Raw genomic sequence first — 72089 nt, forward strand, 5'->3', positions numbered from 1 at the left:
CTGATTGAGTTGCCCTTCCACGAGTTTAACGTGATTTTGGGAATGGACTGGTTGTCACGTCATCAGGCAATAGTTGATTGCAAATTGAAGAGAATTTCTTTGAAAACTTCTGAGGGTAATGAGATCACAGTTGTGGGGGAAAGGACAGATTTCTTGTCCAATGTCATCTCAGCCACAGTTGTAAGAAGAATGATGAGAAAAGGCTGTGAAGCCTACCTAGCACATGTGGTGGATACTAGGCAGGCTAAGCCAAACCTGAGTGATATACCCACAGTAAGAGACTTCCCAGAGGTATTTCCTGAAGAGTTGCCTGGTTTGCCACCAGAAAGGGAAGTTGAATTTGCTATTGAGACACTGCCGGGTACAGCACCCATTTCCATTGCTCCTTATAGGATGGCACCCATGGAATTGAGGGAGTTGAAAACTCAGTTGCAAGAGTTGCTTGATAAGGGGTTCATACGCCCCAGTGTGTCACCATGGGGAGCTCCAGTGCTGTTTGTGAAGAAGAAGGATGGGACTTTGAGGCTATGCATCGATTACCGGCAGTTGAATAAAGTGACTGTGAAGAACAAATATCCATTGCCTAGAATTGATGATCTGTTTGATCAGTTGAAGGGAGCAGGAGTATTTTCTAAAATTGATCTCAGATCAGGGTATCATCAGTTGAGGGTGAAGGATGTAGATGTGCCAAAGACTGCATTCAGGACCCGATATGGGCATTATGAGTTCCTGGTAATGCCCTTTGGCCTAACAAATGCACCAGCGGCATTCATGGGCCTTATGAACCGTATCATTCATCCATACCTAGATCGATTCGTAGTGGTCTTTATTGATGATATTTTGGTGTATTCCAAGACCAGTGAAGAACATGATGAGCATTTGAGGATTGTTCTGCAAACCCTGAAAGAAAAGAAGCTGTATGCTAAGTTGTCCAAGTGTGACTTCTGGTTGAATGAGATTACATTCCTTGGACACATAGTGTCAGCTGATGGGATTAGATTGGATCCCAAGAAAATAGAAGCAGTGATGGAATGGAAGCCTCTCAGAAATACAACTGAGGTCAGAAGCTTCTTGGGGCTAGCTGGGTATTACAGGAGATTTGTGAAGGGATTTTCCTTAATAGCTGCTCCAATGACCAAGTTGTTACACAAGAATGTCAGATTTGACTGGAATGACAAGTGTCAGACCAGTTTTGAGAAGTTAAAGGCTATGTTGACAGAGGCACCAGTGTTAACACAGCCAGTGTCAGGAAAGGACTTTGTGGTCTACAGTGATGCCTCTCATAATGGGTTAGGGTGTGTATTGATGCAAGAGGGGAAGGTGGTCGCTTATGCTTCCAGGCAGCTAAGGCCACATGAACAGAACTACCCTACCCATGATCTAGAGCTTGCAGCAATTATCTTCGCACTAAAGATATGGAGGCATTACTTGTATGGTGAAAAGTGCTACATTTACACAGACCACAAAAGTCTGAAATATTTGCCAATTCAGAAGGAGCTCAACCTTAGACAGAGGTGATGGATTAAGTTCTTGAAGGACTATGATTGTGTGATTGACTATCATCCTGGGAAGGCAAATGTAGTTGCTGATGCTTTGAGCAGAAAAACCATGACAACTTTGAGATCATTGAATGCCTGTCTAACTTTGATTCGAGATGGAGCTAGTTGCAAGTGAGGCCAACCCTGTTACAACAGATTTTAGATGGGCAGAAGGTAGATGAGAAGCTAATGGCTATTATGAGCAAAATCTCCGAGGGAAAAGCAACTGACTATGAGGTGAAAGCAGATGGGTGTCTCTACTACAAAGGAAGACTGTGTGTACCAGATAATGGGGAATTGAAGGCCAGTATTCTGAAAGAGGCACACACCAGTGTATATGCTATGCACCCAGGAAGCACAAAGATGTATCATGATCTGAAGCTTCAGTATTGGTGGCCTGGTATGAAGAAGGACATAGCTGACTACGTGACTAAATGCTTGACATGTCAGCAAGTCAAGGCAGAACATCAAGTTCCATCAAGTTTGCTACAGCCTATACGCATACCTGAATGGAAATGGGATCGGGTCACCATGGATTTTGTAAGTGGTCTACCTCTCACCCAGAAGAAACATGATGCAGTATGGGTGATAGTTGATAGATTGACAAAGTCAGCACACTTTCTGCCAGTTAGGACTGACTACTCACTGGAGAAGTTAGCAGAATTGTATATCAGTGAGATAGTTAGACTGTATGGAATTCCACTTTCCATCATATCTGATCGAGACCCAAGGTTTACATCGAGATTTTGGAAGAAGTTGCATGAGTCCTTGGGTACACAACTCCACTTTAGCACAGCTTTCCATCCTCAGACGGATGGGCAATCAGAAAGAGTAATCCAGGTAAACAATTGCAACCAATGGAATTGATACCAATATTGAATTAAAAATGATAATAATAACATGAAATATATGTCAGGTCCTTGAGGATATGCTGAGGAGTTGTGTCATTGAGTTTGAGGGAAGTTGGGATAGATACCTCCCACTGGCAGAATTTGCATACAACAATAGCTACCAAGCTAGCATCCAAATGGCCCCATATGAAGCACTGTATGGGAGGAAATGTAGAACTCCAGCGTGCTGGACTGAATTGGGCGAAGACAAACTAGTGGGGCCAGACCTGGTGAAACAGACTGAGGAGAAAGTAAAACTAATCAAAGCCAATCTGAAGGTTGCCTCAGACAGACATAAATCTTATGCCGACCTGAAGAGAAAAGAAATAGAATATGTTGTTGGCGACAAAGTGTTCCTCAAGGTGTCACTGTGGAAGAAAGTACTGAGGTTTGGAAGAAAAGGTAAGTCAAGCCCTAGGTTCATTAGCCCATATGAAGTCATTGAACGTGTGGGTCCAGTGGCCTATAGGCTAGCTTTACCACCAGAGCTGGACAAAATCCACAATGTGTTCCACGTATCCATGCTCAGAAGATACCGCTCAGATCCTTCACATGTCATCTCCAGGGAAGAAATTGAAATACAGCCGGATTTGACATATGAAGAAGAACCTCTACGGATCCTGGCTCGGGAAGTAAAAGAGTTGAGGAACAAGCAGATTCCACTGGTGAAAGTGCTTTGGAGGCACCACAACACCGAAGAGGCAACTTGGGAAAGTGAAGAGACGATGAGGCAACAGTTCCCTCAACTGTTTGCATCAGGTAAATTTCGAGGATGAAATTTAAATTAGAGGGGAAGAGTTGTAACACCCTCCCGGTAGCAACTCTGTACATTCTACTGTTCTGGTGACCGGTGTCGGTCCGGACAGCTAGAACGTCCGGAAAAATATTTAAACTAAAGTGAGGAACCATAATTAACTCAAATATTAATAAGAAAAATTTAGTAAAAATTTTAGAAACAAAATACAACCAAGTTAAACGAGCCGGTGCCCTAGCGATGGGTAACCAGAGGGAAGTTGCGGTTCTCGCAACTAGGAGCCCTAGACCCGAGAGAAAATTCATAAAATAATTTTTGAGACTCCAGAGAAGGGTTATTGAGGTTCCTATGGCATTAGAATGCCATGAAAATATTTAGAAAAATTTTTCAATCGGTACAGACAATTTTGACCCGTTAAGCCAAACAGAGGGCATTTTGGTCATTTCGCCTTCAGAGGTGATTTTTGGCCGACTTGTCCAGTTAAGTAAATAATTATTATGACATAAAATATGAATAAACATTACTAAAAATTAAATTGAAAATAAGTAGAGAAGAAAAGAAAAGAAAATGAGAAAAAAAGGGCTTATTTATGACATAATGTGATGTCATTAAAAGCTATAACCAATCACCTTTAAACAACCAATTAACTAACTAATAAAAGAGACAAATTGAGACCAAAAAAAAAAATCAAAAAGCCAGAAGCCATCTCCTTCCCCAAAACCAGCCGAAACCTAGCTTGCCCAAACCTCCATTGATTTTGCAACAAAAGCTTCATTTCCCTCTTGTTTACACTACTAAACCCTAAACACTCTTCATTAAAACTTGTCCACTCATCTTGGGAAAGTGTTTGGCAGCCTAGAAAAGAAAGGAAAGTGAAGTTAAGTTTGGGAAAAATTCTGCCACTTAAAGGTTAGTGCACATATATACCTTAAACTCTTTATTTCCATGTTAGTAACTTGAATTGAGTAAGAGTTTGCAACTTAAATGAACAAAAATTATGTGTATACATACTATGGATTTCGGCATCCCTATTGAAGGAATAGGAATGAGTATTTTTAATGAACTTGGAGTGAACTAGAAATCATGTTTGAAGTTTATAAACATAAGAATAATGAATTAGTAGCTAACTAAAGTAAATTGTGTAAACCATGAATTTGAACTAGGGTTTTGGGAGTAAAATGTGGACTTGGCTTATGAAATGATTAAAGGACATTCTAATGGTCAATTAGTGACCATTTGAGGCAAGTTAATCATAATTTGAAGTGAGCTAATGCATGGCAAAGTGAAATGTGCAGCTGCCTAGAGACAGCAGTAATGAGGCTGTGATTCCAGCCCACTTAGACAGCCATAACTTTGGCTGTGTAGGTCCAATTGGTGTTTGGCCAATTGGACATGAAACTAGACTTATAATGGCACATTTTTGCTGAAGAAACCATGCCCAAAAGACCAAAGCAAGAGGACCAAAAGTTGGCCCCAATCCGGGTACCCTGCAAGCCAATTCTGTAGAATGACCAAATGAACAGTACTGTTCATTTGGCCATAACTCACTGTAGAAATGGTCAATTGACCTGAAATTTTTACAGCAACAAGTTAAGACATAGAAAAACAACTTTCATGAAGAAACCTACCCCAAATTATGACCAGAACCTAACCCAAATGGCAGTCACAATCACTGGTCATGCTACTGTAGATTTGGTAATTCTGTAGTTTTTCCAATCCGGCCAGCTGTGGTTTTTGAACCATATCTGGAGTTACAAAACTCCAAATGGAGTGATTCAAAAAAAGAAATTCAACTAGACAAAATAAGGAACAACTTTCATGTTTACCATTTCCTCAAATTCCCACTGCAACAGTGCCCAATGGAACAGTAAAATTGGGCTACAAAAACTGAAATTTCTGCTTCCCTTGGTTTAAGCTTAGAAATGGTATTAATGCTTAATGCCAACAAGTTTTAAATGCAAAATGTGGTATGTTGGGAGTGTCAAAACCATTGTACCTATTTTCTATCAAAAAGTCAACATTTTTTGTCATACCCTACCCCTCTGTAAGGCATAACATGATCCCGTAGTATACCTAATGAATTACCAACTCCGTCTACTGATAACCCATTAAATACACTACAAGGGATTTTAAAAACTTTTCTTACTTCTTTTACAGTGGTGAGCACTATTTACAGGTATTAAAAACTTTGGTGAACTGAAGTGAAACCACTAACTCATTTGGTTTATTTGGAATTTCTGTAAAAATTTTGGCAGAGTGCCATCTGTATTTTGGACAAAACAGTTCTTGTAAAACTCAAAAAGCACTTCAATAATTTTCCCAAATCTCAACTCCAATACATTTCTCATCACAACAATTTATCAACACAATTCCATAGGAATTTTTCAAAGTCCGAGATAAGGAAATATAATACAACTTTTACAATCCAAAACACTCATAATTAATTTACAACTTCAAGGTACAATTTAATTTACAACTGCTCAAAACCAAAAAGAAAATATACATACAGTGTCATACATTACAGTACAAAATGCAAAAAGCGGTATACTCGTTATACCCGAAAAATCTCTCGCTGGAGGTATGTGCAGCCTAGTCTGCTGCCCTGTCTGTCTCTCTACCTGCGACAGCAATAAAAAGCTATCGCTGAGATAATGTCTCAGTGGTGCACAACATTAACTAAATACAATTTAAATCACAATTCATAAATCATGTAAATAGTGGATACTTAAAACCATAGTCAAATTTAAGACAATAAAGGTCAATAAGAATTTAAACTCCATTTCTCAATATCACAATAATTTTCCATAAGTCAGATCAGGTTTGAATTCAAAAGACAGTATATGTCAATGAGAGTTTAAAATCCATTTCACAATCTCACAATACACATCAATAAATCACACACAGCTTAATCATGATCCATAATTCAATTCATCCCAAAAGCCGATGGCTAATGAGGTATTCAATTCATCCCAAAAGTCGATGACTAATGAGGAATAACATGGCTAGCTAGCAAAAATATGAGTACTCATTCTATTCGTCCTCAACAGCACACACCTCAACACTTCGAGAGGGAATTCAATTCATCCCACTAGACAAGCTAGAGAGGAATACAATCAATATACATGATAGCTGTGGTTTCAAACCATTTCTAATGCTTTTTAATCAATAAGTATCCATCAATGCCATTCAAACCATTTTTCACAGTTTCAAACTATTCACAATATTTTTCAATCAATAAATATTCCTCAAACACATTTCCACAATTTAAAATAATGATATACAAATAATCAATATTTATTTCCATTGAAAATAATTCAAAAGAAACAGTTGTTGTGCACAAACCTCCGATATTTGTCTCTGGTCTTGACTCAGATTTCTTTCCCTTTTGAGTCCTTGTTAACGAGAAACACAATTTGAAGTGTTTGATACCAAATTAAACTGTCTCTATCGATGGGGTTTGGTAAATAATGCGAACTCAATTATTCGCTTAATCAACAAATATACAGACCCTCGATGAGTTTTAGGTAAATTAGGTATTAGTGTCGTTAATATGTCACACTCGATAGGGTTTTAGGTTTGGTATGTTTTACCAAAGTCATTTCCTCGCTTAGTGCATTTTAATGCAAATTGCTGGATTCCGGAACACTAGTTTGACCTAACCGGACGATCTAGTTTCCTCGGTTTTTGGGTCTCGGTCGAAACTACAAACTTGTAGATCTAGGTCTTATTGCACGCGGTGCAAAATTTCAGGTCAATCCGAGTTAAGTAGACCAAGTTATGGTCATTACACTATTGCTGGTCAAGTGGTACCATTTTAGGTCAATTTTAGGTCAAATTGGTCAATTCTGGTTCGGCCAGTTTTTGGACCCGAACTTGTGCAAGTTGTTTGACTTGCTTATGGTCATTTCTGGGTTTTGGTGTCTTCATAAGACTTGTAGGTATGGGTCTTAACTATTCATGGTTAAAATTTCAGGTCAATTGGACCTGGTTTGAGTGAGTTATGGCCTAAATACTCACTGCTGCCCAATTGGTCATTTTTCAGGTCCTAATTGCACCTAATCCAAATTGGTCAAATTTTTAGGTCACCTTGCAAGCAGAATTTTGGCATGGTTTCTCAATGAAAGTTGGCACATTTTGTGCCTAGTTTCACCCCAAATTGGTCTCATACCAATTGAGGTTACACATTCAAGGTTATAGGCTAAAATATACACTGCCCTCAATATGCATTTCACACCCCAACTTCAAACACATACTCACCTTGCAAGGTTTACTTCCATACCCTACCAAACTGTTTTGGCACATTACCAAAAAAATTTTCTACATTACATTAGCATTATTTTGGGCAGATTCCAATCACCCTCAACACACCAAATATCATTCACAATTACAATTTCTAAATACCATTACAACCACACCTAAACATTACAAACTTTACATACACTTTACAACATTCATTCACATACATATCATCAATCCTTCTAGGTCAATATTCTGCCCACTCTTCCTTCAATATACACCATTTCTCAAGTGTCCACAAGCTGCCACAAATCATTCATCAACATCACATTGCCGTACCATATGCCAATTCCCATCAAAGTGCATAATTCACCATATAAACATGCAATAACTCACTAAGTTACTAAATCACCATTATTAACATTCTTTCCCATCAATTATATGCACAAATACCTCATCATAAACGTGACCCATGGCTGTCCAAAATGAAAATAACAATAACCTTTCAAACTCAAAATTTTCCTTCACCAAACTAATACCCATAACATGCACAAAAACTTTAACAAAGGATTTCTCAAAAATGCAAACTTACCTTTGTTTGTAACTTGCTAAACCTTCACCAAACTTCCCAAAATTGGTATTAATATCTTCCTTGTGGTGTGTAGACCATTTTTCATGAAAGAACCTAAGTGAATGGAATTGAAATGGAGAGAGGAAATCAAGCTCAAAGAAAACGTCAATGGAGGTTTTCAAGGGTTCTTCAATTCGGCCATTTGAGAGGATTTGAGGAAGATGGGATTTCAGATGGTTAGTGGACCACTTCAGCCATATTTCATGTTTAATTAATCCTATAGTGGTCCACTAACTAAAATTAAAACATATTATAAGTTAACTTTCAACTAATCCACATTTAACCCATTATTTCCACTATTTATTTTAGGTACCACCAAATTAATTTTTCATTTCATTTTCTAAGTGTAATACTATTTATTTTTAATGGACATTTAGGTCAAAAGACAATTCGGGATGTCAAATGACCATCATGCCGTGGCTTTCCGATTTTTAACACCGTATTTTGTCTGCTTTTTCGATTTCTCACTTTTCTTTGTACTAATTATTTAATTTTTCTTTAATCTTTCTAATGAGATTTATACTTCAATAAGGGTCTATTTATGTCCAAAAATGTTTTCCAGGTTCATGATCCATGCGGGGAGTTAGTCAACGGTCCACGCCGTGACTTCCCGGTGCGGTCACCCATCGCTAGGTTTCCCGGCTCACTTACTCGGTTACATTTCTTTACTATGATTTTTCCTTTGTTTTTCTTTTCTTTTATTTCATTATTTTATGTCTCCTCACTCATATTGAGGTACGGTTCTAGGCATCCTAGCTGTCCGGACAACACTGGTCACCGGAGCAGCAGAACGCACTACCGAACTTTGGGGTGTTACATTTTTGTTGACCAATGAGGTGAATAGTGACACAAAAACTTGAAATTCAAAAATTGAAGAATTCAAAAGTATCAAATGATCTAGTATACCTAACAAGATTAGTTTGGATAGTTTGGCATGCCAATAGGGTTCAGTTAGCAGTACTGCACATGGCAATATGCCATTCTGTGATTTCATGGCTTTTAGCCATTCTGAACTTGTATTGAGATGTGGCCTCGTGCCTAATATTATTTACAGCTTGTTAGCTGTTCTGCTGCACACCGGGAGATACATATGTGACCGATGGTGTGACGGCCCGAGGTACTTGATACCCAGTGCCAGTTTACCCGTTTATCAAGTTCAGTCGTCTAGCATAGGTTACTTGGGCAACCAAATGAATGAAAATGGATAAAATTAAAGAAATAAATGAATATAACAGATACAAAACAAATAAGACATATACATTAAATACATATTTATATTCTGCTATTTTCTTGTATTTTATTGTTGCACCACTAAGTATCATTGTTTAGCGCGTTGCTTTTGCCACGCGTAGGTACTGGAGATACTGAACATGAGCCCAGTAGACCGCAGACTGGGTGAGTCCATCCTGCAGCTCTGCACAGTGTCCGTGTCACCTCAACTTCTGCAGTGCATTAGTAGGACACTAGGTGTCATTTTGGTATTTTGTAACTAAATTTCTATTTTCTCATATGTAGTTGAACTTATGAAATGTATTTTGATGATCATGTAAATAATGAGAATTGTGTTTATGAATGGAAAAGAGAATGTTTATTTGTGATTTATACTTGATTATTACATGAGATGAATGATTGAGAAATGAAATTGAAAAATGTTGAGATTTTGATATTGGAGTTTGAGCGTGATGAGATATGAATATTAGAAGTGTTTTTAACAGGTTCCGAAGAACTGTTTTCTCCATTTTTAGCCGGTACTCTGCCGGATTTTCTTTAAAATTTTCGAAACCTCAAATAAATTATAATTTCGATAAATAGCTTAAATGAACTATATTTCACAAGTTATATTCAAAATTATGATAAAAATTAATTAAGGTAAAATAGAGTGTGCCGGTACACCGTGTGACATTGCTTACTCGGGTATACTGTACACGGGTAAGGGGTGATTGTGGTTGGAACAAAGAAAAGATAATTAAGATTTATAGAAAACCTCTTGATAAATTCTTTAAAAAAAATAAAAATAAAAACTGTTGATATGTCTGGTAACAATCTTATTTATACTACGTAGGATAAACACTATTCAAATATTGAAAACTAATCCTAATTAATAAAGACTTAATGGACAAGAATCCTAAATATAAGGGGAAAAACTACATAAAATCCACAACTGAATGAAAATTGAGCAAAATCCAAAACTAAATAAGATTTCAGTGTTGGCAATGTTTTCAGTAAACTTAACCGGAAGTCCAAGAACACATAGCAATCAAATTCCAATTGTAAGTAAACACAAGTGCCAATCTATTGAAAAAAAAAAATTGAGAAAGCTTTGTCTAGGCTATCCAAGACCTTAATCCATGTAGTTGATGGAGAATCACAAACTTTCTTGTTAGACCAGAACACTATATCAAAAACAATAGGTATGTCTCTTTATATATCCTCTTTCCAATCAAAAGAGAATAGGTTATAATTCATGGGCAGCAAAAATTGTAACTCATGGGAAATGAAGGTTATAACATAAGTGTTATAACTTATGGGAAAATAATGGGCCACATTTAATTTAAAAATTAAAACGTAACCCACATCCAGATGCTCCTTCATCTATCTCCTAGCATTAAGAGAAAGACTCAGCTCCAATGAGCAAGCTTGGAGATACTTTGCAAAGATGTATGGATCAACTCATTTCAGCACCTCTTCAGCAATCCAAGTGCTTTCAGTCGCTGGTCCATACAATCACTTCACCAAGAATCTTCTATACGAATTGCCACATATGGATCAAACTTCTTTGACATCTAACACATCTTAAATAACATCATCATTCTGTAGACCTTTATTTTGTGATGAGTATGTGCATTGAGCCTATGGGAAACCCGATGATGAAAAATTATATGACTATAAAATGTAATTGGAGGCATGAAGCTAAATTACTAATTCCGTGGCATGATCTTGAAAAAAATAATAATAATAATATGTTTTTTTTTAAGAGAATTTAATTAAATTTAAATAAAATTTTGTTTTGTTTAAATTTAATATAGGTAATTTTTAAATGCACCTAATTAAGTTTAATTGGGCTCCATGGGCCTAAGAAAGTCTAGCTAAGAATTTTAAATATGACCTATTTAATTTATTTTTTAAAAATTAAAATAAGAAAAATATCTTTTTCTCTATCCCTCTCCCATACAAACTCTATCTTCCCCTTTGGCCCTACTCTCTTCCTCACTTTCTATTGATACCACCCCCTTTCCCTCTCTTTCTATTGGTTGAAACACCTCACCCATATCTTAGTCTCACCCAAATTCCTCAATCCCATTTGTTTAAGTTATCTGAACCTTATCACACTAGAACTTCAAACCCTACCACACATCTTCCTCACTCTCTATTGGTGCCTTCCCCAATGAAAAAAAAAAGGGAGGAGAAGACAAAATAAAAAAATAAAAAGAAAAAAATTTAAAGAGAGAAATAGTCAGAATTTCTTTGACTTCTTCTTTCTTTCTTGCGATATTTCTTGAAGGTTAGTTTTTTTATTTTCCTTTTCAAGATCTATGCCATGTAATGTTTAATTCTATGTTCCTTGTTTTAAATTTATTTTATATGTTCATATAGATCATGTAATTATGTTTAATTTGAGGAGATACATAACTCTGCACATATTTAGTTTTCTATCTCTCATATTTTTATTATTTTTCATTATTTTCAGAATCTGTAAAAAATTTGAAAAAGTTATATTCATATTCTACATGAAATTCTATTAATTTTAGGCTCAATAATTACTAAAAAAGCTTTAATATTTTGTAAGTTATGGCTGTTTGAAGTTAGGGTTCCTGTCAAATCTAATTTGCAGGATACCCGACTTATAGAGTCCATATCTCCCTTGTTTCTTAATATTTTTGTGCAAATCTAGTGTCTAAAATTAAGTTTGGAATCTTGTAAATCTTTTCCAATTGGTTTCGCATTCATATCTATTATGGTTGGTGAGTTATGAATTTTACAAAAAAGTAGTGTAATTCTGTCATTAGGAAAATTTACGATTTTTGTAGATCATTTGGCTAGAATTTTGTTTAATCTATGAATTTTATGATGTTGTATGATGTTTTGGCTATATTCTGTAAATTTTTCATATTTTTTTGGTGTGTCTAACTATTTTTCAAAAATCAAATTTCTTCCTACTGTCAATCTGCCTGAATCTGATAATTGTATATTTATGTGTGTTCTTATGTGTTCTTGGGCTTTAATTGATATTTGATCTATTTTTCTGTATTTTTTTTTATTCAAGAGGTGTTATGAACTGTTTGGATAATGTTAGAAGACTTAGACCATTAGTTAATTATAGTTGATTAGGAATTTTAACCCCTTTAGGAGACTAGAGTTAGAATGCAATGTAAATTGTTATTAGTATTTTCTTATTTTCTTTATTTTTTTTTATTACAAATAAAATTGGTAAGTAGCCCTAAGGTAAAAACCAAAGAGGGCATTTGCGTGAAGCTTATGTGGAGCTAAACAAGAGTAAGCCAGGGATATCATTGCCATACTAGAAAAGAAGACCTTTTTTAAGGGTAGCTTACCCCAATGGCAACTGCATTTACTAACAAGTAAGTAGCCATAAACTCCTTGAATAACCATTGGCATGAAATCGTAGTAATAATAGAATTTTTATTTGGTAAATTAAAATTAACTTTGTTTTTAATTTAACTGACCTTTGCATTTAATTAATTTAAATAAATACTTTGTAAATTAAAATTAATCTTGTTTGTAAATTAAACTAACATTTGCATGTAAAATAAATTTAATTTAATACTTAGTAATTGTAAAATAAATTTGCATGTTAGAAATCTTTATTAGGTTGTGATTGTTTGGGCCTTATGTGATATTAGAATAAATTAAGCATATATATAATTAACTTAGTTCAATTATCCTTAAGGTAACTTTGTGAAAATTAATTAATTAGGTTAAATAGAAACGTAGGGTTATTTGAAATTGAATTTGTTTGTAAATTAAATTTTCAACAATAAATTAATTTTAGTCATCTGGTAAATATCATTTAAATAATTAGCAACCCCATAGATAGGAATTACTTGTGCATTAAAATTGTTTGTAAACAACAGCCCTTTTGTGTATTACTTGTGTGTGTAGTATTAGAATTGCATTTTTTAGGATGAAGTTCAATAAAGGAATAATAAACAAGACTTTTAGAAAGATTAGAGAGGACTGACACTCGAATTAACGATGTTAGACCAAGCGTAAGGGATGCCTAACATCTTCCCCTTACGTACCCACTATCCCGAACCTAGACATTGGGCTATGGTAATGACGGTTGTAGAAACTCTGCAATGAGTAAGTTGCCATCCATGACCCTTGAAAGAAACACTGAATATGTCACGGTTATTACCCGAGTGACGACTCCTGTCTATCTATGCCTTCGTGGCATAAATCCTTAGTACCGTGGTAGTGTCATGGAAAGACGGTACTTACCAGTGGTTTGATTCTATTAGGATTGTATGGAGTGCATTTCTAGGAAATGTTGTCTAAAGAGGTGGTACTTAAGTGAGACCATTGTGGCTCCACCATCTTTCCTGGGCATTACCTAGTACTTTTTATATAATTCTAATGGATGATATTTCGCCTCACGCTCCCCCCCCCCCTCCCCCCAACCCCAAACTTCAATTAATCTGTACATGGGTATATATATACAATTGATTCTTATAATTGTGTTCTACTAATTAGGAAGAAATCCAAAATAAGAAATCCTAAATAGGAATACATAATACAGAATATACAGAGAAATAATATAATAATCGACTTTTCATAACATTTAATCATCACATTAGTTTCATATAGGCCAATGTGGTCTACAACAATCCAACTTCCATTAAGACGGTCATAAGCTTAAAATCCCACTTGGTAAGGTCAGAGGGGTATGATGAACTAACTAACTAACTAACTAACTAACTAACTAACTAACTATATATATATATATATATATATAGAGAGAGAGAGAGAGAGAGAGAGAGAGAGAGAGAGAGAGAGAGAGAGAGAGAGGGAGAGGGAACCTTATGGTAGAAGCATTTCCAGCTGTAACCGAACCACCACTCCCCTTAAAACTTGGTCTGAGCTTCCTCAGTTTGGCAGCATCAAACTAGCAGACAAAATGGAAGAACAAAATAAATAGAATTTTCAGCTAGAAAGGAGTTTCAAAGTCATAATCAACATCAAGTTTTGTTTACTTGATCAGCCATAAGCTGGAAACATAAACAACAATTTGATATAAATGGCCCAGACACACTATCTAAATATTTGAACACGAGAGAAGAAAATTACCATGCATGTTATGCAAAGCAAATCTAATAATAAAAAATTGAAACCACATTGGCACAAAGGGAGCTGATTCCTTCACATACTAGATGGCTAGACCAACAAACAATCAATCCAACACTTCAACCTGTACTAAAAAAATTCTACAACACTGACCACATGAAAGTAATTGCTTTGTTTTTAAAATAAGGCAATCTATAATAATATCTTACAACAACTTCATAAATCCCATCTAGAATGACAAATTGAATCCCCTACAACACTGAACACATGAAAGTAATTGCTTTGTTTTTAAAATAAGGCAATCTATAATAATATCTTACAACAACTTCATAAATCCCATCTAGAAAGACAAATTGAATCCCTAACTATTCTGTCTACCTTTCCCAAACTTTCATCCTTGTCAACAACAGTGGATGATTTCCCTCATCCCCCAGAAATTTCAACCTGCATGCACAAAATAATGGATCAATACTGACATTATACCAAAACCTTTTTTTTTTTCCCTCAAATCAGTGCAAGTTAAAAATCATACAGGAACTATTTCCCAGGAAAAAACACCACCATTCTGTGCAGAAATTCCACACTCATAGCTCTGGATGGCATAACATCCTGCAGCATCATTATACCAGCAGCAAAAAATCCACAAACATCAAAATATAAAAGATTTACAAGGTCAGAAATATGTAAAGAATTGGAGAGCAATGTATATCTGATTTAAAAGAAAGAAAAACTTGTAAATCACAACACAAATCAGCAATTCAGTCAGCATTATAAAATTGTGTGAGCACATACAAGGAAAGACCCTAACATCACAAATATAGATATATGGTTATAGTGAACAATTTTACAGTAGACATTCAAGTCATACATATCAATAGGTGGAAAATATACAAAAAAAAAGAGGGAAGAAGGTTGAAGTAAGGGAATGATCAATCACACCTGTTCTTCTCTTGTAATACTATATTGATCAGTACATATTTCTGCGCAAACTCCCATTCCAAAGTCATTATATACATCCCATAGACCATCTTTGATCATGCCATCAATAATGGCATGATGGCCTAGGCCAGAACCCCTTCTGTTTGGAAAACAAGGTAAGAATGGAATCATGGAGATAGGTATCACTATAACATAAATTTGGATAAATAAAAATTTTAGCCATTGGAAAGAATATAGCCAGCAGATCACATTATTAGAAATAAAGCAACACCACAAACATTACCACATTAATATAAAATACAATACATCTCCTATGGGAAAAACAAATCTTCTATCTCATTTATATTCAGATAGCCAACTTTCTTAATGAAGCATAGACAACCTTCTTAACAAAGCGCCTACAGTAACATCATCAAACCATATTTATGTCATATATGGTTAACATGAAACAACTATCAAAAGAATGTTCAAGATTAAAAGAATGGGCAAGTTGGAGCCAAAACTAATAAGTCATTTTTAAAGTGCACTTGAAGCATGGAAGAGAGAACCAAATCACAAGAAGTTTATTTGATCATAAAGAGAGCTTGTAGCATGTGCACAAAGCATATAAAGAGTAGACTTGAAGCACAAAAGGAGTGGACTTGATCACATAAAGTACAAAATGCAAGACACAGAACATGATACCATGTCCAGCACAAAAAGAGTAGAGTTGAGCCCATATGAAACACAAAAAGATTGGACTTAAGGAGGGGGCAAAAAGTAAAAAGCACCCTTGATCTCTATGGACACCATATTTTGGTCGACCATTAAATTCATAACTTGTGTAATTAATATACAATTTTCTCTTTAAAAGCTGTAATGCAGTTTTAATTTCATAAAAATGTTATGGATTTCCGATCTAAACATTACCCAAGTTACTTTAATTGTGGCCCGATCATGGGTCACTTTTACAAACTCGGCAATGGTCCAAGTTGCTTTCCAAATAAATGTTTCAAGATTATTCGATCTCATGCACATTTATGTTCAGTTGTTTTTCGATCTTTTCATCGTGTGTTCATATGTTCAAGTTTCAGGATTATCTGATCCCATGCACTTTTATGTTCGGTTGTTTTCCGATCTCTTCATCTATATTCGTCCTGTTCTGATCGATATCTGATCTCTGGATCATCCGATCCTACGTTTTGTTGTTTTCCGTTTTCAATAACATTGTGTTCAAATATGTCAAAATTCTAAATTGCGATGTTGTGTTCAGTTATCCGATCTTAATTATGCAAACACTTGTTTTAATAAAGGTTAATGTTTTATCCGATCTCTTAAGTAATTATCCGATCTCAGAAAGTACGAGACTAATGATATGTGGATACAGATGGCATCAAAGATTAGAGAATTAGCTAGAAAAGTACTTGGAGAGTCTAAAGGACATGGACCATCCTCAAAAGAGAGATGGTGGTGGAATGAGGAATTACAAAAGGCAGTTAAGAGAAAAAGTGAATGGTATAAGAAATTACCTAAATGTGATAATAATAAGGCATATGAACAGTACAAGATAGCAAAGAAAGAGGCAAAAAAGGCAGTTAGTCAAGCAAGAGCACAGGCCTTTGAAAAGTTATATGAGAAACTTGGAACTAAAGAAGGGGAGAAAGATATTTATAGATTAGCAAGGAGGAGAGAAAGGAAATGTCAAGATCTCAATCAAGTTAGGTGCATTAAGGATAAAGAAGAAAAAGTGTTGGTGAAAGATGAGGACATTAAAGAAAGATGGAGAAATTATTTTAATAATCTCTTTAATAATAGTCAAAATGGTAATAGCGTGAATATAGATTATAGAACAATAGAAAAAAATGTGAATTATACTAGAAGGATTAGATCTTTAGAAGTAAATGAAGCACTTAAGAGAATGAAAGTGGGTGAAGCCTGTGGACCTGATGAAATACCAATTGAAGTATGGAAGTATTTGGGAGATATGAGAGTGGCATGGTTAACTAAATTATTTAATAAGATCCTAAACTCAAAGAAAATGCCTAATGAATGGAGGAAAAGTATTTTAATACCTATTTTTAAAAATAAGAGAGACATACAGAGTTGCTCAAACTATAGGGGAATTAAACTCATAAGCCATACTATGAAGTTGTGGGAGAGAGTTATGGAGCATCGACTACGTCATGATACTTCTATCTCTCTCAATCAATTTGGTTTCATGCCCGGTCGTTCAACTATGGAAGCGATCTTTCTCATTAGAAGCTTGATGGAGAAATATAGAGATGTGAAGAAAGATCTACACATGGTTTTTATTGATTTGGAGAAGGCTAATGATAGTGTTCCAAGAGAGGTCTTATGAAATGTGTTAGAACAAAAAAGGGTATCTATTAGGTACATACAAGTATTGAAAGATATGTATGAAGGAGCAACTACTATTGTGCGCACAGTGGGAGGGGACACAAGAGATTTTCCGATCTCAATTGGATTACACTAAGGATCAGCCATAAGCCCTTACCTTTTTACATTAGTTTTAGATGAACTGACGAAACATATACAAGAGAGTATTCCTTGGTGCATGATGTTTACGGATGATATTGTTCTGATAGATGAGACACGAGAAGGAGTCAATAGAAAGCTAGAATTTTGGATAAGTACTCTAGAGTCAAAGGGTTTTAAGTTAAGTAGAACGAAGACAGAATACATGCATTGCAAGTTCAGTGAAGGCCAAATTGGTGATAGGGAAGGAGTTAGTTTGAATGGAGTGATACTGTCCCAAAGTAATCACTTTAAATATCTAGGCTTAGTCCTTCAAGTAGATGAGGGATGTGAGGAGGATGTTAGTCATAGGATTAAAGCCGGATGGTTGAAGTGGAGACGTGCCACGGGAGTTTTATGTGATCGTAAGATTCCCAATAAATTGAAAGGAAAATTTTACCGTACAGCCATACGACCGGCAATGTTATATGGTAGTGAGTGTTGAGCACTGAAAGAGTCATATACATCTAAGATAAGAGTTGCAGAGATGAGAATGTTAAGGTGGATGAGTGGCCATACTAGACTAGATAAAGTCCGTAATGAGAGTATTAGAGAAAAGGTAGGAGTAGTGCCAATTAAAAATAAGTTGAGAGAAGGGAGATTGAGGTGGTTTGGTCATGTGAGGCATAAACATACAGAGGCTCCAATTAGACAAGTAGAGCACATTAGGTTAGAGGATAGAAAGAAAAAAAGGGGTAGACCTAAATTGACTTGGAGGAGAGTAGTACAACATGACCTAGAAGCATTACATATTTCTGAGGATTTAACCCAAAATCGTTCAGAGTGGAGAAAGCGAATCCATATAGCCGACCCCAAATTTTTGAGATAAAGACTTAGTTGAGTTGAATTAAGTTGAATTGAGTTGAGAAAGTACGAGACTGCCCATGCAAAAAGAGTTACATTATTTATCTCAAAACTTTGTAATTACATTCATTCAGCGGGCGGGTCTTCCCTAGCCCGACCTTCATCTACCTTCTCATCGTTCACTCCCTCCTCTCTCTCTGGTTCGTCCTCATCCTCAGCTTCAACACTCGGGGCAAGCTTTTCGAGCCAGGTGAAGTCCTCTTCGGGATAGCGCTTGACCAACTCGACTAAGAGATCACTATGAGCGTTCACGTAAGAGCCAGCTTCCTTCACTAGAGCTTCATCCTCTTTTGCTTTGATCTCTTTAGAGAACTTAGCCAGGTCAGAAGCTCGACAGGCCCTGGTATCTTTAAGTTCCTTCTCCAACCGAGCTGTCCTCTCTTCGTGAGACCTCACTTGTACCTCCAATTCGATGATTTGTTCATTCGCAGCAAAGAGTTGGCTCTTCGCAGCCGCTGTATCCTGGACTGCCTTTGAAATCTCCCTCCTTAAGAGATGGGACTTTTCTTTGAGCATGTGTTGGTTCGCAATCGCCTCCAAACTCAAGCTCATTGATTGAGTAAGGAGATCCTCCAGCTCTCTAGGCCCATCCGAGTTCGGTCTTCAGGGAAACAGGTTGTAGCGCTCAAGACTTTGGCCAAGTCAGTGTTCCCTCGTACCGAGTGGTTCTTCTCCAGTGATTGAAGCAAGACTTAGGCACCTCGGGAGAGTGGTCACCGGGCCAGAACTGCCTGCCCTGAGAATCCGCTCTCTGCAGCCGAAGAGACCAGAGGTTGGGAAGGAGGCTCAGGAGGTTGAGTGGGAGGCTCCGCAGTGAGGATCTGCACTTCCGAGGTCGATTGCTCTTGAGTTCGGGTTGGAGAGCTCACCACCTCCACCCAAGCCCGTTTCTGGGCCTCAGCAGCGGCGGCAGCTTCTTTCATTTCTAGTACCTTCTTGGCGAGCTCCTTCTTCCACTTTCGAGTTTCGGCGTCGCCTCTTGCCACATCTGCACAGAAAAGCAAATTAGTTTGATCGCTATGACTAAAAGACCAAAGAGCTGGGCTTTACCTGTCCTAGGGCCGAGATCAAAGAGTTGCAGCTAAATTTTCTCATGGGCAATCACGTTCATTATCCACCACTTTAGTTCGGCCGTAATCACATCTAAGCATGAATATCTACGAGAGATCGCCTGGCTCTTAAGCTCCTTCACCATGGCGTTCTTGACATAATTTAGGACGATCTTTCTCTTAGACCTTTCGGCCAAATAATTCTAACTTCATAGGATCCCCTCGAAGGCACAGGGATCTTTACTCCGAATGACGAAGAACCGATCTTTCTAATTTTTTAGTGAAGAAGGGAGATCGGTGAAGAGCCCACAGTGCAGCTTCTCTTGGAAGAACCAAAATTCATCGTCTTTTCACCAAGCAAGTCTGTGTAATTCAGCGAAGACCTTCACTGTGGGCTCGAGTCCTTTAGCTCAGCATAATTCTCTAAAGGCCATCAGAGTTCGCTAGAAGTTCGAATGCACTTGAGCGACGCAAACTCTGTTGTATCTTAGGACATCTTTGTAAAATTGGTCCAGAGGAAACCACAGCTCAGCCTTCAATTGTTCTTCATACACTATAATCAGATCTACTTCCTCGAAGAAGTGATCGGCTCGAAGATCCTCGTGGCACAGAATGAGCTCGAATGAGTCGATTGGAAGATTGAACTTTTGGCTTATTAGTTCAAGATCGGATATCCCAAGGACTAAGGAGAGCTCGTCCATGAGTAGAGTCTCCTTCCTTGCGACTGGAGCCTGCTATTGGCTTGACCCGACAAGCTGACTAGTGATCAGAATGGTAGCTATTGTCACACCTTACCCCTCTGTAAGGCATAGCTTGATCCCGTAGAATACCTAATGAACTACCGCACTTCATCTACCGATAACTCATTAAGTACCCTACAAGGGATTTTAAAACAATTTTCTTATTTTTGATAAGTGGTGAGCATTTTCTAATAGGTATTTAAAACATTTAATTAAAATTAAAACTAGTTAATATTTTTAGTCCATTTTATTTTTCCACAAATTTTATAAAAATTTTGCTAGAGTTCCGCCTGTATTTTGAGAAAATAGTTCTTCAAATACCTGAAAAAAAAAAAACACTTCTAATAATTTTTTCTCAACAACTTCTTCAAAAGTCACAATCATCTCAATCAATTTCAACACATTTATCAACTTCCAAAATTCAAATTCACCATTTCCAATATCCAACAATTATCAAAATACCATTAATGAATTTCATTCAATTTAAAATAAAATACTACCAATCATATTTCATTAATGACAAAATAATTTATATATACATCATATTAGAAACTTACATTAAGAAAATCCAAAATAAAATTTATTACAACTTTATACAAACTTTGTACAAGCTGCTCAAGACCGATTTTACATGTCCATACAATTACGTGCAATACATATATCAAAATGAATATTTACAATCAGGGTATAAAATATACCCGATAACTTCAAGCAGGTAGCTCTCCTGTCCTCAACAGCTCAATCTACTGCTCATCTAGTCTCTATATCTGCTACAGCATACAAAGCTATCACTGAGTGCCGCTAATTTTCAGGTAGTGAAGGTAAAGCTAAGAAATTAGGAGAGAGTCGTCGAAAGGCTTAAGGGGAATGAAGAAAGCAAAAGTGAAAAAATGACTGAGCCGCTCCCCCCTTTATGCAGGTTCGGGCATTAAATGCTCGCGAGACCCTAGGTGGCACATCGGTCAGCAAAAAATTTAATTGTATCCCAATTTTCCATGTGCACCAAGAAAAAATCAATGGAGAGGAGCTGGATGGAAGAGATCGGTTGAAAGAGTTTTGGCTAGAGATCGAATAGGAGGAGCTGAACGAAAGAGATTGGTTGAAAAAGGTATGACTAGAGATCGGATAGGAAAGGGTCCAAACGAAAGAGATCGGCTGAATAAGAGAGGGATCGGAAGGATGATCAGAACAATACAAATAATAAAGAACATAATAAATAAATAAATAAAAATAGAATAAATAAGTAAATAAAATCAAGCTTAAATAAAAGTTCATTTCATTTCTAAAAGATCATATTACATCATTGGGCGGTCCTCCCCAACCCAATTATTAATTACAGATGTAAATACATTCTACCCATCTTGCTCCCACAGTTCGGACTCCTCCCAATCTCAAGATGGCGTTTAAGAGATACGTGGAGATCGAGAAGGTAGCTCTCGTCAACTATGGTACAGACTACGGAAAAACTCATTGTTATTGTCGATGTCATCAACCAGAACCGAGCTCTAATCGGGACCCCTGAGCTCGTTAGGAGCCAAATAAACTTCTAGAGGCGGTCATCGATGTCAAGATTGAAATTAGCAGTCCCATTGCTCATGATCGGATTTTGGCTCGGACCGGGAGGCTGACTAGAGATCAAAATAGTGGTTATTTTAGTCCCAGATTGGCCAATTGGTCCGATCTCCCTGCTTTCGTCAAATGAAGCCCTCGTAACTCTCTGACTGTCAGTGTCATCCATTTTTAAGTGAAAAATAAGGGAAGTTGACGAAAAAAGATCAAAATAGTCGTCATAGTGAAAATCAGTGCTGGAAAGGTAAGGCATGGGGGGAAGAACAAGCCGGAGACTATCCGGAGACGAAAAGTGGAAATGTAAAAATGACAGCCTTTCCCTTGGTATATATAAGCCCGAGCATTTAATGCTCGCGAAACTCGAAGCGGCACATCGGTTAGCGAGGAATTTATTACCTTTCCGATATTCGATGCGCAGAGAAGAGAATGGGTAGAAAAGAGGTCGGAGAAGCAATAGGAGATCGAAAGTGAAAGGGAAAGGTACAGAGGTCGGGCAAGTAAGCTTTAAGATAACCGACTACTAAGAGATTGGATGTGAAGGGGGAAACAGAGACCGGACTACTAAGTTTTAAGACATGAGAGATCGGTAAAAGAGATCAGGAGATCATATAGATCAAGGAGATGACCAATAAAGATCGGAAGGTTTAGAAAATCAACTTCAGAAGTTACTTTGGATCATGACCTTTGACTTATTAGGTCAGCTTCCCCACTGTCGGATCTGAGTTTGTTAAAGCATTTGGGGTACGATCCAATCTCCACCATCCACCCATATGTAAGGAAGGATCTAAACCACTGAATTTGAGGCAGTTAAAGAATTTTAGTATGCCCCAATCCGCACCTTTGATCTCATTTGTAAGGATCGATTTTGAGCCGTTCGATTAAAAGTAATAAACAGATTCAGCACCTTTCATTCCCAGCCCTTTGATCAATTCTGTAAGGCAGAATCCCCAGCCATTGGATTAGAGAGAAAAGGACAAGAGTCATGAGCTAAATCTCGGCCCTCAATTCTTGGTCTCTTTAATTCTTGACCCTCAGATTTTGTTCTCCAAAATCTGCACTTTCAATCTTGCCATCAAAAATCTTAGCCATCCATTTAAAGACTCCCGTTCCTTATAAATACTTAAAATCTTCACTGTAGAAGGGGCCTTTGGGGGTTAAGTCTGGAGTTCTTGGTCTTTGCTTTATTGGAGATTTCTTTCAGTCTTTGACCTTTAATCTTTAAGCTCCAATCCTAAGTTCTTTTTTTTTTCTCCTGAATGTAGAGACGCTAAAGAGGGTCTTTAGAAACCTGTTTTCTAAAGAATCTTGACTCTACAAATCCCAATACACCCTGGTCCCCATCTTCAATAGATTTGTTCAACAGCTCAGTGGTCCATTTTTGAGGTTTTAGTCATCAAGATCCCATCCCCGTCACTCTCGTCACTTCAAAAGGTGCTTTGGTCGGCCCAGCCCCCAGCGATCCCATTGTGACGCAAGATATCAATATCTGCTCTCCCATCACTTCTAGAGTTCTTTGCAGGTAAATGCTTTAAAATAGTTCTTCTTATTGGGTATGATTATGCTGCGTTAGTGGCGTCAGCTAGAATCTGGACTTTTAAAATGTCTAATCATGCCGAACTTTTATAGTAGATTATGGTTAGACTGGCATACCTCACAAATATTACTATTTTCTGTTATAATAGCATTTATGTCATTATCTTGAAAAGCTTGTGTTTCCTTTTAGTAGTGTAGAAATAAAGTTCAGATAATAATAAATGGTGTTTAGAATTCGGAGGGAAAGAGGAGAGCTCAGATAGGATGGACGAGAGGTCGAAAATAATGAGTGAAAAGAGATGTTGACATCGAGAGTTCGGATCGGTTTCGAAAAGGTCGAAAATAATGAGTGAAAACGATGTTGATGTAGGGATTTCGATTTGATTAGACAGATCGGAAATAATAAGAGGGGGTCTTGGCATAAAGAATTCGGATCTAATTAGAGATCAGAAATGGTGAGTATGAGGGTTTGACGAGTCAGGATGAACATGGAGAGTTCGGGTGACCAGTAAGAGATCGAAAATAAAGAGAGCAGAAAAGGAGTTCGAATAATAGGAAAGAGATCAGAAAATAACACGCACAATTTATCATTCGCATATTCACATAGGAATTAGAAAGTAGAACCATCTTATTCTTTACATCATTTTATAAATATTCATGTCTTTTATCTGCCTACAGTATTCAAAATAATGAGAGTTTGGGAGAGAGTTCTCTCCTTGAGCTCATATTTACAAGAGTTAGCATCCGTTAACAACTCAACTCAATTAAGCCTTTATCCCAAAAATTTGGGGTCGGCTATATAGATTCGCTTTCTCCACTCTAAACGATTTTGGGTTAAATCCTCAGAAATGTGTAATACTTCTAGATCATGTCGTACTACTCTCCTCCGAGTCAATTTAGGTCTACCCCTTTTTTTCTTTCTATCCTCTAACCTAATGTGCTTTACTTGTCTAACTGGAGCCTCCGTATGTCTACGCTTCACATGACCAAACCACCTCAATCTCCCTTCTCTCAACTTATCCTAAATTGGCACCACTCTTACCTTTTCTCTAATACTCTCATTACGAACTTTATCTAGTCTAATATGGCCACTCATCCACCTTAACATTCTCATCTCTGCAACTCTTATCTTAAACGCATACGACTCTTTCAGTGCCTAACACTCACTACCATATAACATAGCCAATCGTATGGCTGTATAGTAAAATTTTCCTTTCAACTTATTGGGAATCTTGCGATCACATAAAACTCCCGTAGCATGTCTCCACTTCAACCATCCGGCTTTAATCCTATGACTAACATCCTCCTCACATCCTCCATCTACTTGAAAGACTGAGCCGAGATATTTAAAGTGATTACTTTGGGACAGTACCACTCCATCCAAACTAACTCCTTCCCTATCACTAGTTTAGCCTTCACTGAACTTACAATGCATATATTCTGTCTTCGTTCTACTTAACTTAAAGCCCTTTAACTCTAGAGTACTTCTCCAAAGCTCTAGCTTTCTATTGACTCATTCTTGCGTCTCATCTATCAGAACAATATCATCCGCAAACATCATGCACCAAGTTAGCATCCGTTAATGTTCTCTAAAAATTTCTCAAAAAGAGGAAGAGTCCTCCCTCTAAAATTTTCTTAACGATTTTTAAGAATTTTGCAATTCAACATTATGGGTTCACGAGAGAGTCCTTACATGAGCCTCATGCTTTATAATTTTTGTTTGGGTCCAATGGAGAGTCCTTCTTAGAGTTCCTGCATTTGTGATCTATCTAAATATGAGGGAGAGTTCTCCCATAAAGAACATCCAAAATTAACCAACTATTTTATAAACACGTAAATAATTTGGAAGTGGATTAATGCTGGTAATGCCTTATAAATAATTATGCCGATTATGGGACCTTTCTTCATTAATAGAGAGTCCTCATTAATGAAAAAAACTCTTTAGGTTATAATTAGCACACTCTTTTGAATTAGAGTCCTAATTCAAAGGAATGAAAGTCTTTATCCGTATTAATCCAATTTCCTTACACGCGTCATGCCCTCTATCATTTGCACGCCAATGACAAGGTAAATAAGGAGTAAGATGAGAGTCCTCCTTACTTATTATGAATCTCTAAGGGCCAAGTGATACCCTCTCAGATTTAGAGTTCTAATTCCATGAGAAGGGAGGAAAACTCAGCAAAAAAATAATAAATAAAATATAAAATCGTAATAAGACTTACAACCCACCTTAAAGACTCCCCATTTACCCCCGTATTTGGATTACTCTAATTAGTGAAAAATAAAATGTTCTTGTGATAGATACGAGAATCAACATGGTAGTTTGAAAATCCCAGTAATATAAATAGCACACCTTTGAATCTACTTGCCCTCATTAAGGGACGATGTGGGGTGTTCCCCATACGTATATGGATCCGAACCCAGAGTCCTTATTTTTTAAGTGATTAAATTCTTTTCAAACAATAAATGATTTTCTTTAATTTTCCTCAAAATTAAAGTGCCAACTCCTCACTTTTCCACTTCGGTGAGAATATGCGAAGCCCTTGCAACAATCTCATATGAAGCATGTAAAAGGAGGATTTGATCCCTTGAACCCCCGAAATTCAAACTAAGGACTTTCAGGGAAAAAATCTTTTACTCCTATCCCAACTGTTATGGAAAGTCAATCACTATGTTATGGAAAGTCAATCACTATATTATTTCTCTGTATATTCTGTATTCTATATTCCTATTTAGGATTTCTTATTTAGCATTTCTTCCTAATTAGTAGAACACAATTATAGGAATCAATTGTATATATATACCCATGTACAGATTAATTGAAATCAATGAGAATCATCTCCTTCTACATGGTATCAGAGCAGGTCATCAATCTAGGGTAACTATTTGTTCTCACTACCCAGCTCAAGAGAGACCTTGGCCGCCGACCGGCCGTTTCAACCCCGATCAACATATCCGGCATCGCCTCAACCCCCTCATTCCACCACTGTGTGCTGTTGCTTGATCCAGTATACCATTAAAGGACTTCTGAGGTTTGGCTCTCAGATCCTATTTCAGTATTTGCTTGATTTGTGATTTTGGATTATTTTGCTGCTATAAGCACTTTAGATTAGCGTTTCGGTTAGTTTTCTTTGTCTCAACAAATGGCAGACAATAAGAATGTTATTTTTGATGTGATTCCGGTGATGACTAAAATCACGGAATACAAACTTAATGGTTCGAATTACCTGGAGTAGAGTAAGACTTTTATGGTCTATTTGCGTAGCATTGATAAGGATGATCACCTTACTAAAGATCCACCCACTGATGATACACGACAAACTTGGCTAAGGGAGGATGCTCGGTTGTTTTTGCAGCTTCGGAACTTGATTCATAGTGAGGTAATTAATTTAATTAATCACCGTGAATTTGTTAAGGAATTGATGGATTACTTAGATTTTCTATATTCTGGTAAAGGGAATATCTCCCGTATTTATGATGTTTGTAAGGCATTCTACCGTGCTGAGAAAGAGGATAAGTCTCTCACGGCTTATTTTATGGATTTTAAACGGGTATATGAGGAACTTAATGTATTATTGCCTTTTAGTCCTGATGTGAAAGTTCAGCAGGCCCAACGGGAGCAACTGGCTGTTATGAGTTTTTTTGCAGGCCTTCCTTCAGAGTATGAGACTGCTAAATTTCAGATTCTCTCCAGTTTTGAGATTTCCTCTTTGCATGAAACGTTCACACGAGTCCTTTGTACAGAGATTACTCAATCTTCATAACCTACCAGTAGTGCTCTTATTAGCCGTAATCCAAATGGACAACAGGGTAATAGAATAGGAAGTAGAGGAGGAATTACAGGCAACAGAAGTAATTAGCGTAATGGAGAGGCTAGTTCTAATCATGACTCAAGAGGAGTCATTTGTTATTATTGCCATGAGCCTGGCCATACAAAATATAATTGTCTGCAACTTCAGAGGAAAAATCAGCGATCATAGATGGCAAATATGACAGTAGAGAATTCTACAGTATCTTCCTCTGAGAAAACTATTTTGGTATCTGCAGAGGATTTTGCACAATTTTCCCAGTATCAGGCATCTCTAAAGCCTACCAGTTCCCCTGTCACTGCGATCGCTGAGTCAGGTAAATCCACTACATGCCTTGTGTCTTCTTCATCCAAATGGGTTATTGATTCTGGTGCGACAGATCACATGACAGGTAATTCTAGTCCTCTATCTGCTTTTCAGTCTAATCTCACTTCCTCTACTGTTACTTTAGCTGATAATTCTACTTCTTGTGTCATGGGTTCTGGAACTGCGAACCCGACTTCGTTAATTTCTTTGTCTTCTGTTTTGTGTCTACCAAAATTCTCTTTTAATCTACTTTCTGTTAGTAAACTTACTCGTACCTTAAATTGTTCTGTTTCCTTTTTTCCTGACCAGTGTTTGTTTCAGGATCTTACGACGAAGCAGATTATTGGTAGAGGATGCGAGTCAGGTGGTCTCTATATTCTAGAAAATCATGTACCGCGGTCGCTTATTTGCTCCAGTACCTTAACACCTCTTGAAGCTCATTGTAGATTGGGTCATCCTTCTTTGTCTACCATGAAGAAGCTGTGTCCTCAATTTCAGTCTTTATCAGTACTAGAATGTGAGTCGTGTCAGTTTGCAAAACATCATTGTTTGCCTTCTGTGTCCAGAGTCAATAAACGGGCTTCATCCCCTTTTGAGTTAGTTCATTCTGATGTTTGGGGTCCTTGTTCTGTTACATCTAAAACTGGATTTCGTTATTTTATTACTTTTGTTGATGATTACTCTCGTGTTACCTAATTATATTTAATGAAAAATCGTTCTGAGTTATTTTCTATCTTTTGTTCCTTTTGTAATGAAATCAAAACTCAATTTAATATTTCTGTGCGCATATTAAGAAGTGACAATGCCAAAGAATACTTTTCAGCACAATTTCAGCCTTATATGACACAAAATGGCATTCTTCATCAGTCTTCCTGTGTGGATACCCCATCCCAAAATGGCGTGGCCGAAAGAAAAAATCGTCATCTTCTTGAGGTAATTCGTGCTCTTCTTTTTCAGATGAAAGTACCTAAACACTTTTGGGCGGATGCAATTTCTACAGCATGTTTTTTTATCAATCGTATGTCGTCTTCTGTCCTTAATGGGGATATTCCTTATACTACTTTGTTTCCTACAAAATCTTTGTTCCTTATTGAACACCGTATTTTTTGTTGTATCTATTTTGTGCATGATGTTCGTCCAGAGGTTACTAAATTTGATCCAAAATCTCTCAAATATGTCTTCCTTGGGTACTCCCGGCTTCAAAAAGGGTACCGTTGTTTCTCTCCTACTCTTAATCGTTATCTTGTTTCTGCAGATGTCACATTTTTTTAGTCCACTCCATTTTTTCCTCCATTATCTGTGTATGAGAGTCAGGGGGAGGAGGATGATCTCTTAATATATATTGTCCAACCAATGTCTAGTCCTCTCCCACAGCATGTTCCTTCTGTCTCTAGACCTACTCGACCTCCTGTTGTTCATGTTTATTCCAGGAGATTGGAGATTCCTGACTCGGATCCTCCACCAGCTACTTCGTTGGGAGATCCTGTACCTCATACTGATCATGATTCTGATCTAGACTTACCCATTGCTCTTCGTAAAGGTAAACGTTCATGTACTTACCCTATCTCTTCTTTTATTTCTTATAATCAATTGTCTTCTTGTTCTTGGTGTTTTGTTACTTCTTTAGACTCTGTTCCTATCCCTAATACTGTTGATCAGGCACTGTCTCATCCTGGCTGGTGTAATGCTATGAAAGAGGAAATAGAGGCTTTAGATGCTAATGGTACATGGGAACTATTGCCTTTGCCCACTAGTAAGAAAGCTATTGTTTGCAAAAGGGTATTTACAGTAAAGGTAAATCTTGATGGTTCTGTGGCTAGGTTAAAAGCACGCCTTGCAGCAAAAGGATATGCTCAGACATATGGGGTTGATTACTCTGATACTTTTTCTCCTGTAGCTAAACTTACTTCTATTCGCTTGTTTATCTCTTTAGCAGCTACATATGATTGGCCCCTACATCAATTGGATATCAAAAATGCTTTCCTTCATGGTGATCTTCAGGAGGAGGTGTATATGGAGCAACCACCTGGGTTTGTTGCTCAGGGGGAGTTGGGTAAAGTTTGTAGTCCTAGGGCATGGTTTGGGAGATTCAGTGAAGCAGTACAGGAATTTAGTATGCAAAAGAGTAAGTGTGATCACTCAGTATTTTATAGGCAATCTGAGGCTGGTTTAATTCTCTTGGTAGTCTATGTGGATGACATTGTCATCACTGGGAGTGACTCTGCAGGTATTTCATCTCTTAAAACCTTCCTCCAAACTCAGTTTCAGACCAAAGACTTGGGATTGTTAAAGTATTTATTGGGTATCGAAGTTATGAGAAGTAAGAAGGATATTTTCTTGCCTCAAAGAAAATATGTCCTCGATCTATTGACAAAGACAGGAAAATTAGGTGCTAAGCCTTGTACCGCACCAATGACTCCAACTTTACAACTGTTAGCAGGGGATAGTGAGTTGTTTGAAGATCCAGAGAGATACAGGAGATTGGTAAGAAAATTGAACCACCTTACAGTCACTCGTCCTGACATTGCTTATGCCGTTAGTGTGGTAAGTCAGTTTATGTCTTCCCCAACTGTTGCTCATTGGGAAGCCTTGGAACAAATATTGTGTTATCTGAAGGGCGCTCCAGGAAGAGGTTTGCTATATGGTAATTATGGGCATTTGAATGTTGAATGTTTTTCAGATGCTGACTGGGCTGGATCTAAGGTTGACAGGAGGTCAATTACAGGATATTGCGTTTTTATTGGAGGAAATTTGGTGTCTTGGAGAAGCAAGAAGCAGAGTATAGTTTCTCGATCTAGTGCTGAATCTGAATACAGATCCATGGCACAATCAGTATGTGAGGTAATGTGTATACTTCAATTACTAGATGAGACAGGTTTTAAGACCTCCCTGCCTGCAAAATTATGGTGTAATAATCAAGCTGCTCTTCATATTGCTTCTAATCCGGTGTTTCATGAGCGGACCAAACATATTGAGATTGATTGTCACTTTATTTGTGAAAAGATTCAGCAACAGATCATCTCAACAGGACACATCAAAACTGGAGAGCAGTTAGGAGATATTTTCACAAAAGCTCTTAATGGAGCTAGGATTGACTACATTTGTAACAAGTTGAGCATGATTAACATCTATACTCCAACTTGAGGGGGAGTGTTATGGAAAGTCAATCACTATGTTATAGAAAGTCAATCACTATATTATTTCTCCGTATATTATGTATTCTGTATTCCTATTTATGATTTCTTATTTAGGATTTCTTCCTAATTAGTAGAACACAATTATAGGAATCATTTGTATATATATACACCCATATACAGATTAATTGAAATCAATGAGAATCATCTCCTTCTACACCAACTATTTCCCAGTTTTCCATAATATATAAAAGTTGACAACTTCTGTACTACTCTCAACCTTCTTTTTCTTCCCAAAATAGGTTGATGGAAAAGGAATCATTTTAGCCTCTTGATCAGATGTACTAACAAGTTTGAGGCCCAAGTTCCCAAACAGGATCTGTGCTCTAGATTATTTCTCTCATTACCTTCCATCGGGATGGGGAGTAAGCCTCTGATGGAATCCATGTCTCCTAACAAAGCAACTACACATAGCAAGTACTCGTTAATCTTTATGCACCACAGGTAAGTGGTGACTAAATGTTATCAGAAAATGAAGTGCCCACAAAACCTGTCTTGACCTGTTTTAGCTTAATTTCATTTGTCCTTGAACAATTAGCATTCCCCTAAACATCCTTTCTCTTTCTCCCGTTGATATTCATCATGATTGGTGCACCTATTGTGTTCACTGATCAGTAGTCCTGTATCTCCCTCAAAATCAACATTCACACCTACGATGTCCTCGTTCTGATCATCAAACCCCGAAGGAAAAATAATCATGTATAGTTGTATTTGCCTATCATCAAGTAAAAAAATAAATAAATAAATAAATAAACAGCAAAGGCAGCAAATCATAATTCAATATCCAATCAACAACACAAAAGCAAACCTTGCTGCCGCAATATACTTGGGTGCATTAGAGATGCTTTCCATTCCACCAGCCACAACAATATCATTGATACCCACTTGAATCGTCTGTGCTGCGAGCATAGCCGCTGAGAAAAAAAAATAAAAATAAGTAATTAATCATTAGATGTTATTCATCCAACGATCAAACTTATCCAAATACATCCACCTAAAGAAGAGTCTACTCTACCTTTCATCCCCGATGAACAAACTTTATTAATGGTGGTGCAAATCACTGAATTGGGTATACCCGCACCTAAAGCAGCCTGCCTGGCAGGAGCTTGTCCTAAATTAGCAAAAAAAACATTGCCAAAGAATACCTCTTGCACAAGCGAGGGATCAACGTTTGCCCTCTTAAGAGCAGCTAGAAATGGCAAATCAAAATTACAAGAGCAAAGCATTTCCAAGTCAATTGCATATATAAGACATGGATACAGAAATAAAAAGTAACAAGATTAAGAATTTTGTTTACACTGAATAGCTATGGATCCGAGCTTTGTAGCTGAGAGAGACGACAGGGAACCAAGAAAATCACCCATAGGCGTACGAGCAACACCCACAATACAAACATCTATTCACCACAAGAAATTAACTAGAAGTAAACACCAAGAAGAAGAGTAACTGAAGAGCAAACAAGGGGAAAGGGAAGAAATAGGAAGGACATCGAGGCTTCATAGAATCTGAAGAAGAAGAAAAAGAAGAAGAAGCCATGGAATCAAACCCTGTCAAAAGGAATGATTATAATTACCGTACTAATTGAAAGATGAAAAAAAATTCAGAAATTCAATTGGATTACCTCAGATTGCTGGCAGAGATAGGGCTGGAGGTGGAGAAGAGTTTTTGGAGGGAAAGGAAATAAAATAAAAGAAGTTGATCAAATCCTTCGCACTTATCTACATTCGGAACCGTAATACGCTTTTCTATGCATTTGCTTGATTGCTTCGCAGTTTCCTTTTTTATTTTCTAATTTTGTGATGCAAATTATTACTCCATTTATATTAATTTTATTTTTGCAATTAAATATAGAGTAATAATGACCCGATTCCTATTACCAATAATTTTGTTTTGGTTTGCCTTGAAATATGGTCAATAGTTATAAAAGTTTTCATATATATGTGTGTAGAAAGAAGAGAAAATTGACTTTATTTAAATTATTATTTATTATTTATAATATTTATAATTATATTTTTTATTATTTAATTTAATTTTAAAATTTATATAAATTTAAAATTTTTAAAATTTAATTATTTATATAATTTTAAAATTTATATATATCTAAAATTTTTAATCTTACTTATATTTAAATTCTATTTAATTAAATTTTTATTATAATATAATTTAAAATAAAATTTTATAAAAATACCTTCATAATTGATATTATTTATAAAAATAGAAAAATATTTTATTTATATAAAATTTTTTTAATAAATTCTAATATATTTTTATCTCTATTTTATAATTATTTATATAAAATATTTTAATATAATTATATTTAAATTTAATTAAATGAAAAAATAAATAAATTTTTTGCCAGCCAAAGATATTAATTCTTTTAATATTTTTGAAGTTTTCTTTTATTTTATTTTTATAAATTCATTTTAAAAATATTTTATATAAAATAAATTTATATTTTTTAATTATAGATATATTTCTAAAATTTTTAATTATTACATTAATATATAAGTTAGTTGTAATTAAAATTAAATTTATAAATCCTATGTAAATACTACTATATTTCTTGATAAGCTTTATATATATATACATATTTGAAGTATGATTCCTAATTCTTTTTATATGTATTCACTATTTGTCATGCTAGAATAAGATTATAGTATTAAAAAGTTAAAAAATTAATATTTTTTTTTATATGTACACACATTAGCATTTTTTTAAAATTTTTAATAATGTACCATTTTAAACTAAAGAAAAAATTACTATTATAAATTTCAATCATTATATTAATTATATTAAATTTTATAATTAAACTCAAGCCTAACATATTACATTAATTATTAATTTTTTGAATAATATATTGTTCTATTTTTTTCTCATACATATAATTTATTTTATGTACTTTGCATATAATTATATATTATTTAAAATATTTAATTAGTATGTGATATATAATAAAATCATATGAATATAAAATTTTTAAATAATATATAATTATATGCAAAGTACATAAAATAAATTATATGTATGAGAAAAAAATAGAACAATATATTATTCAAAAAATTAATAATTAATGTAATATGTTAGGTTTGAGTTTAATTATAAAATTTAATATAATTAATATAATGATTGAAATTTATAATAGTAATTTTTTCTTTAGTTTAAAATGGTACATTATTAAAAATTTTAAAAAATGCTAATGTGTGTACATATAAAAAAATATATTAATTTTTTAACTTTTTAATACTATAATCTTATTCTAGCATGACAAATATATATAAATAATATTATAAAAATATCCATATTGATTATTTTTAAAAAAATATTTAATTAGTATGTGATATATAATAAAATCATATGAATATAAAATTTTTAAATAATATATAATTATATACAAAGTATATAAAATAAATTATATGTTTGAGAAAAAAATAGAACAATATATTATTCAAAAAATTAATAATTAATGTAATAAGTTAGGCTTGAGTTTAATTATAAAATTTAATATAATTAATATAATGATTGAAATTTATAATAGTAATTTTTTCTTTAGTTTAAAATGGTATATTATTAAAAATTTAAAAAAATGCTAACGTGTGTACATATAAAAAAATATATTAATTTTTTAACTTTTTAATACTATAATCTTATTCTAGCATGACAAATAGTGAATACATATAAAAAGAATTAGGAATCATACTTCAAATATAAAATTTCTATTTTAATTAAATAAATTTATATTTAAATATAAATTTAAATTGATATTTTGATTTAAAAATAATCTAATTTTTTTATGAATATAACATTACATCATTTAATAGAATTTTTATTTATTTAGATTTAATAACTTTTTTTTTTTTGAAATTTGACACTTACTTTTAGAAAAATAATTACAAAAAGTTTATTTTAAAATTACGTTATAAGTTAGTTTAACAAAATGTTTTATTATAAATCGAATAATTGTCCATATAATTTTTAATATTATCATTTTAATTAAAAATAATAATATATGAATGTTAGTATTTTTTATTCTATTGGCATTGATTTTGTTATTTTTTATATAAAAAGAAAATATTAATTATTAATTTATTATTTATAAATAATTTATTAGTGTTAATATATTTATTAATCTTATTTTTAAAGTTTTTTTATATCATAAGAAAATATAAAACTATGTAAAATATTATATATCAAATAAAAATTAATAATATTGATATTTATTGATACGAGTATCAACAGATAATTTTATCAAATAAAATTAAAAAATTCAATAAAAATAACTATAAATTAAATTATATATGAAATTATATTAAATTTAATTTATTTTAATATTATATGTATAAACTCTTAAATGGTATTGAAAAAAGTTTAAATTTTTCATGCTAATTATATATGTTACATAAAAAATTATATAATGCTAAAAACTAATTAGTCTTGATAAACCCATGCATTTTTTTATTGAAAAATTTAACACAAAAACATATGAACTAAGTAAATAACAAATAGTTAAATTTATATATTTATAGAATACTTACAATTATAAAATTATGTTATAATAATAAACTTTTCATAATAAATGTCACTAAAATAATTTCTTATTTCATTGATATACTTTCATTTTTATTAACTTAATCTAAAAGCAATTACAACATATATATCATAAAAAATAAAAAGAAATTAATAATAATAATAATAATAATAAATATATTATTATAATAGTATATTATATAAAAAAAATTATATATAATAATATTAAATTACAAAACATACAATGAGTACAGAAAATATGAAACACACATTTAAAAAATAGCTACTTTTGAAAATATATTAAATAAGCCTATTTTGAAACAAATAAACTCTTTAAATTTTTAAACAAATAAAAAGATATTGAATTATAATTTGTCTCTAATATGAATTCAACCAAGACGGTACACAAAGATATTTTAGTGCACAAAGTCCTCATCAGCAATACTTGTGTATCTGATTTGCAACATTTTTGTAGAAATCTGCATATCTGAAGGACCTATGTAATCTTTATTAAAAAATAGATAGCTTAATTCGATTCCAAAACACTTTAAAAATTGTTTCCTTTTCATAAAGCAATTTCACTGTCTCACGGCTTATGGTTACGCAGGCATACCAAATATTGAGTATATCACCTGCGATTGCCTTTTGACTTCTAGGATCAAAAGATTGTGGGAACTGACTCTACTATATGCAGCTTTTATCTATCTCATGAATAAAAAGGCAAATAAACTGAACTTGAATGCTTTGATTGCTTAAAAGGAAAGTACAAGGCTTGAAATTAAATGCAAGAGTTTTGAAAAAAATAAAAGACTGATAAAATAAAGATAAAAAACTGCTAGAGTTTGGTTGAATCATTGTTGTTTGATGTGTTGGGCCCTTCTCGTTGCTGCATATCTAACTCTTATAGTTTTCCTTGCAGGTACCTAGAAAACTCTAGAAAGTACTTTCTTCACGTTCTGCAGTTACCTACTCACTCCTTGAAATCGCTTGTAAAGGCTTGGAATTGCTATCAACCTCTTATGAACTTCCTGGGAATTTAAAATTTAAATTGGCTTGATCCCATAGGATTCCAATTTTTGATAGAATTCTAATCATTGTAAGTTATAATTCCCATAACATTAATGACTCTTCAAACCAAATTCACTTCCCCTTTTCATCTCACAACCACTAGAATCACCTACTGCCATCACATCAAAAGAATTCATTATATCATTTTCTTTCTCACTCTTCATTTTTCCTTGCTCTTCTTCTTTAGTGTGTCATTTCTCCATTGCTGCTTGATTCTTAGCTTTGTTCACTGACTATCGTGCAATCCGTTCATGGTCATCGGTTCTTCTCCTTGCTGATTCTTTATTTGGTGAACTACAATCATCGTGTGATTTCTTGTTTCAATCATCATATGCTCGTTGGCTTTTTCTCCTTGCCAACTCACATCTTACTGTTGGCCAATCAAGCAGCTGTTACTTCATTTGTCGGCTTGAGCCAAAACCCAAAGTGGGGCTCCTTACCGCCGATTCACAGGACTTAGAGATTCTTCTTCGTATGGCAAGCTTTATTCTTTTCAATCTTTAGGTACTACTTAAACCAATTACCATTTGATATTATTCTTGTTATAAACTTGATGGGCAATGAATGGGTCTTATTGATTCTTGCTGGATTTGAAACTTTCGTAGGTACCTGCACTTGCTATAATAGGTTGCTCTGTACCTGCATACTATTTACATTTGTTAAGTACTGTATATGGAATTTACATTTTAGTACCTATGTTACTTGCTTGTTTGTTGTTTTAAGAATGCACATTTGATATGTCCTTTATGCTTGTACAGATGGCATTAAACTGTTCTTCTAGTTCACAGGTACCTGCCACTTAACAAATACCTACCACCTCGTAGGCACCTACCACTTCACAGGTACCTATAGCTCCACTAAGTATCAGCTCTCCTGCTGTAGTACCTCGATATCTAGTTCCTTTATTGCAGGGTCCTGCATTTAAGTACCAGTACTTGGTGCAAGTACTTCTATCACTTTTATGCCTAGTAAATGAATCTTGCTCTATTTTATATTATGTGGTTCCCATGCAAGTTGTATTGATTGTTGTGTTGAAAATTGACTAAATATTGAAAAATCAATTTTCTAGATGTTTGTATTGCAGAGGATACTCTATCAAAATCTTTACTGACCAGGTACCTTTGTTAACTCACATTGTCTCTACAAGTGCCTCTATAGGTACCTCTATAAGTACCTAGAACCAGGTACCTCTACTGGTGCTTAGCCTTCATCCGCTCTTATTAAGATTCTTGTAAGTACTTGGGGTCTTCTAAGACCACTGTATACTTGAAGACCTAATTTCCTCAAGTGCTTTTCATAGGTGCCTAACTTCATTTCTTTATTTTTATTTTTGCAGAGAATGTAAGTGTAGGTCTTTGGCAATTCTTCATCAAGCACCATATTGGATATTGAAGAGTTGCCAATTATACCTTGTTCCAAAGTCAGTTATTGACTTCAAGCTTCCTTTTAGAACTTTCTTGCATGCCATAACCATTATATTTTGATGTAATAAATCTAGCATACATTTGATCACTTGAGTACTTGTTGAACAATAAAATGTGTTTTGGCTTTCTATTTATGAATGAAAGTGGCCAGGAGGCCTGCTTATTACATTAGCCTTTGTCCGATTATAAGTGAATGCTTTAAAATTTTAGTCGTTGTGATGGCTTGTTCTATCATCTCTGCAAGGATTCTAGGAAGAGAGCTATGAGGTTGGTTATTTAAGGCCGTAGGTTAGCCTTGGCTATTTTATGCTTGGTGTTATCCCATCGGTTTCCTGCAAGGTGCAATAGCTTTGGACTTATAGAATCGCATTATTTGAACTGTTACCTTAAAAACTGGAGCAGTTGTAATTGTCATAAAAGGAATCTGGACAATGAGAATATTAATTCCTCTTATACTGCCCCCAAGGGAAATTTTGGGCTGGTACCTCCAAGTTCTCTAATACTCCTAAAAGTCAAGTTTGGCTCCTTTAACTTAAGAAATTGGTCATTAGAAGCTATAGGAACTTGAAGACCAAAATTTCCCTCCATCATCTATAAGATTATCAACTTGTCTAGAGTCTTATCAATTGAATTGTGATATTAAGAACATAGACCACAGGTATTAGTACTTGGGATACTGGTGTAGTTTGTTTAGGTACCTACATTATAGATAAGTTAGTTCCTCTATAACTATTGCCTCCCTGAGTTGAATGTCACTTGGGATATTTGCACCTGCTGAGGCACTGGTGAGATTTGAGAACCTGCAATTACCTCTACATCATAGATTACTGGGAGAGTCACAAGATTAGAATTGTTGAGAATTTGGGTAGGAGCACCGGTCTCCTTCCTTTAGGACAACTAATTTGAACTGATGTTATGGAATGGTTAGCCACCTGCTCCTCTCTCCTATGAGGTGGCTGGTACTTTCTATCACTTTGAACTTGACTAACTTGACTTCCATCAGAACTAACCTGGGGAGTCTCTAATAGAGTCTGCCCTTCGAGTTCCCTAGACTTCTTAGATGCCGAAACAAATTCCTTTAGCTTAGAAGTTTGGCCACCATGAAGTACTAAAACAGATAAACCGAGTATCTCAAACAATAACAGTATAGAAGAAACCATTTTCTCCATACGTACATTAATTCTGTCAAAGGCCTTCCTATGCCTTTCTCTAAGACATCACTAATGGCAAGTTTTTCTTCATCAATATGAGGCATTTTGTGACACTTCAATAAGAATGTGCTTGATAGTGAAACGTGAGATCTTTGTCCCACTGGGCGTACCAAAAACTATTTGCAATTTTTGATGAAGAACAATAGTGATGTGTCAAGATGAGACTTTGGTCCCACTAAGCGTGCCAAAAATTGTTTGTAATTTTTGGGTAAGAATAGTGGACATTGGTGTGAAATGAGATCTTTGATCCCATTGGACATGCCAAAATTTGTTTACAATATTTTGCGAAAAATAGTGGTGATGTGTGTTGAGATAAGACTTTGGTCCCACTAGGCGTGCCAAAAATTATTTCCTTTTCAGAAGTCAATTTGGCTGTCTCACAGCTTACGGCTGCGTAGGCGTGCCAGATACTGAGTATATCACTTGGGATTCTACTCTACCTTCACGGATCAAATGATTGTAGGAATTAACTCTACTATACGCAACTTTATCAATCTCACGAATAATAAGTAATTAAAGGCAAGGGAACTGGAATTGAATGCTTTGATTGCTTAAAAGGAAAGTACTAGACTTGAAATTAAATGCAAGAGTTTTAGAAAAATAAAATACTGATAAACGAAGATAAAAAAAACTGCTAAAGTTTGAGTTGTTGTTATTTGATGTGTCGGGGCCCTTCCCGTTGCTGCATATCTAACTCTTATAGTTCTCCTTGCAGGTACTTAGAAGACTCTGGAAAGCACTTTCTTCATGTTCCACAGTTACCTACTCATTCCTTGAAACTACTTAGAACTGCTATCAACCTCCTCATCTCAAATAACCATTCAATAACTTCCCAGATATTTACTTAATAATTATCTTAGGCCATAAATTAATTAAATTAATAAAATAAAAATAATTAAATTAATTTCATAAAAAATTAATTTAATTAATTTTTAGGCCTAAAAATAATAAATAAATAAATAAATTATTTTGGTGTAAACAAAAATTTATGTGACTATTTACATAACTTTAAGGATTTAAATAAGCCTTTTGCCATATATATATATATATATATATATATATATATATATATATATATATATATATATATATATATATATATATATATAATTTTAATTAAATTTATAAAATTTTATAAAACAATACTTTTAAGATGTTATGAAAATTATGATAATTTAACATAATTTTATAATTCATCTCACAATGTATTCTTAAAATGATATTATTTTATGTAAATTAGTTAATTATAGAAAATTAACTATCTTAACGAAAATATAAACTTGCCTCACTTAAAATAAATAATATATGAAATATTTTTTAATAATAATATAAAAAATATTAATTATAAATAAAATTAAATAAAATATTGTTATCTAACACTCTACATTTAAAATTTTTAATTTTAATTAAGGTCATAATATTTTACTGAAAATTTTAAGATGTTATGGAAACTATGATAATTTAACATAATTTTACAACTCAACTAACAATATTTTTGTAAAATGATACAATTTTCATAAAATAGTCGATTATAGAAAATTAACTAACTTAATAAAAAATGTAAACTTGCTTTGCGTCAAATCAAATGCATATGTAATATTTTTTAGTAATACTATAAAAATATTAATTATAAATAAAACTAAATAAAATAATATCATCTAATATTCTAATTTAAAATTTATAATTTTAATTAAAATCATAATATTTTATAGTAAATTTTAAGATATTGCAAAAACCATGAAGATTTTACATACTTTTACAACTCAATTCATAATATTTTTCATAAAAAAATAATACTATTTTTCGTAAAATATTTAATTACGGAAAAATAACTAGCTCAATAAAAAATGTAATGTAACACCCCTCACCCGACTACAGTGTAGCTTAGCGAAGTGTGCTACGTTCGGTGCCCGAGCACTCTATCTTGTCTTACTTTATTATTTTAATAATTTGATCTCGTTATATTTTAATATCAATTATTTTTAGACGGAGAAACCAGCGGAATTTCTCCTATTTTATTATCAGTTGACGTGTTTTACTATTCACTTGTTTGAAAATTTCAATGATACTTTACAATAAAAATCTCATCAATTATTCTCATAATCATCTCATAATTCACATCTCATTCATATAGCTCAATTTCATATTCATTTCCATGCATTTCCATTCATGCACAATTTATATATATAAGTTCTCAAGTTTCATTAATTTATATGATTTACAAACTGATCACATAAATTCATAATTTACATGATCTACAAATTAATTACAGTTTCATAATCTATATTTGAACATACAATTCATAGTTTACATTACAAATAATAACTAATTATAATGTACAAAATACATAATATGATCTATATGGGTCCTATCTAAATGCATTGCTGAGAAGGTGATAACCTTGAACACTCTGCAGATCAGAACTCCAAAATCTCTATTTGGGATTTGCTAGGCTTTAACTTCAGTACCTGCGTGAGGAAACAAATCCATCGCGCTAAGCATTGCTGCTTAGTGGTGCAATAATATAACAAGAAATAATGTATACAAATAAAAAAATAATTGGAGTATATTTTCTATACTTAAGAATTTTATTGGGTTCAAATGAAATTTGCCATATAGTATATTTTTCATCATTTATGTTGCTCTCTAGAATCTCTTTTGTCATAAGTTTACTATAATCATTTATATAATGTACAAATAAATCTAAAATTTATTCTTATACTTGTATTCTTATGAAAGTCACATTTGTAATATTATTTAAGTTATAATTCTTCTACTAGTCTTTTTATCACTTCCTTGATACTTTCTAAGTTGTTTACAATCATTTCGTAATATTTAAAATTTTTAGAACTAATTTAATTTACTTCATATCATTCTAAGGAACAAATTTTTGGAGCTAATCTAATTTATTTCAGAACTTCTTCTTATTTATTTACTTTCTAGCATTTTTATTTGCTAATATTCGTAACTTATTTTAATAAATTAGACTGCCCAAGTAACCTACGACATGCTAACTAAACTGGATTCGTTGGCATTAGACACCGTGGCGTCTCGGGCCGTCATACCATGGGACGCAGAATGTCAACCATGTATGCAGTCAGTATGGCTAAAAAGCCATGATATCACATAATCGGGTATTGAGCCATGAATACGGACATAAAGTCTTTCGCAGTACTGCTAAAAAATACCCTATTGGCATGCCAATCTATCCAATCTAACACACATGTCTAGGCAATATAAGGGCACATAATATCATTAAATATTAATATATTGTGTTTTATGACTTCATTATTTCATGATAAATTTCAATTATAATTTATACATTCATTTAATAATTTATATGATCACAATTCTAAACAATGGTTCACATATACCATTGTATTCAAAACATTTTTCCTTTCTCTCTTGATGGGAACTTAAATCCCAAATGGCACTTTTATCTTATTTATACATTCAACAATCCATTCATGTAAAGAACATTTCATACTTCAAGTTGTTTTGCTAATATATTATGAATTCCACTGGTATTGGGAGTATAAATCTCAATTACCTATTCCAAGTAATCCATGAACATTTCATGGATTCCAAATTTCATGCCTTAATTTCTTCTACCAATTTAGTCCTTACACTTTGTGTCTTTGTATTATTATTCACCTTACTATTCACTCAAATTATTGACTTTTTTATACATAATAAATTTATTGAACCTAAATTCACCAAGATACCATATTTTGCATTCTAAAGTTGTTGGTATTGGTTGCCAATACCATTTGAAAGCTCAGTGTTAGTTATTAACAATTTTCAGATTTCAAGCACTAAGTTTACTGTTCCATTGGTCATTTGTACAGTAGGAATTTGATAAAATTGTCTTCATGAAAGTTGTTCCTTATTGTGTCTAGTTACATTTCTTTTTTTGAATCACTCCATTTGGAGTTTTGTAACTCAAGTTATGGTTATTTTACTATAACTGACTGGATTGACTTGTACCCAGAATTTCTAGGCAATTTGGTTTTACTAGATTTGGTGACTTAAGTTTGGTTGGCAATTTGACTAGGTTATGATCAGAATTTAGATTTGTGTTCTTCATGAAAGTTGTAGGTTTATGTCTCAGCTTTCTGCTGGTAAAATTTCAGGTCAATTAGACTTGTCTAGAGGAAGTTATGGCCAAATGAACATGTACTATTCATTTGGTCAATTTTCTAGGTTCAGTGTTTGGATTTTCGGATTGGGACAATAAATTGGTCAAGGTTTGGACAGAATTTGGCATGGTTTCTCCATGAAAAATGGGGTATTTTATCCTAGGTTTTATCTCCAATTGGCCTCACATCAATTGGAGCAACACAACTCCAGTTATAGCTCAAAAAATACACTGGACTCAAAGGTCCGAATTTCTTGCATAAGAATCAACACTCCCAAATTCAATTCTCCCAACTCCACAAACTTTATTTGACATATTTGGCACTTCTAATGGTCATTAAATCATCTCAACATCATCAAATTTCAAGCAATAATACAAAAACCCTAAGTTAGGTCAAAACCCTAACCTATAATTTCAATCTCAATCATACATCCATGCAATTTGATTTCTAATGCCTTAAACTTCATTAATCAACTTCACTAACTAAATCAAAATCATCAAAACCATCAAATTCATTTACTTCCTAGGGCTGCCACAAATTGAAACTTCAACATATTCCAAGTTTTCTTTTCTTTTCATGCCATTTCAACTTAATCAAGCATGCTTTTCATGCTTAGGAAAGAAAAAAGGGTATAGTTAGTGCACTAACCTCTTTAACCACTCTCTTGGCTTGTTGAAACCTTAGAATTTTTTTCACTTTCTTCAAATTTTCTTGGCAGCCAAACACTTCTCCTTGGTGTGGGTGTAATTTTTAATGAAGGTGGTTAGGGCTTTTAGGGTGAGAAGCATGAGGAATTGAAGCTAAATTGCAAGAAAATGGTGAAAGCCATTCTCCCATGGAGTTCGGCTGGTTTAAGGAAGAAGAAGACAGATTTGTTTCTTTATTTTTGTCTCAATTTATCTCTTTTTATTAGTTTTATGTAAGCTTATTGAATAGTGATAGGTGGATAGGTTCTTAATGACATCATATGATGTCATAATTAGGTATTTCTTTCATTTTCTTTTCTTCTTTTCTCTACTCATTTTCAATTTAATTTTTAGTAATATTTATTCATATTTTAGATCATAATAATTATTTACTTAACTAGACAAGTCGGCCAAAAATCATCTCTAAAGATGATATGACCAAAATGCCCTCCGTTTGGCTTAACAAACTAAAATTGTCTGTACCAATTGAAAAATTTTCCTAAGCCTTTTCTTGGCATTCTAATGCCATAGAAACCTCAATGACTCTTCTTTGGAGTCCCAAAAATTATTTCATAAATTTTCTCCCGAGTCTGGGGTTGGTAACTGTCTTTATCGATACTTTCCCATACGGTCACCCATCGCTAGGGCACCGGCTCATTTAACTTGGTTGTATTTTATTTCTAAAATTTTTCCTAAATTTTTCTTATTAATATTTGAGTTATTTATGACTCCTTACTCTAGTCTAAATATTTTTCCAAACGTTCTAGCTTTCTGGACCAACATTGGTCACCGGAACAGTAGAATGTACGGAATTGCTACAGTGAGGGTGTTACACGTAAACTTACTTTACATAAAATAAAATACATATATAATATTTTTTGGTAATTGTATAAAAATATTAGTTATAGATAAAACCAAATAAAATATTATCATCTAGCAGTTTACATTTATAATTTATAATTTTAATTAAAAGGTTAACATTTTATAACAAATTTTAAAATACTGTGGAAAGTGTAATACTTTAACATAATTTTACAACTCAACTCAAAATATTTTCGTAAAATGATACTATTTTCTGTAAAGTAGTTAATTACGGAAAATTAACTAACTTAACGAAAAATGTAAACTTGTTTCACATAAAATAAAATACATATATAATATTTTTTTTTGTAATACTACAAAAATATTTAATTACAGATAAACCCAAATAAAATATTATCATCTAATATTTGATATTAAAATTTTTCATTTTAAGTAAAATTATAACATTTTATAGCAAATTTTAAGATGTTGCGGAAACTGTAATGCTTTAACATAAATTTACAACTCAACTCACTATATTTTCATAAAATGATATTATTTTTTGTAAAGTATGTGGGTGTATAAAATTTTTATACCATTTTGGTAATTTTAACATTTTTCGTATTTAATAAATTGCTTGCTACATTTAGTGGATGACTTATTATAGCAGGTAATTTTAATTTTATATTTATAATTTTAATTAAAAATGTTACATGTCAATTGTTTATTGGCTTGTAAAAACAAAATAAATTTACTTTGTTTTAACTAACCATAGAAATTTTCTCATTTAATGTTTTACTTTGTTTTAAAAACACAAGTTGGTTCGGTTTATCTGTTTTGGCTACTATTCAATCTTCATCTCCCTTAAAAAATACATCCACATAACATAAGGTAGAAATGATAAATCCAAAACCTAAAATTTAAATTATTCTACCAAAAAAAAAAGATTAATACATAGATTTGATTTTCAACATAATAAATTACAACAAAATCCCAAACAATAACCCTAAATGTCAATATTCAATGATTAACACCCATTGATAATCAAGAAGAAGAAGAAGAAGAAGAATGATGACTTGTATTAGATATTAGCTTGACATATGACATTTGAGGGATCTATCATTGGTGAAAAGAAGAAGAAGATGACAAGTTAGAGTTATGATTGGTAGAGGAAGGAAAATTTGAATTGAGAAAGGGAAAATTGGAAGTGTAGCTAAGGTAGGCAAAGGTAGGTTTAGGATTTATTTAGATGGGTTGGGCTATGGGAAAAATGGACTTGGGCCTTGGTAACCTGACTTGAGGTTTATATGTATGGGTTGAGGCTTTAAGGTAGAGTAATAAAATTTTGGTTCATTTATTTTAGTTTTTTAATATTAATAACTAAACTGAATTGAATAATTATTGTTTTCCTAAGAAAGTGACGACCCATACGGGTTATGCATGGGTTTAATCAGGGACCTTCCATCTCTCTCTAAAATTTAGAGAGAAGGAGTCTTTTCTTTCAATTTTTTTGGTCTTTCTAAGGTTCAGTACCCTCTTCTTTGTTGGATTCATGGCTCCCCTACCCCTCACAGGCAGGGGGGCTTCCTCCCCTGCCAAGAAGTGGGTTTCCCCTCCCCATTTTTCAGGATGGTTTTGTAAATAGTCTGATTTTTGCTTTTTTGGTGCAAATCAGTGTTGATATTGGTGAGAGTTTTCTCAAAGATCTGTGTAACATATCAAATTTTGAAATAATTATTTTATGTGTAGTTATATAATTTTTAACTGGTTTGACAGGCCTAGGAGGAGCCATATAATGTTTATGAGATGTAAATATGGAACATGTGATTTAGAAGTAATGTTTATGAGATGTGAATATGGAACATGTGATTTAGAAGTATTATTTTGATCATTTTGCAGGTTGGGTAGGTCCTAGGTATAGGGAGAATTCTGCCAGATTTTTTACACAACTTATGGTGTCTTTAGTTCTTTTTAAGCTAATATTGAGTCAATTGTAATGTAATTGTCAGGTGAGCCGGGACAACCTTCCTCCTTCGCCCAGCCACCACAGTGACCTCGATTCATGTCTGTGAGTAAAATATTTATTTTAATTATAATTTAAATATATTATATATTCAGGCATGACCATGCATCACTTATAAATATATATATTTATGTAGTTAAATACTAGGCACATTTTATATTGCATCTTTATTTGATGAAATGTTATGGATGTTGTTTTATGGTAATTTGGAGTAGCGTGCGTGTGTTGGCGTGCGTGTGGTATGTAATATTAGATATGGACAGGATGGATAGACGCGGCTGGAGCTTGAATCGCTGAGACCTGATCTTTTTATGAATAAGTCGGGGTAGGCATGGCTCGAGATGATCTTGCTGGCCCCCGCATTTGGTCTATTAAGTGAAAGTCTAGCTTGAGATGTACTCACTGGTAGAGGTTGGATTAAGAGAGCTATATAGGGGATCATCTCCCATATATGTATTGTTTGAATATTATATTGCTGTGTGAGTGCTTTAAATTACCTTTTTGTTGTTCATGATGTGATTTGTATGAAAACTATGAAGGTGTCACATTCCACTCTTTAGGATACATTAGCCTTAGATAGCTGTAGAAATTATACTTGAAATCAATATTTTACTCTCTGAGTCAAATGCTTACTCCCGTTCATCTATTTTTTCAGGATACAAGAGGCCCTTTATTGAGTTTAACCTGCTCTCTTCTTCGCAAGTCTATTATTAACATTTAATTGTATTTTGTTCTCTTATTCTGTTCTAGAACTTCGCATGTATTATTATTATTAGTGATGTACTCATTTGGATTTGTTATGTATGTATTAAGTGGAATTGTAAGCATGATATATGAGTATGCGTGAATCATCATTGGGTTGAATGAGGGAGCTGAGCTCCCATTTGAAATAGTATTGTTATGAGTATGTGGAGGGTGAGCTGAGCTCCTCAAATTGTTACATATATTATTCTTACAGGTCGAGTGAGTTAAAAACTCTCCGTTGGAAGGTCCATATTATGGCCGAATTCTGTCAGGTTGATTTCTTGAAATTAGGCTCAATATGGGCCTTAAGATTGGGTTAAGAAATAGTTAGGCTTACTACGAGCCTCGGGCGTCTGGCCCATTTCCTAGTGCCAGTCCAGCCCATAAATTGGGTCATGATAATGATAGTGTCAGAGCTTAAGCTCCAGATTCATAGGAAGTACATATCTAAAGCTTTAAGAAGAGTCTAATTAGGGGGTCACATGTGGAGTATTGGATTGTGTTTCATCTTCTTCTGTAATTCCTTGCTTCTAGATTCTGCGTTATTTCTCGGTTAGTATAAGAGGGCTTCAGTTTAGCACCTCATTTTTGTGAAGTACATGGTGACGTGAAATAGATTTAGCAGACGTGTTGAGGTCTGCCATGGAAATACATACTCCAAGAAAGACTATGTTTCTGTCAGTATGGGTCCAAGTGGTGTGCCTATCTAGTGTAAGGCATGAGGACCTGAAGGTGATTTTTGGCAGTATAGCTGCCCTAAATGGGAGTGAGGATATCGTTACTAGCATTCATCAGTGAATAGCCAGTCAAAGTAAGTTCACGGTATCAGTGGAGTCAGGATAGATAAAAGAGTGGGAAATCTAGTATGTTGGGACTTACCATAGTAACTGTGTAATGTTATCGATGTTTGTACTGTAAGTTGTAGATTACAGTATCAACATGGGATTATTGTGTAGAGCTGCATGCTTCTCCGTGGTGCCCATGATGAGGATGTTTGTAGACAATCTCTGTTTTGGTACAATTATGCCATAATAGAGTTCTATCGGTTTAAAACCTTTGAGCTAGAAATGAAAAATTATAGTGAGCAGCAACTAAAGTCACTGACTCGATTATCCTAGCTTGGGTTAGAGTTACATCAGGAGTTATCGTAAGATTAAAGGTTTTAGTATAGTCATAAGTAAAGGGTAGCACTTATAAAGTGAAATCATCTAGTTTCCCAAAAAAGTTTACTATTATTGATGGTGACCTACAAAATAGTGTCCCAAATGGGACTATAAAGTATGTTAAAGAGTTATTGGTTCGAGTATCCTGGAGAGGGTATAAGTTTCACTGTAAGGATCATAAGAGATCATATCATGATGGATTTAGAGTTTTGGAGTAGTAAGGGAAAAAGGGGATCTTTTAGATTCCCTCTTTGAGGTATTAGAGGGTAGTTTATAGCTAAGCAGAGGAAAGGACAATGATTGCAATTCAATGAGAATAAGTCATAGAATGTCAGTAGATAAAAGGAAATATGGAAATGAAAATTTGGATAGTTGGTTTCAGATGTAACAGGAGAGAAATTCGAATGGCAGTGGAAGTGCTAATCAGAGTGGTTAACAGACCAATTATGAGTAGTACAAAGATGAATATGACCTAACAGAGATACTAAAAAGTACAGTTATCTAGCATAGCTATCAGGTTAAAAAGAAGAATAGAGCTAGGGAATAAAGTAATCAAAGTTCTATTTTGGGTAAGATAAAAGAGATGAATTAAAGAGCAAACCAAATAGCTAAGAATAAGACAAGATTAGAAATAGTAGAGTCAATATATAGAGGAGGCAAAGTGCAGTTCTAGGAAAGGTAACAAGATAAACTAAATAATAAGGATAGGGAGCTTAGAAAAGGATGACATTAAGGAGGACATTTGTCACGGTATAGGACCTAGAAGTGCAGAGTTCAAAGTAGGTCATAGTTGATGCAATGTTAGGAGCTAGAACATGAACCTCAGAGTTGAAGGATTTGTAATAAAATTTGTCTATTTTCTATCTCCAAGGTAAAATAAGAGGCAATGGGACAAGGACCTTTTGAGTGTTAATGGTATGAAGGAAGCTAGGTGGTGTAGGTAACCAAAGTAGATAGTAACCTAAAGGTGTGCAACGACAACCCGAGCAATCTTAGCAGACAAAGAAGTGAAGTCAGTAGGTAGAAAGTTGAATAAAACTTAGCTTAATGGATTCGAATGTGCCTGATGGGAGAAAGAAATAAGAGATAATGGCGCAGAGGTTTAACATTAAAATTCAAGATGGTGAGACCTAGAGTCTGTAATTGGAGTTAGACAAATATTTTCGGTGTGACCAACAAGATAATTATGTAAGAAAATATGAATAATAGTATGATAATATGTAGCAGAATACTAGTAAAAGTCAAGATAGGATAAGATAGGTATAGATGTAATTATAAGATATTGAGAAGTACAAGGATAAAAGTTATGGCAGTAAGTATGGTTGGAATCAATTTTGGAAGAGTTTGTTAGTAAGAGGTATCTTTTAGAATACAATAAGATAGAGGGATGCAAAAGAGCGAGGATAGGCATAAAAGATAAAAATGGAGTATGAGTAAAGATAGTAAATCTTAAGATGATATGTCAGGCAAATCGATGGTAAAACAGAAGGATTGTGGTAGCTGATATCTTGTAGAAAGAGATGATGAAATTTCAAGAAGAAGACCAAGAGATATGGGTTGAACATTATTCTACAAACAACAGTGTGCTGATGATTGTAAGGGGAGATTTCTCTTTCTCTTCAAGTTTAGTTCATGCTTTTGGCTCTAGAAGACTACATAAGTAAGGGAAGTTGTGTTGAGGTGACCTAGTATTTAAGAATTTGGTAGGCACTAGTCCATACACATTCTCCTTAAAAGGAAATAACGGCAAATATGTACATAATGTTAAGTATGAAAGGACGATTAGAGTAATGACAGGAGTTAAATCGAGTTAGTTATCAGGACTTGCAACCCTCCTGAACTATAAGCTAGAGAAAGTAGTATTTGTGGATGAGTTTTAGTGGATGAAATTATTGATGATGGGTAAATTTAAGGCTGAAGTTTGGAGAGCTGTGAGCAATATATGTGATTATATTAAAGAGAATGAACACGTGAAATATCTTGTCTGGAATTATAGCATAGCACACATTTCTCATAGCCATGTTAGTTCAGGTAGAACTTATAGTTTCAAGGGCTCCTATCTAACTATGATGCACAATTTCCTATAAAGGGTAGTAGGGAATGATAATGTTCTAATGGTTAAGTTAGGAAAACAGACATAAAAAGAATTTTTTTGGGTCAATTACAAGTGTTACATAATGTGAAAGATGTGCTGATAAGAGCCAATTATAATGTTATAAGTCCATAAGTAATGGAACTAGTAATCAAGCTAGGACTAAGAAATCAAAAGAAGATTGAAATTAATGATGGGATGGACATCCTTGAAGGAAAAAGGTATAAGGGTGAGAGAGGACAAAGGTTAAAGAATAAGTATAGTAGGTTGAAAAGATATCAACAATAGCAAAAACAAAAAAAGGAAATGGATAAGATCCAAAAAACAGGAGGAAAGCTCAGTAGAGTTGGCTACAATAATGAGAATAAGGAGGAATAAGTATGCTAGGGACACACTAAGGGATATTTAAAACAAGTTATGGTGAGATGATAGACTAAAGAAGTAGTGGAGCCTCGATCAAAGTGCCAATGTGTTAGAAAGTACATCACATAATAAGCAGCATTAGGAAGAAGTCAAGATACTTCCATTTCAGAGGAGTGGGAAATGATAAGGTCATGTTAACTGGGTTGTCAGGGAATACAAACACTTTTGTCATATAGGAGAAGAGACCCAGTTTACTTTCCAATGTTGATAGGTGGTGCAGGGTACACTTGGCACTTGAATGGAACTCTATATGACTAGTTATATAAGATTGATAGGAGTTGGTCTAAGAACCTGAGCAATGACACAAGTAGATTGGAAATTCAAAGTATCATGGGGGATGAAAAGATGGATAGGTATTGACCATTGAGGTCATAGGACAAGTAAAGATTTCAAACGAAATGCATATGATAGGTGCTACAGGAAAGCATCTCGTAGGATACTATAGGATAAGGAACATAAGTCTTGTCTTTGGTGAGCATAGATTATTGAAATAGAGGAATGAGGATTGAAGTCACCAAGAGACACGTTAGGGCGTAATGAAAGTGAGCTAAGCACCAAAGTTGATTGAAGGTATTAGATATCAAGTCAAGAGCAGTGGAGTTATAGTGAGTACTAGAGATGACAAAAAAAAAAGGGTAAACAAATAGTCAGATGTGATGATTTAGTCTTAGAAGGAAGATGGTAGCTGGCGTACTACGATAGGGGCAGATAGATGTAAAACATTTTTAACCAACCATGCAGATCCAAGGTAAAAAGATGAAAAATTTGTAATGGGTGACTATGTGTTCTTAAAGGTTTATCCTATGAAAGGGGTTATGAGATTTGGAAAAAAAAAAATACAAGTTGGCACTCCATTACATAGGACCTTTTGAGATCATGGACAGAGTGGGAGCAATTGCCTATTAGTTAGAGTTGCCATCAAATCTTTCTCATGTCCACCCAATATTCCACATTTTCACGCTTAGGAAGTATGTTGCCGATCCTTTTCATGTGTTGCAATCAGACACAGTGGAGTTAAATGAGAATTTAATCTTTGAGGAGCAACTAGTAATCATAGTAGACTATTAGATGAGACAACTTTGGTCAAGGCAGTGGTTAGTCTTGTAGAGGAGTTAATCTATGGAGGAATGCACTTGGGAGTAAAAGCGAGATATGTGCAACAAGTACTCATAAGTTTGATATGCAACTATGTGTCATTGTTCTGCCTTGTGTAAAATTCAAGGATGAATTTTCTGTAAGAGTGGAAGAATGTAACATCTCGAATTTTGAAATAATTATTTTATGTATAGTTATATAATTTTTTACTAGTTTGACGGGTCCAGGAGGGGCCATATAATATTGATGAGATGTGGATATGGAAGATGTGATTTAGAAGTACCATTCAGATCATTTTGCAGGTTGGATGGATCCTAGGTATAAGGGGAACTCTACCTGATTTTTGGCACAACTTAGGATGTCTTTGGTTCTTTTTAAGCATGTATTGAGTCAATTGTATTAAATAATTGTAATGTAATTGTCAAGTGAGCCGGGACAACCTTCCTCCTCCACCCAACCACTACAGTGACCTCGGTTCACATCTGTGAGTAAAATATTAATTTTAATTATAATTTTAATATTATTATATATTCAAGCATGCCCATACATCACTTATAAATATATACATTTATGCAGTTAAATACTAAGCACGTTTTATATTGCATCTTTATTTGATGAAATGTTATGGATGTTGTTTTATGGTAATTTGGAGCAGTGTGTGTGTGTTGGCATGCTTGTGGTGTGTAATATTAGATATGGACAGGATAGGTAGACGCGGCTGGAGATTGACTTACTGGGATTCGATCCTTTTATGGATAAGTCGGTGTAGGTATGGCTCGAGATGATCTCGCTGGCTCCCTTATTTGGTCTATTAAGCGAAAGTCTAGCTTGAGATGTACTCGCTGGCAGAAGTTGGATTAAGAGAGCTGTTTAGGGGATCAGCTCCCATATATGTACTGTTTGAATATTATATAGGCGTGTGAGTGCTCCAAATTACCTTTTAGTTGTTCATGATGTGATTTATATGAAAACTATGAAGGAGTTACATTCCACTCTTTAGAATACATTAGCCTTAGATAGCTGTAGAAATTGTATTTGAAATCAGTATTTTATTCTCTGAGTCGAACGCTCACTCCTGTTCACCTATTTTTCCAGGATACAGGAGGCTCTTTATTAAGTTTAACCTGCTCTCTTCTTCGCAAGTCTATTATCGACATTTAATTGTATTTTGTTCTCTTATTCTATTCTAGAACTCCGCATGTATTATTATTATTTGTAATGTACTCATTTGGATTTGTTATGTATGTATTAACTAGAATTGTAAGCATGATATATGAGTATGCGTGAATCATCATTGGGTTGAATGAGGGAGCTGAGCTCCCATTTGAAATAGTATTGTTATGAGTATGTGGAGGGTGAGCTGAGCTACCCAAATTGTTATATATATTGTGCTTACAGGTCAGGTGAGTCAAAAACTCCCTATTGGATGGTCCATGTTATGATTGGACTCTGTTAGGTTAATTTTTTGAAATTAGGCTCAATATGAGCCTTAAGATTGGGTTAAGGAATAGTTAGGCTTACTACGGGCCTTGAGGGCTTTAGGCCAGCCTAAGTCTTAGTGCCGGTCGAGCTCATAAGTTGGGTCGTGACAATTTGCCAATTCTATCTTAGGCCACATGCTCTGGCATGGTAGTGGATTATTGTTGACTTTAAGGGATGCTACTTCTGTTGCTATGTAAAAAGGAAGGGGTCATCTTGAGGGTGTTAAGTATTGGCTATGTTTATCTCAGTGGCCACTACCTCTGACTTTAAGAGAATGAGAGGCCCCATGGGCTTTGCCTCCTTCTACTCGATTCTCTTCTCCCTTGAGCCCTTGGAGCTAATCAAGCATTTGACTGGCTGGTTAAGATTTCCTCTTTCTTGTGCTTCATCTTTTAAACTCTCTTGTGGAGATTTAGAGGAACTTTGCCTTACCGGCCAAAGGTCTATTGGTTTTTTTTTTTTTTTTTACCGTTTTCCTCTATGTATTTGGCATGGGATGGTGCTTGGGCCTGAGGGCTCATCTTGAATCCTTCAGCTTCTTTGTGTTCCTGATGTTTTGTCTGCATTACATGAATTATCAGATGTTGAAAACCATCTCTTGTCACCGGTTGGCTCATTCCCACAGGCCTTCCTCTTTTATTGACTGCTTCTGAGTTTGGTGAATGTGACTACTGCCTTCTAACTCTAGGGTTCCAAAGTTTGGGGCCATAGGCAGTGTTTTTCGAAGCTAATTGAAGTTGAAAACAAGGCCTTTTTTTTTTTTACCTATTTTACTTGATTTGTAATTGGGCCTAAAAGCCTACTTTGTAATGCTATGTTTGAGCCTATTAATGACATAACTATCATTGGTATAAAAAAAAAAACAAATTGAATATTGAAATTAAAAAAAATTATATATAACCAAAATACCCAAAAATTAAAACAAAAAAATTCAAATTAAATCAATTTCGTTACAATTTTTTAGTTAAAACCGTTTATTACTCACCTCTACTCATCACGTAAATTATCTAAATCATCATGTAAATCCATCATTTTGTTGTCCAAGTTCTATTTATTTCAATTTGGTTTTCTTTATATTTTGATTTGCTTCAGTTTCTATAAATATAGATTTCTACTTTTTGGTTTGTCTACTTAGGTTTAGAATCGAACTGAATAAATGCACAGCACTAGATATGAGCACCTCTAAAATTTTAAGAGCCATTCAGTAATAGCACTTGGTATATTGGCACAGTCAGACCTACATATTGGAAAGTAGGGTCAATTGACCTATTAAATTTTTAAAAATAAAAAGTTTTCATATATGCTATTATTAAATTATTAATTCATATGATCCCATTAAAATAATTCTTTGACACCTTGAAAATTTTTAAAATATTATTACATTTAATAAATTTAAAATTGTTTGACACTTCACCGTAGACACTTACTATTTTAATCTTTTAAAATAAATAATAAAAAAAATTAAAACCTATCTATTAAAACACTAAATGACAGTAATATCTTTTTCTCTCTAATTCTTTCTTTTCTAAATTTCATCTTTTCTCCATCTCATATTCACATAATCATAATTATTTCCCCTCTCACAGCTCTCTCTTTTTCTTTTTCATTCTTTTCTTTCATTCTCTATCAATTGGCTCTGTTTTTTTTTTTTTCCTTTCTTTTTTTGTGTTAACAAAACTAGTGGACAAACTCAATTTCACAAATTAAATTTTTTTTTTTTTTTTTTTGCTTGCTTATAAAATTGACGTTGATATTGCTTATTACAATGTACAACTACAAGCATTGAAAGGGCATTTTGTAGATTAAGGATTGTGAAGACTCAATTGCGAAATTGAATGGAAGATTGTTGTTCAATGATTCTTTGATTATGTATATGGAGAAAGATGTCTTTGATAACATTGATAATGAGGCGTTCATCCAATAATTTCAAAAAATGAAAACTCCTTACGGACAATTGTGAATTTAAGATAAGAGCAAGAATTTATTATTTTATAAAACTATTTTCTTTTTGTATTAAATTATTATTACATATAGAAATTTACTTGCATTATTATATTTTTCTTAATAGATGGTTTATTATTATATACAATATTTTTTTTCCTTTGAATTAAGTAAAATAAAACTTTTTTGATCCCACTGACTCAATTGCCTGGTTCCACCCTGCAAATTAGTAAATAATAAAGGGATTTGCTTTTTTCAAGTGGGTAAGTTATATGGTTTTTATTCAATGAAAGTTTAATGGATCAACTAACGATTAGCAAGTTAAACTTTAAAAATGATTAATCTCAAAATAGATAGATGGAAAAACTTGAATTATAAAGCTTCCCACTTTATATACCTTAAAAGTGTTAAAAAATAAAATAAAACTATCCCTAATTGAAAAATTATATCCATATTTACCTTTTTCATCTTGTTACTACATTAATATAGACATATCTCATATCATTACGTATAATTAAAAAAATATACAACTTCAGGATAGGCCAAATAATAGCTCTTTAACTTGTGACATCCAATATCTAATTAGAGTGTTCCTTTGTTGACTTTGGCTAGTATCAAATGGGAATGGCCCCTTTGAAGGAGCTAGCATTCTTGAGCTCTTTGGTTCCATTTGTTTCTCTTCTCATTACTTCATTTTGCCTACTTGCAAAGCAATTTTCAAGGTATTGCTTTTCGTGGCATGCTTATTTATGCTCTCCAATGAGAGGAAGCCAATGGAAAAGGAGTTGCATCTTATTTCATGAATCTGCAATGCACGAAAATGATAAAGGATGGCGTTTCCCTATGCAGAAAAGTTTTAGACATGAAAACTGTAAGACATAGCAAAGGAGGCATTTTGGGGCCATTTCCTAAATTTTAAAAAGTAGGAAATGCATTTCTTAATTCGAAAACACTTTTCTTTAAAAAAAAAAAAAGGTTAGGTTAAAAACGCAACCTGGGAATCGCATTAAAGAAGAAGAAAAAGAAAAAGAAGAATAAGAGGATGACGACAACGACTTACCTACCGATAATGGCGGCAAGATCATCGAATGGTGGCGACAGTGACAAAGGTGAATAGATCTCCATTCTCTAGTGTTTCCCTTTACTTGCTCTCCTCCAACTTCCTTTCTTTTATTCATTTTGTCAGAGCTCACTCAAACATAGCTTGGGTTATATTAAAATAAAACTATTCTATTTTCATATGGCATTTTTTTAATTAATATAGCATAAAAATAGAGGTATACATTACATTTGGAAATTTGCAACTCACAATTGGATAGAAATTTTAGCTTAGACCTTAAGTTTTTCATTAGTTAATGGGGGAAGCAGATCGATAGTTGTATATTTAATATTTTTTGTAATAATTCTATAGTTATATATTCAATTCTATAGTCATGTGCTTAGAGTTTGTCGCGAACCAATTTATGGGCCGAACCGGCATTAGGACCTGGGTCAGCCTATAGTCCTCGGGCCTGTAGTAAGCCTAACTATTTCTTAACCCAATCCTAAGGCCTATATTGAGCTCAATTTCAAGAAATCAACCGAACAGAGTCTGGCCATAACATGGACCATCCAACGGGGAGTTTTTGACTCACCCGACCTGTAAACACAATATATATAACAATTTGGGGAGCTCAGCTCACTCTCTATATACTCATGATAATACTATTTCAAATGGGAGCTCAGCTCCCTTATTCATCTCAATAATCATCCATGCATATTATTATATCATGCTTACAATTCCAGTTGATACATACATAACATATCCAAATGAATACATCACTAATAATAATAAAACATGCGGAGTTCTAGAACAGAATAAAAGAACAAAATACAATTAAATGCCGATAGTAGACCTACGAAGAAGAGAGCAGGTTAAACTCAATAAAGGACCTCATGTATCCTTAAAAATAGGTGAACAAGAGTGAGCGTTCGACTCAGAGAGTAAAATACTGATTTTAAGTACAATTTCCATAGCTATATAAAGCTAATGCATCCTAAAGAGTGGAATGCAATACCTTCATAGTTTTCATACAGATCACATTATAAACAAAAACAAGGTATTTTGGAGCACTCACACACCCATATAATATGCAAATAGTACATATATGAGAACTGATCCCCTGTAGAGCTCTCTTAATCCAACTTCTGCCAGCGAGTGCATCTCAAGTTGGACTTTCGCTTAATAGATCAAAAGCAGGAGCCAGCGAGATCATCACGAGTCGTGCCTACCCTGACTTATCCATAAAAGGATTGGGTCCCAGTGAGTCAAGCTCCAGTTGTGTCTACCCATCCTGTCCATATCCAATATTACACACCACACGCACGCCAACACACAAATATTGCTCCAAATTACCATAAAATAACATCCATAACATTTTATCAAATAAATATGCAATATAAAACGTGCCTAGTATTTAACTACATAAATATATATTTATAAGTGATGCATGGGCATGCCTGAACATATAATAATATTGAAATTATAATTAAAATTAATATTTTACTCATAGACATAAACCGAGGTCAATGTGGTGGCTGGATGGAAGAGGAAGGTTGTCCCGGCTCACCTAATAATTAAATTATAGTTATTTAATATAATTGAATTAATAAAAGTTTAAAAAGAATCAAAGACACCCTAAGTTGTGTGGAAAATCTAGTAGAGTTCCCCTTATACCTAGAACATACCCATCTTGCAAAAGGGCTCAAAATACATTTATATATCCACAAGTCATACAATCATATCTCAATCACATCACATGGCCTCTCCTGGGCCCATCCAATAGTCAACAACCATAATTTTGAAAAATTATAATTTAGTCCCTACAACTAACCCGTTTTGCAAAAACTACCCAAATGAGCTTTAAAAATTTTAAAATTTTGTCCTGCGGCCCTTAGCAATATTACTAAGCTAATACAAAAGGAATTATAATTTTTTAACTATCCACGAATATTTTATGAAATTTTATTCTAATCCCAGCACTATAAAATTGAAGAAACTTGGAGTTCGGGTTTATCTATGCTAATTTTGAAGCTTGGAATGCGTCTAGGGCGTCTGAAAATGGTAGAGTAGCTTATAACTTTGACTCAATTTTTAAGTGATTCCGGTAGCTTATCTGCTCAACCTAAAATTGTAGATTCGAGTGATGGTTGAATTGCCACGAAACGAAAGTACCTACGCAAAGCCCACAATACCAAGGGTTAGACAAAAATATTCATATTTACATATAAAATAATAATTTGAAAATTAGGGGTGTTACATTCTCCCCTCCCCTTACCAAAAATTCGTCCTTGACTTTTTACACAAGACAAAATAAAAAAATTACAAGATTACACAGTGGACAAGTACAGGTACTTATTGAGATGTCCTGCTCTGACTCCCAGGTACACTCTTCTACCGATAGGCTCCTCCACAAAACCTTAACCATAGAGATATGTTTTTCACCATAGCTACCTCATTTGAAAGTCCATTATGGCTATTGGCTGCTCCTCGAAGGTTAGGTTTTCCTTCAACTCCACTGTATTGGGTTGTAACACATGGGAAGGATCAAGTATGTACTTTCTAAGCATGGAAATGTGGAACATTGGGTGGACATGTGAAAGGCTTGGTGGTAACTCCAACTGGTTAGCAATTGTTCCAACTCTATCAATGACCTCAAAAGGTCTTATGTATCTAGGTGGTAGCTTGTCTTTCTTCCCAAAAGTCATGACTCCTTTCATTAGGGAGACCTTTAGGAATACATAATCACCCACTGCAAACTCTACATCCTTTCGCCTAGGATCTGCATAGCTCTTTTGCCTGTTATAGTATCCTAGCTATCATTTCACAGCAAAACTCATACCTCAAACCACTCCTTAATCTTTTTCTGACATCTTCAGTACTCACTATACCTCCACTGTGTTTGACTTGATATCTCATACCTTTCATCAGCTTTGGTGCTTACCTCTCCTTCATTGTGCCCTAATGTATCTCTTAGTGACTTCAGTCCCCATACCTCTGTTTCAACAATCTCTGCTTCCTACAGACATGAATTATGTTCCTTATCCTATAGTATCCTATGAGATGCTTTCCTATAGCACCTATCATAGGTATCTTGTTCGACATCTTTACTTGTCCTATGGCCCCATTGGTCAACACCTATGCATCTTCTCATTCCGATGATACTTCGAATTCTTAATTTACTTGTGTTATTACTAAGGTCCTCAAATCAACCCATGTCCATCTTATGTAACTAGTTATATAGAGCTCTATCCAAGTGTTGAGCATTCATATTCTATCTATTAATAGTAGAAAGTGGGCTGGGCCTCTTTTCTAACCTAACAAAATTCCACGTATTCCTAAGCCATCCAGTCAAAATAACTTATCATATCCTAATCATTTTCTAAAAAGAGAATTACTTGCCTTCTGCTTGAAATTTCTTACTATCTGACGTGCTTCCTGACATATTGGTACTTAAATTGAAGCGCCATTATTCCTTTATCTTACCATTTCACCATAATTTGTTTTAAATATCCCTTAATGTGTCCCTAGCATACTTATTCCTTCTTATCCTCATCATTGTAACCAACTCTACTGAGCTTTTCACTTATCCTTTGGATCTTATTCACTTTTTTTTTTTTCTATTTTTGCTAGTATTGATATCTTTCCAACTTATTGTACTTATTCTTTAACCTTTGTCTCCTCTCACCCTTATGCCTTTCCTTCAAGGATATCCATCCCAACATCTACTTTGACTTTTTTTTTTTTTTTTATCTCTTAGTCCTATTTTGATTACTAGTTTCATTACTTCTGGGATTCTAACCTTACGATTGGCTCCTATCCGCACATCTTTCACATTATGTAACACTTGTAATTAACCCTAGAAAATTCTTTTTGTGTCTCCTTTCCTAACTTAACCATTAGAATATTATCATTCCCTACTACCCTTTGTAGGAAATTGCTCATCATAGTTAGATAGGAGCTCTTGAAATTATAAGTTGCAACTGAACTAAAATGGCTATGGGAAATGTGTGCTAGGCTATAATTTCAGTCAAGATGCTTCACGTGTTCATTCTCCTTAATACAACTGCACATACTGCCCACGGCTTTCTAGACTTCAACCTTAAAGTTACCCATCAGCAATAATTTTATGCACTAAAACTTATTCACAACTAGCTCTTCCTCTAGCTTATAGTTTAGAAGGGTTGCGAGCCTTGGTAACTAACTCGACTTAATTCCAATTACTACTTTGATCTTCCTTTCATACATAACATTAGGTGCACACTTACCGTCATTTTCTTTTTAAGAAGAATGTGTACAGACTGGTGCCTATCAAGTTATTAAATACTAGGTTATCACAACATTATTTTCCTTGCTTATGTAGACTTCTAGAGCCAAAGGTACGATTTAAACTTGAAGAAAAGGAGAAATCTTCTGCTACTGACATCAACACACCATTCATGTCTCTTGGTCTTCTCCCTGAAATTTCTTCACCTCTATATAAGATATCAACTACAGCAATCCTTCTATTATACCACCGATTTGCCTAATATATCATCTTAAGTCGATTTGCCTAATATATCATCTTAAGATTTTCTATCTCCACTTGTACTCCATTTCTACTCCATTTCTACCTTTTTATGCCTACCTTAACTTTTTTGCACCCCTATATTTTACTGTATTCAAGAAGATACCTCTCAGTAATAAACTCTTCCAAAATGGATTCTAATCATGCTTACTGTCATAACTCTTATCCTTGTTCTTCTCAGTGACTTGTGACTGTCACTCATACATATCTCTTTCTGCTCTATCTGCTTCTGTCGTTCTGTCACTCATTTTCATTCATGTTTCCTTATAAAGTGACCTATTGGTTATACTAAAAATGCTTACCTAATCCTTGATCACAGACCCTATAATTGCTATCTCACCACCTCTACTCAGGTCCTGAGCCTATGTGCCATTTTCCACCATCTTTTTTGTTCGTCATGCCTATTTGAACCATTAGGTTTACTTTTATTTAACTTACTACTTATTAATTCACTCATTTGCCTAATAGGATAGTTCAAGACACTATTGCACATCCTATAACTTTAACTTGCTCTAGTTGCATTCCTCAACTAACCTTCCTCATACTGTTAGAAGTCTAAATGGACTTATCCCATTGCTACCTACTCAATCTTGGAAATAGGAATAGACAGAGTTTGATCTATATCCTGCAACTCTGAACCCCATGTTTTGGCTCCTGACACTGCCCGAACCATGACCTGCTCTAAGTCCTACAAAATTATATATCTTGATAGTTATCCTCACTCATGTACCCTCGTTCTAGGTTTTCTAATATTGCCTTTCAGTTCATCCTATTTACCTTGCTCAGGATGACATTTTATATACCTTATATTACACTTTGATCTTCCTAACCTTGTCTTATTTTTGGCTATTCGGTTTACTCTTTAATTCATCTCTTTTATCTTACCCAAAGTAGAACTTGACTATTGTATTCTTTAGTGTTACTCTCTTTTTTGATCTGACTATCATGTCTGGAACTTATATCCCTTCACTGTCTCTATCAAGTTATCTACACTTTGATGTTACTCAAAATTGGTGCTCTAACCACTCTGGCTGGTACTTCCACTGTCATTCGAATTTCTCTCCTGTTGCATCTAAAACCAACTATCCAAATTTTCATTTCTATATTTCCTTTTATCTACTGATATTTTATGACTTATTTTCGCTAACTTGCAATCATTGTCCTTTCTTCTATTTAACTCTAAACTACCCTCTAATACCTCAAGGAGGGAATCTGCAAGATCTCCTTTTTTTTTTCCCTTACTACTCCAAAGCTCTACATCCATCATGATCTGATCTCTTATGATCCTTACAACGAAATTTATACTCTCCCTAAGAGAATACCTGAGCCACTATTTCCTATCACACTATAGTCCCATTTGGGACATCATTCCACAAATCATTATATTAGTGGTACTCTTCTATCTCTCCTTAGAAAATATTACCATACTCTACAGTATAACCAACTGCAAGAGAGGTACTACCTCAACCCCATTACCACAACTATATAAAGATGTTTGCTCTCTTTTTATATTGTCAACCTTCCTAGAATGTCATTTCGCAGGCTATGAATATTATTCATAAACCCCAATCTCCTTTAGGGAGTAGATTTGTACTTACGCTCCAATGTCACACGAAGGAGGTGCTATCTTCATTAAACTTTAGGCAATACGTGCACTGTAATGCCAACACTGCCTATGATTTCATATCGGAGAGCAGATGATCCCACCAAGTAGGTGTACCATTACACTGCAATCATACTAAAAACCTCTAGTCTTGTGCCACTTATGCTCTAACTTTGCACTCAAAGTAGAATAACTGAGTCACTGACTCTAGTTATCATCCAACTGTGACCTTTGGTGTTCAATCTCTAGGGTCTTAAACCCTAATTAGGAGTTTTCTCAACTCCTCTGTAGAAATAAAACTATGTCAAGACTCAAATTAGGGTTTAAGACATAACTGTACCAAAACAGAGGTTGTTTACAAACACCCTAATCATGGTGCACCACGGGGAAGTACGTAGCTCTACATAATAATCCCATATCGGTACTGTAATCTACAGCTTATAACACAAACATCGAGAATATTGTATAGTTACTACGGTACGTATCAACATACTAGATCTCTTGATCTCTTTTCTCTCTTGAATCCACTGATAGTATGAACTTACTATGACTAGGCTATTCACCGATGACTGCCAACAGTGGTACCCTCACTCTCACTTACGGCAACTATATTGCTAAAAATCACCTTTATGTTCTTGTGCCTTGCACCAAATAGGCATGCCACTTAAACCTATACTTACAAAAACATAGTATTTCTTAGAGTACGTATCCTCATGGCAGACCTCAACATGTCTGCTAACTTTATTTTACATCTCTACGTACTTCACGAAAACCAAGACACTAACTGAAATACTCTTATATTACCCGAGGTATAATGCAAAAGTTAGAAATAAGAAGTTACAGAAGAAGACGAAATAGGATTCTATACTCCACATGTGAACCCCTAACCAAACTCTTCTTAAGCTTAAGACATGTGTTTCCCATGAATCTGGAGCCTAAGCTCTGATACCGTATCTATCACCACCCAACCTATGGGCCAGACCGGCACTAGGACCTAGGCTAGCCTAAAGCCCTCGAGGCCCGTAGTAAGCCTAACTATTCCTTATCCCAATCCTAAGGCCCATATTGAGCCCAATTTCAAGAAATCAACTAAACAGAGTCCGGCCATAATATGGACCATCTAACGGAGAGTTTTTGACTCACCCGACCTGTAAGCACAATATATATAACAATTTGGGGAGCTTAGCTCACCCTCCACATATTCATAATAATACTATTTCAAATGGGAGCTCAGCTCCCTCATTCACCCCAATAATCGTCAATGCATACTCATATATCATGCTTACAATTCTAGTTGATACATACATAACAGATCCAAATAAATACATCATTAATAATAATAATAATACATGCGGAGTTCTAGAACAGAATAAAAGAACAAAATACAATTAAATACCAATAGTAGACCTGCGAAGAAGAGAGCAGGTTAAACTCAATAAAGGACCTCCTGTATCCTGGAAGAAAAGGCAAACAAGAGTGAATGTTCAACTCAAAGAGTAAAATACTGATTTTAAGTACAATTTCTATAGTTATCTAAAGCTAATGTGTCATAAAGAATGGAATGCAACACGTTCATAGTTTTCAAACAAATCACATCATAAACAATAAAAAGATAATTTGGAGCACTCACACACCCATATAATATTCAAACAGTACATATATGGGAGCCGATCCCCTATACTGCTCTCTTAATCCAACCTCTGCCAGCGAGTACATCTCAAGCCAAACTTTCGCTTAATAGATCAAATGCGGGGGCCAGCGAGATTATCTCGAGCCGTGCCTACCTCGACTTATCCATAAAAGGATCGGGTCCTAGCGAATCAAGCTCCATCCACGTCTACCCGTCCTGTCCATATGTAATATTACACACCACACGCACGCCAACACACTCACACTGCTCCAAATTACCACAAAATAACATCCATAACATTTCATCAAATAAAGATGTAATATAAAAAGTGCCTAGTATTTACCTACATAAATATATATTTGTAAGTGATGCATCGGCATGCCTGAACATATAATAATATTGAAATTATAATTAAAATCAATATTTTACTCACAAATGTAAACCGAGGTCAATGTGGTGGCTGGGAGAGAAGGAAGGCTATCCCAGCTCACCTAACAATTAAATTATAATTATTTAATAAAATTGACTCAATACAAGTTTAAAAAGAATCAAAGACACTCTAAGTTGTGTTGAAAATCCAGTAGAGTTCCCCTTATACCTAGGACTTACCCATCCTGCAAAAGGGCTCAAAATACACTTCTATATTCACAAATCACACAACCATATCTCAATCACATCACATGGCCTCTCTTGGGCCCATCCAATAGTAAACAACTATAATTTTGAAAAATTACAATTTAGTCCTTATAACTAACCCTTTTTGCAAAAACTTCCCAAATGAGCTCTAAAAATTCTAAAATTTTGCCCCGCGATCCGTAGAAATATTACTAAGCTAATACAAAAGGAATTATAATTTTTTAACTAACTATAAATATTTTATGGAATGTTATTCTAAACCCAGCACTATAAAATTGAAGAAACTCAGAGTTCGGGTTTACCTATGCTAATTTTGATGCTTGAAATGCGTCTAAGGCTTATGAAAATGGTGGGGTAACCTATAACTTTGATCCGGTTCCGAAGTGATTCCGGCAGCTTATCTGCTCAGCCCGAAATTATAGATTCGAGCGACGGTTGAATTGCCACGAAATGAAAGTACTTATGCAAAGCCCACAACACCAAGGATTAGACTAAAATATTTATATTTACATATAAAATAATTATTTGAAAATTAAGGGTGTTTCAGAGTTTCTCTGCATCTCATCTTATTTTGCCTACTAGTGGTGGATGTATTCATAAGGGGTCAGAACCCATGTTTTGGGGCTCGTAAAGCATCTAGGAGTTGCATGGTCTCCTTGTGTTTGTAGATTCCTGCTTTACTATTGGAGCAGAAGTGATAGAAGAGCTTGCATGGCCTTTTAACCATGGTTCTCAATAGGTGGTGACACAGTATCAGCTTTGATGGAGAGTGTTTTAGAATATGAGCAATAAAGAAATCACACTTACGTTTTCTCTAAACGGCACTAATTGATACATATTGAAAATACACAAGTCTTCAATGCTTGCCCCGTGGACCTGCAAGCCAGAAAAAGGTTACAACAAGGATGGTGGGTTCCTTATTGAGGAACCTCCGATGACTAAATTAGTCCAACGATTATGAATATCTGATAAAGGTTTCAATGCCCATTTATGGCTTTTTTTATTGGGAAAACTGCTAAAAAAAAACTGTACTTTTCAAAATTTTGAGTTCTATCCTCTACTATAAAAATTGCTAATTAAATCCTAAACTTTTTAACTCTTACCAGTTCTACTCCACTGTTAAAAAAAACTATTATCTCATTGCCAATCCTAAACATCACACATTGCCATCCTAACATAATCCAAAGACTAAAAAATAAATTTTCCCTAAATATTTGCTATAAAAGTTATATATAATTAATTAAAATATATACAACAACAATAACAATTAAGTCTCTAAAATTAGTTAAATTGGTTATATAAATTATTTGTCGCCATTCAATTATATTTGAAATGATCAATATTTAAAGGTTATAAATTTTTTGTTATTACTTCATTTCATGTCATTTTAAGTATCTCCCTTTTTATTTTTATTTCTTTTGCTACTGTTTTATCATATTTTAACGTTGAATCATTTTTAGGTCAAGCAAATTAATCCAAATCTAATTGTTAATTAACTTTCAATTTTAAAAGTAATTTGAAATTTTGTATAAATTAAAATGAATTGAAAAATTTGCCAAAAAAACCTATACTTACAAATTTTTTAAAATTGTACCCTATTTCAAAAAAAAAAAAAACTATACCCTATTCTTTCACCACTATTTTATTATATTTTAATGTTAAACCGTTTTTAGGTCAAACAAATTAATCCAAATCAAATTGTTAATTAACTCTTAATTTTAAAAAGTTATAAAGTTTTTTATAAATTAAAATAAATTAAAAAATTACCAAAAAAACCTTATAAATTTTTTACAATTATATCCCATACTATAAAAAAAAAATTACCAATTAAACCATGTACTTTTTAACTCTTATCAATTGTACCTTATCTGAACATAACATGGCAGCTAACGTAGCACCTCCGCGGCATCTAACATGACTCTTCGTTAGTGAGATAACAATTTTGTTAACTATAAAATAGAATTTAATACGAGTTCGATGTTTAATTAACAATTTTTATAGAATTAAGTAAAATTGTAAAAAAAAAAAAAAAAATTTACAGTTATCCTTTTTTTATTATTACTTTTGGACCCAAAGTAGTAGTAAAGCATTTTTTTCTGCTAATGATACGGGGGCATTACCCTTGACTGAAAAAGGTGCAACAACACAGCAGGATAGCGACAAGCTCATTGAGTGGAGATTGCAGGTTGACGAAGTTGACGGGACATTCATCCACCAAGCAAGATAGTTACGTTTCAGATGGAAAATCGAAATTTATGGGTTAACTTTCATTTGAGAATAACATCCATAAATGCACCAACCACATTAATTTTGAACTATAATTATGCATGAATCGTGGATCTAACCGACCACGTTATTCAGTTAAAAAATGAACCCAAGATTGGATTTGTTCAAACAGCCCGCATGCACGCACGCACACACACACATATATATGAAACTTTCATATAGTTCAAGTAAATAATTCATGAGCAATGAAACCAGCACTCGACTTTGACAAGATCTTAAACCTTGCCCTACTCAACCTGATAATCTTAGACAGTAGTCTTCAGGGAGGGATAAATTCAGTAAAGAAGAAGAAAGGGCAGGAAGAATACGAATTCCATTCAAACACAAAAATAAGAGGAAGAATAGTAATTGAAGTAAAACAAACTAGGAAGTCAACTTTATCATTTTGATGGGTGTCAAAAATAAAACATGAATATGCCAACATACAACAGTATCCCCAACTACAAACTGTACAAAGTGACCTATCTATGAATCCTTGTGGTTAGAAAGATGGGCTACACTACACCCCATTACCCATTTTCATCAATCTTTTCTTCTACCACTAGTCCAAGTACAATTACAGGACATTGAGATTAACATACCTACGTAAGCATAAGTGCCTAAACTTTACATTCATATGTGATCAGTTCCAACCACTAGCCAAATTTATTACTGTGTTGCTGTTTACAACATTAAATAGCTTTCATCTTCCTTCACCTTCTGCCAACTACACTGCCTAAACAAAATGCATAGAATCTAAGAAAGAACCACAGCTTAGTGTCTTCTTCCTCCAGACAAGAAGACAGTTTTCAAGCTCAACTGCTTACCTTGCTTGCCTTGATCCTGATTTTCGTACTTTATGCTTCCATTTGCTCTGCATTTGATAGAATGAAAGTTAAATATATTTTAGCATGGATCAAGTCATAATGCATAAACTAAATGCAAGGCAAAAGGTAAGTACAAGAGGCTCATCATCAGATATGTTAGCATCCTCCGCATCAGGACTTGATTCTATACGCGGTTTCTTTGGATTTCTATTTGTACTCCCAACAATGTCTTCATCTTGATTCCCTTCAGAGTCTGATCCATCCTTGTTAGCTTCCTCTTGTATGTCTTCACTCAATTCAACGTCCCATTCTTCTGAATGGGTGTCCTCTTCTGCATCATCCTTTTGAGCATCTTCAGGTATACTTTTGGTATCTGCAAAATCTTTACCTTCAAAATTGGATTTCGCTTCTCCATCAGATACCTCTGATTGATTATGGTTCTCCAGTGTATCCCACAAGTGTTTTCCTCCGGAAACTGATGTCACTTCCTTGTCAGATTTATCATCTGTCAGGTGCTCTGTGACCCTTCCATCATGTTCCCCATTAGAACCACCTAGAAAAGAACAATATCATTATGAACCACCATCATAGAAACAAATTTCTCCATAGAATGCATCTGCAAGTTTATGCGTAAATAGTGTACAAATAGAACTTGTGACCCAAAAAAAAAAAGGGTCACTATCTCAAACTAAATTTTGAAGCAAAAATTATTGGAAAAGAGAGAGAGAGAGAGAGAGAAAGAGAGATCAGAAGCGGAATTTAAATGATATAATCTCCCCAAATTACAAATATAAATAATCTCTATATCAACTCATAAGAGTTTCTGCATATATCTTTTGTAAGAAATAAACATGCATGATTGATTTACAATTTCCCAAAATATTGACTTTGCAAACCAACACTTGTTTATCATTTGACATTAGCTGGAAAGTTAAAAGGGTAGTTCACCTTGTTTTGGCTCATCCCCTTTAGATTCCTCAGTAGGTTCAGGATTTGATGCATCAGAATCATCTTTGTCCTCAGGTTCTTTATGTATGCGCTTTGAGTTTTTCTTAGGAGTTCTTTTTCCTTTAACACTAGCAAAAAAAAAAATAATAATAATGTTATTGGAGAAATAAAAGTACAAGCAATAGACTTCATAAATGATGAAAAATTTCTACTTACATCTTTTCTGATTTCTTGTTCTGATGTATGTTACCCGGACTTCTACTTTTCTTTGCAGGTGATCTGTAGAACAATAATAAAAATTTTTGGCAAGGGCATGAGAAGGCATTCTCCGAGAAATATCAAGTTTTCATTCAAAAGAAATGACATAAAGACATAATGCCATGAAACATAGCAACATAACAAATTTATAGTCAGTCAGTCAGACATGGCTACCGATTTTATGACAATTTTCCAATTTCAGAATGATTTTCTGAATTCTTCACTAGAAGTCAATACTTACACTTTAGTTGAGCGAGGATGCTTCAATGAGTTTGACTTCTGAAATGGTGCAGAGAAAAAAAAAAGTCACTGCTAGTTGCCTTGGAAACATTCAATTGTTTTATTTCAAGGAAAAATTACAGAAGAAAGAAGATAGCAAAACCTTCATAGATTTGCGACCATTGTCAGCAAGCTCCCAACGCTCTTTTTCTAAACGGAGTACTTCTATATCTCCATCATCATACAATATCTGCACAAAGTTGCATAATGAGAGAAAAATAAATTAAGCTTAGAGGGAGAGAGAGGACACAAGAAAAAGCATACCACATGTTTCCTTTTTATAGGGTCATATGACTTAACAGTGCCTTCATAAAACCTGTTGATTAAAGTAAATAGCATAAGGACATTGTTCCAAGTACTAGATATGAACATTTTAAATTTCCTTGGAATAAAAGGAAAGCCTCTGTAATCACAAAATCCAACTCTACAGCTCTTGATCTCAATGTCCACCCAAGCTCACATCACTACCCAATACTTTCTAGAGTCATGTATCATCTTTTAAATAAATACCCAGAAAAGTATTAGCAGAGTTGAGCACGTTGTAATAGTGTAATCAAATAATAAAAATTAAAAAGCAGCAGAGCTCGTGAGTCATTCACATAAAGAGTTGGTATAGATGGTTGGTTTGGTTTGATAAGCACACTAGCAGAGATAAAAAATTAAGACAGGCACGTGAACCTAACTGCATAACCAAATCAAACAAATGCACAGAAGAAAACCCAGAAACATTGCTTTCAACAATGTTATGGCATTCAATGAATGAAGAGAGTCTTGAAGCCCCTACCCCCCAAGAAGGAAAAAAAAAATCCCACTAATAAATAAATAAAATAAAGGAGGAGGAGGGGAGACAGAGAAAGATAAAGAGAACACTCACTGCTTATCCATGGGCCACCAAACCTTTATTCTGTAACCAATTAGTTCTTCAATATCAACTCCACTTTTCTTTGTTGTGCACTGGAAAAGAAAATAAAGAAGGGCATAATCATATGTTAGAAGGGCAACCATCTAGAGTACTATAAGCAACAAAAAAACCTGACAAATATATAAATTTAAAAGGAAAACACTTCACACATTCTGAAATATTAACGTTCTGAAATATTACTGGTAAAAATTAATTGTAATAACCATGCTTGTGATTAAAATCATTAAATTAAATTACAACAGGATATATATATTTACACCCTAAAGTTACACCAGAGAAAAAGTATACCAGCTTGGCACCTTCCATTATGTTTAAAACAGTTATGGAACTCAACTACCAAGAGGTGACAATCAAATCAGTTCAAGCTTAGACGGGTCTTAAATAGGCTGTCCAATTCTTGGGAATTCATATATGGTAACTTGAGTTTTAAGGTTATTTTGTAAACTTCTGGGTTTTTGTACTATAATTTTTTTTTTTGAGCAAAATTTCAAATTGTGGAATGTTTGCTTTTGTAGCTTTTGAAAATTTTGGAATTTTTGTAAGTTGAAAATATATATATATATATATATTTTGGGTTTAGTGCAAGCTTGGAATTGGGATTTTAGCCACATTTGCAGGTCATGTTAAAAAATTTCCACCTCTGCACATGTAGAAGGAAGGGGAGTCATTGCTATCCAAACTTTCAGCCTCAAGCAAGTTCACCAAAAAGAAGTAACAACAAAGAAAAAAGACCAACTGCTCTTGACAAGGAAAGAAACTGTCATATCTTTGAGAAATATCATAATTTGAAACTAGACAAAAATTTAAAAGAAATGTACACAAAAAACAAGATGGCAATAAAATCAATATGGTCAATGGCATTGTTTTTATGGAAAGGAAAAATGAAATTTTGCCAGCAACATTTGCACAAATTTTGCAGCAAATTAAAATAATTCTGGGCTAACAAAAAGGAGTCCAAAACCCAAACTGCTTTTATCAGGAAAATAAACAGAGAACTATGAATGCTTAGTACTAGAGAAAAACAAATAACAAGAAACACATAACAAAAGGCATATGTAAATTGCTCACTCAAAGATGGCATCACATTACTAAGTTGTGCAGTAGCTATGAAACACAATTGAATCTAGTTAAAGGAGTAATGCATGTACAAATGAGAAAGTAAAACAATGAGCACGCTGAGGTGTTAACCTTTGCCAAGCCTGCAATGCTTCTTCTTTTTCTCTTCTTCAAGCTTCCAGTCAAAGACTTAAAATTATTACTCGCATTGATCTTGTCAGCGTCCCCTAACACAACAGATTTCTATAACAGAAGTAATAAAGAGGTGAAATACCCACAAAATCAACAACGCCAAGGTTATTAAGCAGTTACTGCTTCTATAAAAAAAAATAAATAAAACCAATAAAAAAGCTTACCTTCAGATTATCACCATC

General features: G+C 34.3%; 2 protein-coding genes across 11 annotated transcripts in view; both read right to left on the reverse strand.

The window, feature by feature from the left end:
- Positions 1–14086: 14086 nt before the first annotated feature.
- On the reverse strand, positions 14087–32667 carry LOC110631422 (acetyl-CoA acetyltransferase 1-like). 9 transcript variants are annotated; one of them, XM_058147153.1, is made up of 10 exons: positions 32491–32664; positions 32357–32416; positions 32167–32265; positions 31885–32058; positions 31678–31783; positions 31370–31584; positions 21157–21225; positions 15292–15430; positions 14731–14796; positions 14087–14173 (listed from the first exon to the last, which is right to left on the reverse strand). In XM_058147153.1, the coding sequence occupies exons 2-6, from the start codon at positions 32403–32405 to the stop codon at positions 31404–31406; spliced, it is 609 nt and encodes a 202-aa protein (XP_058003136.1). In that variant the 5' UTR covers positions 32406–32416; positions 32491–32664; the 3' UTR covers positions 14087–14173; positions 14731–14796; positions 15292–15430; positions 21157–21225; positions 31370–31403. The 9 variants fall into 9 exon arrangements, with proteins under 9 accessions (XP_058003136.1, XP_058003133.1, XP_058003140.1 ...); XM_058147150.1 differs by lacking the exon at positions 21157–21225 and adding an exon at positions 31217–31273; XM_058147157.1 differs by lacking the exons at positions 21157–21225; positions 31370–31584 and adding an exon at positions 14885–14961 and having other exon boundaries at positions 32357–32374; positions 32491–32667.
- Positions 32668–67794: 35127 nt separating this feature from the next.
- Positions 67795–72089, reverse strand: part of LOC110672378 (sister chromatid cohesion protein PDS5 homolog A) — a 16547-nt gene continuing 12252 nt past the window's right edge. The window contains exons 24-33 of one of the 2 annotated variants that reach the window (XM_021835470.2): positions 72072–72089; positions 71848–71958; positions 70612–70691; positions 70002–70053; positions 69841–69927; positions 69700–69737; positions 69417–69479; positions 69201–69328; positions 68387–68805; positions 67795–68299 (exon numbers count right to left, since the gene is read on the reverse strand). The exon at positions 72072–72089 is cut by the window's right edge and continues 594 nt beyond it. In XM_021835470.2, coding sequence (XP_021691162.2) covers positions 68249–68299; positions 68387–68805; positions 69201–69328; positions 69417–69479; positions 69700–69737; positions 69841–69927; positions 70002–70053; positions 70612–70691; positions 71848–71958; positions 72072–72089 — 1047 coding nt within the window. In that variant the 3' untranslated portion in view covers positions 67795–68248. Of the gene's footprint in view, positions 68300–68386; positions 68806–69200; positions 69329–69416; positions 69480–69699; positions 69738–69840; positions 69928–70001; positions 70054–70611; positions 70692–71847; positions 71959–72071 lie in introns of those variants that run through there. The other variant, XR_009148899.1, reaches the window with a different exon arrangement.

This window comes from Hevea brasiliensis, chromosome 5 (genome assembly GCF_030052815.1).
Source record: "Hevea brasiliensis isolate MT/VB/25A 57/8 chromosome 5, ASM3005281v1, whole genome shotgun sequence".
Classification (NCBI taxonomy): Eukaryota; Viridiplantae; Streptophyta; class Magnoliopsida; order Malpighiales; family Euphorbiaceae; genus Hevea; species Hevea brasiliensis.

What these genes read in the sequence shown, in the direction of transcription:
- LOC110631422 (XM_058147149.1), bottom strand. Translation starts at nt 32,405, where the DNA reads ATGGCTTCTTCTTCTTTTTCTTCTTCTTCAGATTCTATGAAGCCTCGA. An exon ending in TTGTTCATCGGGGATGAAAG is followed by an intron (nt 31,784 to 31,884) that starts GTAGAGTAGACT and finishes TTTTTTTCTCAG; the next exon opens with CGGCTATGCTCGCAGCACAG. An exon ending in AAGTATATTGCGGCAGCAAG is followed by an intron (nt 15,431 to 31,677) that starts GTTTGCTTTTGT and finishes TTTTCCAAACAG; the next exon opens with AAGGGGTTCTGGCCTAGGCC.